The sequence below is a fragment of the Cetorhinus maximus genome, chromosome 3, assembly GCF_964194155.1.
Source record: "Cetorhinus maximus chromosome 3, sCetMax3.hap1.1, whole genome shotgun sequence".
Taxonomy (NCBI): domain Eukaryota; kingdom Metazoa; phylum Chordata; class Chondrichthyes; order Lamniformes; family Cetorhinidae; genus Cetorhinus; species Cetorhinus maximus.
The window spans coordinates 132,085,279-132,157,367 of NC_135881.1; positions in this window are offsets into that span (position 1 = coordinate 132,085,279).

Sequence of the window (72,089 nt, forward strand, 5' to 3'; positions counted from 1 at the left end):
AAATGCTATAAAATAGATAAAATAGGACTGCACCTCAACATTTTCAGGACTTTGAGAGGCTCAGTGCTTGTTGAACCTTTGCATTTGATGGAAGGTCTGTTTATTTTGATTTTTTTTCTTTCACAATTTCTGAACAACTATTTGACAAAAGTTGGCATCAAAATGCTTTAGATTTTGCCATTATTTGCTGCCACTGGTCGATGCGACTCAATTAAGTACCATATCATAAATGGGCTTCAAATCTGCATTTGAAGGTACTTTGTGAGCTGTTTCTTTTTAAATTATTGTTGGAAGTTTGCTAAGCTCGGTGCTGTAGGTAAAGGAGGGCACATCCCTGCATTGTGTGCGTGTCAATCAGCAGTCGCCAAGAGACCTGGTCTCCATCTCTCGGCAGCTACTGAATAAAAAGCACTCAACCTAATGCTACTGCAACACCAAGCGCAGTCTGGCAAAACTTCAAAGATACTTGTATGTGCATTTGCACTAAAACTTACATGTGGGGTCTTTGGCATTTCTTTTGCTGCTAATGATTGAAATATCTAAAGCTAAAACAGGCGAAGAAATGTTTGTCTGCATCTTGTCACTCAGACACTCAACTGGGAAGCAAATAAAATGCAGCAACGCTTAAAATCAACTGTTAAATAGGAGCTTAATCCGAGTGTCACTCCATTCACAAGTGTAAGTGGGTTGTCGTAAGACAAAACAGTTTCAAAACGCAGATGTGGTGTCAGTAATGACGAGTGCAAATTACAATGCGCAGCTTGGCGTGTTTGTAATAAATGCAATCAATGTAGCACCATTTCAATAAGGTACGTTTGTGTATTTATTTTTACACGGCATACCTCATTTTCGCCAATGCACACTAGTTAAGAATGAAGTGCTTACATTAGGGTGAACATGATTAATGCATGAACGTAAATATTGTGCAGCAAAATATCACGGAACTGTCACAATATGTGATAGATACCACACATAAGGCAAAAAAATACAACGTACTGAAGAGATTGACAGTTGGAATGAATGGCATTAATCCGAGCTATGCGGCCTAGCAAACTGAACATGCCTTTTTTAAATTTGGGGCATCACTTTCTAGTCCTCTAACAAACATTGTCGCGCGACACGTTCTACCACATACAGCAACTTGCATTTATAAAGCGCCTTTAAAATAAGAAAACCTCCCAATGCGTTTTCCCATGAGGCTAGAATGGTCATAAACATAAACATACAACACTTGGTTTAGAACGTGAACACAACTCGCCGCAGGGAACAAACTGTTACATGTGGGTACATGCTAGTGCCTCCTGTATAAAATTAACTGCTCAATGAAAAAATGAGCGAACAGGCATCTATAAATCTTGGGCAACTGAAACCACCATTTAATTGCAAGAAGGGCTGTCTAACAGATGTAGTAAGAGAATAAAATGAAAAGAAAAAAAGCAAAATATATGAATCCTTTCATTCTGTTACAGGCGATTGTTTCAAAGAATATTATGCAAAAAAAACCGCGTACAATTTTGTCGTAGGATCTACACGTTACTGCTGCCGAAGTTAGATACTTTAATGTTTTTTTTTCTAGTGATTCTGAGGGGCAGGCAGAAGGTGCTGGTTGTACATAGCAAGTGGGTCAGCAACAGTAAACAGAAATGTCACTGATGTCTGTGCCTCCTTCAAAAAAAATTGATGTTTAATTGACTCTGTACTAAACATCATTAAGCAGAATAATAATAAAACACTTATTTTTACAATGACCAAACTCCAGTAATATACTTTTTTTATTTCGTGGCATGCAGTTTTATTTAATTTTATTTGTGAAGCAAACTTATTTCGTCAATTAACATAAAGAGAACAATGTTAAAAACACAGTAAAACTCTGCAGCCTGAATTTCTAATGTATTTCAAAGGCAGTACGGCATCTTTATTATTTGTCAGTTTTTACCTAAGTTTTATGAATCTATAAGCTTATTTTCCTTTATTGGAGTATTGGTCTGCGTATATGCCAATGCTTATTGCCTGGGAGGGAGAAAGGATTGTAAAACATATTCAAACGCAGGTCTTTCATTTTCAACAGCACCAACATGATCTAAATAATTCTTATACTTTAAAATGTAAAATAATCTGCAAATTACTTTTAGATTATTTTACACAATAAGCGAACGCGGGTGTTGTGTATCATCGACTACCCTTTCTAATTTTCTCTCCGGTTGGATGTTTTAACTGCGGCTTGTTCCTTCGCTGAACCGGCAGGACGAGCTTCAGCTTTCTGTGTAACCGGCTGTGGACGCTGTGCGGCGCTCGCGTTCATTTGGGTGACAGATTGAGGGAGGGGCGGTGCAAGCGGGGGAAACCGCGCCTTCGATGGCGTGACGACACAAAGGCTGAAACCAATCCGGCTGGAGGGGTGACGTAGAAATTGGCGATTGGCTGTCTGTCGTGCATAATGATTAATAAAGAGGCGGGTCCCGGAGACCCACGTGATGTCAGGGATCCCGGCCTCACTTCCGCCAGTGACGTTTGTAAAACTGTAACATCCAGGGGAGGAGGATGGAAAAAAACATGATTAGAAATTACAGCAGCCCTGGTCACTCCTTACTGCGGGGAATCCCTTAGAGTCTCCCAAAGTTAAAGTATTTACATTAATCACTTAACGGTAAATGTTGCTATGGAGAGTTGCCTGAATTTTGCTGCATTAACCTAATTAACTGGTGGCAGACTTTTAAAGCTGGGAGTGAGAAGGCGCTGACCTAATATTTTTTAAAAAGGATAAAGGATGGGGTCTGTGTGATTAAGCGACACTAAATCGTTTTACATCGCGCAATGTGATTTCTTGAATGCAAAATTTGAGTGAAACATCTGATTTACCTGACAAACAGGTCTCTATAATCTCGGCATTAACATTTGATTTGCAAATATAGTTATTTCACGTAAATCAACTACAAAATTGGATTAGCTAGAGGGCGGGGTATGTGTCCTGCTTTTATGGCCAGAATAGAACATTGCCTGTTGGCGTTAATATAGAAAAAAATATACATAGATCAACCAAAAGTGTGCATTTTCACGAGCCCAGCCCGAAGGTTGGGTTGTGTTTGCCATATTTGTTAAATGCTTGAGTCCCACATGATTTATAATAATGCAGATTCTCAATCATTGAACAAATCCTCACCACCTCACACCGTGCACATCCTTTAGATCGCCGTAAGCCACCGAGTTGAGACACTGCTGAAACAACCCCAGCAACCGTATAGAGTTGGTTCGCGCGTAGTCGCTAAAGTGTCGCTCATGCTATTTTTTAAAACCAATTATTAAATCGCAAATTCATTGTGCTGTAAGCAAGGTAAAGAATTCTTCGACTGACAGTTTAAGTCTCGTTCAACCAAAATTAGGCACAAAACCATGTGTGCCCTTCAGAAATGAGGATGTTCTGCCAATCCAGGGCTGGATTCCCGCCAGCGATCCTCAAGTGAAAGAAACTATTCGATACACACACTGTCTGTCAAGTGGGAGCATGCGAGTCGCAGGAACTGTTTAAATACCAGCACCACACTGAATCTGAGGGGGGATTGGAGGCATTCGGCTGCTACATCACCTTGTGATTATATTTGAAATCTTGAGCTCCCAGGAACTTTTTCTAAAGCGATCATCACTGCCTGATGAGATCATCGGAAATTCATCAATCATTGCCCTGTCTTCTTTAAGCGTGCGAAGGCTGCTGGGCCATGTTCTAACTGTACAGCACTTGCAGATCATTCTCACTGATGTTCCTAACTTTACTCTGATTTTCACTTCGTATTAGTTTTGTCTCTCTGCACCGCTTGTCAGTGGACGGTTTATTTGTATCTGAATTATTTTCTGGTATATTTTCTTTTTATTTAGACACAGGAGAATAGCATGTTATGATAGCCTTTATTTTATTTTTAAGTGCACGGCTTAGATTAGGATGCACCGATGCAAAAGTGTACAAAGTGAGCCGCAGTTTATCTCCCGAGCCCTATTTCTGTCCTTAGTAGGACTGTCGCAAATGGCGAACAGCAAAGAGAGTCCTTAGTATCATTTGTTGGCACCGCATCAATCTGGAATGAATCTAGAATCCCCCCCCCCCCCCCCCCCCAAAAAAGGCAATCTAGAGCTTCTTTAAGACGCCTACAGCCCGATTGGCAAAACCAATCATCTTTCTAAGCAGACACTTTCCAATATCCGCACCTTCCCTTGGTGGGGCAGCGGCATGTGTTATTTTTTTAAACCCTCAGAGTACCACAGAACCTACCAAATGCCTTCATTTATCTGCCTCCTGTTGTCTTCACGCATTAAGCGATCAGAAGCTTTTCCATAATGTTCCCATTGGGGACAGAATACTTTAATAATCTAAGGGGACTTCGCGATGTTATCAGATTTAACACCATTCACTTTGTAATTAATTCACCCTATTTAGGAAATTGTTCAACAATTAACTGTTCCTAAAAACATCGCCCGGTAAGCGTAGACCAACGGCCATTAGTGACCATTCAAAGCATAGAGGATGAAGTCCCTTTAGAGAAACGAGTGTAGAAGTGAATCGCGTGAAATGCCTCAGATGGGGGATCGGCCAGGAGGTACTACTTAAGAACTAAAAAATTTGTTTGCCACCAATAATAGCGCTTTATAATAATATTGAAATATAAAAATCTGCCTAGTATATTCTTAAAGTGAACAGTCAGTTCAGGGAGTGAATAATGTAGCGGCTCATTCGTAAAGCGCCACATCTTCTTCGTGGGCGCTTTGACATTTTCCGTTCATATTGGGATGAATGTGAACAGTGTAAAAGGAATTCGGAGCACACATCTCTCGCCAGAGCAGGTGCCTTCATGTGCACAGAGTTAAGGGAATAATCTACGGCAAAGGCGTGATCAGTCTTTGGGCCTTGTACAGTGTGGGGTTAGGGATGTCTCCATTACACTGTAGCTGGCCGGAGGCCTGTGTCACCTGCGGCGAGCACAGTCTCACCTAATCCACACAAATCACCGAATATGAGACCGGCCGGAGCTAGAAAACTCGTTATTTTTTTTAAAGTGCAGCCTTAATATTAACGGAGCCCTCATGCTAGCTAACATTTTTTAAAAAGAGGCACAATTCACATGTACTTTAATTTCGCCAGGATCGCCTTTTACTTGCACAAAAACGCACTGAGGCTGCGGATTTACAGCATCTCACCAGTTTCACTCCATCTCTCAGTGATGGGGATCTCGCGTTAATTAATCAGTTTATCAGAGCTACCACTCAGTTAGGTTCGTGGTGTTTAACATTCCAACAGTTGCTACATTCGGACTTGTGGATTACTTTATTAATAGGTGGATATAGAAACAGGAAGGCACCTGCACTGGCGAGAGATGCGCGCTGGCGAATTCCTTTTACACTATTCATCCCGTTACCAACGGAAAATGTTAAAGTGCCCATGAGGAAGATATGGCGCTTTACAAATGAACCGTTGCATTACTCACTCCCTGAAGCAAAAACCAAAATCCGATACTTTTGCAGCTTGCTAACTTTCATTTTGGATGATGTTGCAGAGAAAGATTGATTCTGGTTTGTTGCAAATGATCCTTCACACTTTCGCTAATATAAGAGCTAACAATAACTAATAGAAATGGACAGACTCCTCCCTTCACATTACACGTGAAGTTTGAAAGCCCCTCATGAAAGTTAAGGCCGCTGCACTTCCCGGCGTTATTCTCAAAAGTTGATAATGTAGCCGTCACTGAGCCACCGAATGATATATACATTTCGGACAAGGTTATGTCGACAGGAAGAGGCACGAGCATACTTTTTTATTAAGTTTTATTATCCGGAACAATGTTAATGCTGAAAAATCAATGAGACACCCCATCGCCGAATCTGCCGTGTAAAAGGCATAGCGTTTACCTTGGGCGGCGGAATGACTCAAGTCGCTTTAATCAAAGAAACTCGACTTTACAACTCTCCAACAAGTCTAAAGCACACGACGCCCCCTCGACATAAATCAGCCAAGTTCCTTACGATGTTTACACAATTAATCTCTGAAGAAGGCGGTGATATTTTACCCCCTTTCGTTTCTTCTGAGGGCCGTGGATAATCACTTCCTAACAGTATCATTTATTTCACACACAAAAAAAAACACGACACCAAAACTTGCAAGATGAGATATCCGAAACTGCGAATAAGGTTATCGGGTATTTGAAATACAGCCTGGAGGGCGAGTCGATGCCACAAGCTGCCGCTCCAACTCCGATTCCAACCTTTCAATTGGATTCGCTGTAATGTGGTGTGGAGCAGTTCGATCGATCTGGTGTAATGCCACACACTTTCAAATCAGTCGGGTATTTTTTTCGCTTTCATGTTCGAATTTCAGACCCATTAATAAGTGTTATACAAAACTCCTGGCTACACCCAAATGCCTTTAATGATCCGAACAGTTTATGGACATTGTAAACCGTGCATGACACCACCACACGCGAAAAGGCCGGCAGTTATATCAAATTTGTCTGCTTTCCGTTCATGTTTTTTGAAGGTGACACGTAAAACCCATAAAGACCATTAAACCTCAGCGTGTGGGTGGAGATTTTGATTCACCCTGTGTCCGTGACCTGGGGCTGCCACCCGAAATGAGATTTACTTTCTGGCGTTGTATATTTTTAAAATCGATATTAATATAATGTATTTACATACCGTGCAATGAATTAAATAAATTATTGTTCGACAATCACATTGCCATAAGAATGACCCTAACCTGTTTTGTGGCCTTTGTAGACCGTAGTTCTCCAATCAACCTTCAGTGTACGTCAAAATATATAGAATCAATTTGAATTTGTTCCACAAAACGTTAGTATTTGGGGACTGTCAGCATATTGAAAATGTTTAAATTGCCTGTCTGAGACAGTGATGCCTCTATACTTAGCCTGGTAACCGAACTTCTGCCACTTTAATATCCAATATCGCTTCTTTGCCCTAACTTTAATATTATTTTCAGTATCTGTACAGTATGTGGTTCGTGCAAACTAAGTATTGCATTAAGATTCTAAAAGTGCAGATTTGCCAGGATGTCTATCGAATAGTTAAGTGGCTGAGAGTGTGGAAAGAAAAATAAACATTTTTGGCTGCAGGTTAAAATGAACAAAAGCGGTAGCTTTGCTTTAGACTCAGGGCTACCGTGACCAGAACTGTATGCTTGTTTCAGAGTCATTGTTAACAGAAACATTCATCTTTTCGTTGTGTGAGTGGCCTCACAAAGGTGAATACACCTTTCATTAGTTTTATTTATTCAGCATTTGTTTCCACTGCAATATATGTTTGGGTATAAGACTGTGAAAGATATACTGTGCACCAACATCATGAAATCTATGCCAAGTGCACATCGACCGATTCATATTCAGTCAAGTACACAATTTAATTTGGAGATCAGCGCAGGATTATAAATAAGAAAGTTCGCACAATAAGTTTGATATGCAATTAAATACTATAACTAATAAACTTTCCCTCAAAAATGTGCATCAACGCCGACTTACTTATTAAATTTAAGCGTGGGTTTAAAATGTAATTAGATCCTATTTCTGCCAATAAATCAATTATTCTTTTATAAATAAATTACGAGACAATCTGTATTTGGAATATGAGCTATCAATAAATGTTGTAGTTAAAAATAAATATTAGTGGGATTGTTTCTGTTTATCTTTAGAGTATGCGATTCGATCTTGTTTATGTCATATTCGTTTTCGATATGTAAGTGGCGAATATGTACTTCACAATAATTATTAACTTGGCCCTTAAAGCCGCCATCGATTCACATGTGGAATGTGCGAAGTATCGTTTCAGAGTAATTTTTCTCAGAAATACTTTTTTTTTGCTAGAATCGAAGTATTCTCAAAGCTAATCTGGCTGCTAAATTTACCTGCAGTTCACAATCAGTTGATCCACATTATAATGTACTTATGAAATAAATTGCGCCACAAATGTTACACAGGATATTGGATAAATTACACATATTCCCATTATTCCCGATATAGGGCATGCGAACTGTTTCAATATCAGTATTAATTTTTGTACATCATTTTCAAACATGCAACGAATAAGATTGCTGATTTGCCGGACTGTAATTTTTTACGACGATATTTCGTACCTAATGACTAATGAGTTAAATGTTGCTTGAACAAAGTGGAGATTCAATAGAAATTTATTTGTCCCAAACTTCACAACTTTGTGCTACAAAGTCTGTAATACACGTTTTGCTGTATTTTTATAAGCGAAGATTCAGTTAAATAAGATAAATACAAAGTGGAAATCGTTTAGGATATGTATATTAATAAGTATGCCCTTGCTGTCCCGCCTCAGTGTCCTCCACAAAATTGAGAATTACTCCCATTTACTGAAACGCGGCCGGTAAATTATCTGTCATGCTTAGAGGGTTCTAACATTTTAAGCGTGTAAAACTGAGAACAAGTAAAATGGTTAAATAGGCGTTCATGTGCAATAGTAGCAAATCGAAATAAAAAATCTATTATTTCCTGTAACATTACTGGAATGACTTTTTTTTCTGTAGCAATTTGGTTTATATTAGAGCCAGAGCTGTTTACTTGAAAATTATTATGAACAGTTTATCTTATTAACGGAAATTAAATCGAAACCTTGTGTCACTGTTAGCTTCAGAAGTCGGAAATATAAAATTGCTAAGGGGGAAATAATTGTTAGAAGTCCAAAGATGTATTGAAGGTCCTGACCTCACTTTATTAAAATGATGGTCTGTGGCGCTCTCTCAGGGGGGGTATCCAGTGTATAAGTTTCTACTTGATCAAAAAGCCGGTGGCTGCTCCAGCTCATGAATATGTAAGTTCCAGGGACGCCCACATGATCGCTGCGAACACTGACACACCGCCCATCTGACGCCTATTGGATGTGAATTACTATGCGGCGCCTTACTATTGGTAGTTGGACGGGACTGGGTGGAGCAGAAGGCGGCGCTTGTCCATTGAACGCGCTCCTATTATAATCAGGTCCTCAACCCTGATTGTGACGTTCCGCAACCTTAGCCAATCTGGGACCGCGGCCTGCGCCCGTCGCGCGGGGCGTTCCGGTGACGCGTGCGAATACGTCAACATCGCCTTCCCCTCGGCGGGAGAACATCAAAGCCGCGAACCCTGACCAATCAGAATGCGGTATGCAAATCAGCAGTGACACGACCAGTGGGAAGCTGCTCCGCCTGCTCCCGGCCCTTCCGTCTCCACCTCCTCCTGCAGCTGATCCTAGAGATTATACGTCCGATTGATTCATGTTTATTTCAACCAATGTAGCCGCGGAATGTAATACACATGCCGCGCAACCACCACCACAGAAATGTTCGTTGGTGATTGCTTGAGATTTTTTTTATCACATTATTAAGATTTCATAAATAAAATTAATCGAATCGCTTTTGTAATTGCTTTACTCAAATCATTCTGCAATAAATCAGAGATAATATTTTGTACTGTAAGTTATTCCAAACAGCTCGTCCTGTAACGGTCGCACTATGTTCTGATTACAATTCCTTATTCAGGATTTAAAACGTTATGACGTCTGATGCAAATCCATTATGATGTACGAGCGGTTTTGATTTAGATATTCCGATTGGCATTTTAATAAGGAAATCGCAAGCAAATAAACGGAATAAGACGTAGCATAAGTAATTCTGTTTCTCTCGCCGCAGATGCTGCCAGAACTGCTGAGCTTTTTCAGCATTTTCTACTTTTATTTCAGATTTTCAGCACCCGCAGTATTTTGCTTTTAGCATAAGTAATCGATTGACTTTTACACTTTTTATTTAGAGAACTTTAACCTGCGTGAGCACCGTGAGCATTGAAGAAATGTCTTTACGGTTTCCGCATTTTCGCTGTTTAAATGTGTGAAATATTGCAAATATGAAGTCTCTGCATCAGCGCGAATAACAGAGCTAACCGTAACGATTTACTTTACCCCTACGTGTGTTTTCAAACTTATGCTAGGAACGTGCCCATCCTGTCCGAGATGCTTTTGAGTAACATCACCTCTCCCCATCAGCTTGCTCTGACCTAGGAACGCAGTTAAGACGTTTTGCCAGGAGAACGATTTAAGGAAACAAACAGGAAATTTTTGCTTAAATGGAATTGATAAAATGGTGCAACAAATCGTCAGAATTCGTTTGGGCTGTTGTCAAGCAGCCTGTTTATACCCCTCCCGATTTTCCTTTTCAACCAGTAGCCCGTGCAAGAAAAAATCAACAAGTTGCAACTTAGTTATTTTTTAAATTGACATTTTAGATATGAAAACAGAAAATGCTCGAAAAACTCAGCAGTCCGTATGACTGAAGAAGTCTGGAGCTCTGAAGAAGTCATATTGGACTCAAAACATTAACTCTGTTTCTCTCTCTACAGACGCTGCCAGACCTGCTGAGTTTTTCCAGCATTTTCTGGTTTTTTTTAATTTCAGATCTCCAGCAGCCGCAATATTTTGCTTTTATCTCTCCTGTCATTCGCTCGGCTCCCTGTAAATTGACTCCAGTCCAAAACTACCTGGGATGATGTCAAAGGCAGAGTGGGAATAGAAATCCAGGTGGTGGGTGCTCAGATCACACCCCATCCCCAGCCCCACAAGGGATGTCAGGAAGGAGAGGGAGGCAGTGGAATAAGTTTGCGGTCAGATAGGGTGGTGGGCCGGAGCAGGGGCAGTTTAATCTTTCCTTGTGGAGCCCAGGCCGAACATTCCTTTTTCTCTTGACTCACAAGGAAACTATCATAAGTTAAGAAATAAACTTAGCTGGGCCTCTCATGGCCAGAAGGCTGGCTGCTCTTTCATTTGGAGACTGTCAGCTACAGTTAAAATTGTATGCAAGTCCCATTGGTTTAATTGACATGCAGGGTCAGCATTTAAATCCGAGCTTTTTTCCTTTATGGGCTGAGTGAAAACAGTCTCCTTGTGACTGATTTCAGCTCTGTGAAGATGCTGGGGTAAGACACATGCTGCAAACTCCTGCCCACAATATTCCTGCTAAATGGGCTGGCCTTTAAAATACCCTCTTCAGGTCAAACTATCACAGAGATTCTCCTCTTCAGCAGCCATCTCCCCATGATTTCCACAGACCTCGTGACAAAATGATGGCAGATAATTTGGAGAACATCTCTCCGGCCCCTTGGGGAAATTCACCTCTATGGCGTTTAAGGCATTTGATGAATCTACACATGCATTTAAAACATTAAAATATTTAACGCATTAACTACACAGGGAGCACTCCACTGATAGTAATAGGATTCTAAAATCATTCAGGCAACTTGAGTTAATAGTGGTGTAAGTCAGTGCTTAACAGTGCATTGGATTTGTTGCCTTCGCCTATTGCTTCAACAAAGGACTAATCCGAAAGTATTGCTTTCATACCAGTTGACAGCGATGCCTGGAAGCTACTGCTATTTATTCTAAAAACAATTATTTTCAAATCCATCTTCTTCCCATGATATTTCACACTCGAGAAATAATATATCGAATTAGGGATCTTTGGGAGTTGCTGCAATTTAATTAGGGCTGTCGAAATTTAATTGAAGGGTTCACAGGTAATAAACCACTAAGATGATTTGTGGCTCTCATCTGAACTCCGAGGTTAAATTACAGCTATTGCTTACTCTCCACTATTATTTTTGTGATACACACATGCACATGCACACACACACACACAGAGAGAGTCAGTTCCTGGTCTCTTTCCTGCAACTCTACCCCCACCCCTGAAAATATCTCCCATTTTATCCTTATTCTACTACCTCCTCAAGTCACTGTGTTTGGTGTGTGGACCTAGACGGCGAGTGTCATTGAGTGACTGCTGAGCGGATTATTTTATCTACATATGGATTTTCTACTAATAGTCACCGAATAACAATCAGGAGCAGAAGCCTTGGCTGTTCACTCTCGCGAGCTTGGGAAACACTGAATACAATTATATAACCCCAATAACACTGCATCCAAATGCAAGTAACAAAACAGGTTCAAAATCAGAGCTTTCTCACTCACTCCTTCTTACATGAATACTCTATTTTCCAATATCTATCTAATCTATTTTATTCACTTACCAAGCATTGGCAGTAAAATATAAAGATATCCATGGTGAAATGTCTTTGTAATTATAATGGAAAAAATGGAAAATAGAACAATTTCGTAGCTTTTAAAGTTTTAATGTTCTATAAGTTGGTACAAAGAGGAAATAATAGGTGATATACGTTTAACAGAAGATGGTGTGGTTAAGCACATAGCACGTAAGATAAAACTGTACATTAGCAAGAGTTAGCTAATATTTCTCAGTAGGAAATGGGTATGACAGCAGATAAGTTAGTGTTTCCAATTTCTACAGCAGTATTCGCTTACCAGATATTCACCAGGTATTTCGCATTCAGTAAAATGAACATAACTCTTTAAAGTTGAGGCTAGATTTATGCAGCTTGAAGATTAGGAAAGCTGTTTTAAACCTACCCACCCGGAGGAAACTGGACAAGTACGATTAAAAATCGCCTGACTGAAACCGGCTGACGGGACAGTTAAAATCGTCCAGGTTACTGACCCTCCCTGGAGGGGTCAGGAGCTGAGGCTCTCTGAAGTCAGCCAAAGCCGGTAAGGTCCCTTTCTGCATTGGGAGCCGACTGCAATTTCAGCTCCGCACTTAGAGCACGAAAACGTATTGAGCTTCCCCCCAGGCGAAGACAACAGAGAAGCAGGTCAGGGCCATAAGATGTCCAAAAAGATACTTTGATCTTTACTTTCCGCCTGGGAGTCGCGGGAACACTTATCCTTCTTCCTACTCCACAAACTCCGGCCTTACCTGATGGCCGCCTCCACCCTCCTCTGCCAATCTCGAAATCCTTCAAGAAAGTCTCAGCGTTCAATTTGGTCATCTCGACAAGTGACCTCTGGGCTTTACGCTTTTCCACCGCTTCTCGGTCAGAAAGTAGGCCGGCGAGTTTTAAACGAGGTTCATAAATGAAATAACACGGATCTCACGCCGGGAGCAGCGGATATCTCTTGATTCGCACAGCCCACTACGCAAACTGGGCTGCAGCTAAAACTAGGCAATTGTGACTTGCTTACTGCAGAATGTCTAGGCTCCAAAATTCTCAAGAGAACATAATAAGAGAATAGCTATGAAACTGATAAAACCAATATTCTACATCTGTAAAGCCATAAATACTGCATTATAACCGTGTAAAATATCAATCACTACAAACAGTGCTGCAGTGAGGTAACAATGTTCAGCCAAATAATGAGTCCAGACCTTCAGCTGTCCTCCACTTTTGAACAGATGAAAACAAGTGTTTTATACTCACAGTTTTAGCAAAAGAACATCCAAGAATCAATGTAATAGTACATCGATAGTGTTACAAAAGATCATTTTGCCTACACATTGTACAAACCTGGTGACATATAATTGGTGCCACATCTGATATGTAAAGCATTCTGGCAATGGGGATATGCTGGTTGTGTAGTACTCCACACGTAAACCAGATAAATACGTTTAAATCCATGTAACCTGTATGAAATAAAACTGATCGATAGACACTCTATGATATCAGAAACCATTAACGGTCTTTATTTTCTAAAACAGAATTGTACATATTTTATCAAAATTTCCCCCTCCTCTCCTGATAGTGTTGACTGTGACAGGATATGCATGTTAGCAGCTCTCACCCAATCATCTATTTGTCCTTTGAGGCAAGATAATGTCAACCAGCTGGCCTTTAACTGTAGCCAGTACTATCTTTTTAAACTTAATGTTTAAACCTAAAAATGATCCCAGGTAGTTTTGAAGCACCATCACATTTAAATGTGAGTCAAGAAAACTCTCCAGGAATATGAAAGAATTCACCAGCATTTTGATGTTGATGAATGGAGCTCTCCTTATTCTTTCTTGGGATGTGGGTGTCATTGGCAGGGCCAGCATTTGTTGCCCATCCTTATTTGCCCTTGGAAAGGTTGTGATGAGCCACCTACTCAAACTGTTGCAGCCTGTGTTGTGAAGGTCCACCCACAGTGCTGTTGGGGGTTCCAAGATATTGATCCAGCGATGATGAAGGAATGATGATATATGTCCAAGTTGGGATGATGTATAACTTGATGGGGAACATGCAGGCGGTGGTGTTTCCATGCACCTGCTGACCTTGTACTTCTAGGTGGTAACATTCATGGGTTTGCAAAGCGCTGTTGAAGGACGGTTGGTGAGTTGCTGTGGTACATCTTGTAGAGAATACACACTGCTGCCACTGTGCACCAGTGGTGGAGGCAGTGAATGTTTAAAATGGTGAATGGGGTGCTGATCAAGCAAACTGCTTCATTCGGGATGGTGTTGAGCTTCTTGAGTGTTGTGGGAGCTGCACTCATCCAGGCAAGCACAGAATGTTCCATCACACTCCTAACCTGTGCCTTGTGGACAGGCTTTAGGGAGTCAGGAGGCAAGTTATTTGCCATAGAATGCCCAGCCTCAGACCTGTTCTTGTCGCCACAATATTTACGTGACTGATCCAGTTCGTTTTCCGGTCAATGATGACTAGGAAGTTTACATTAGCATACATTGCTTCTTCTGAATAGAATAATGTGGTGCCATCAATGTAACTCAACAATGCCAGCTCAGGTCAATTGGCAGCACTACCACAGCTTCCCCATTTGGTGAAGTGGACATGGCAATACATGACATGGCTCCGAGGTATGTTTGAAAATTCAGGGCATTGTCAGCAGGAGGCAGCAGTACCCACTGTCTAACAGAAGATGGCAGTCAGGCTCAATTCTGTTATATCGTACCTTCAGGGCATTGGAATGTAAAAGAAGACAGCACACATTATAGAATCTGGCAAGGTAATTGGTGCCATTACCCCAGGTTGATGGCCCAGGTGTTCACACAAGCAAGGTGTTATCTGTCAACCTGTTCCACTGTTTATCCATACCAAGCCCTCCTCACACAAAATTACAAGTTCTGTCATGTCATGCATACTATGCAGTTAAGATGCAATGTATAACTGAAAGCTTTAGACTGCTTACACTTTCTCAGGGCTTCAAGCATCAAAACATTGCAGCATAACCTAACAGCAGCAGATACTGACATACAGAATAGCATGCAGGTGTCCCTTCATCTCAGAGCATTTCAAGGCTACTTTTCTGTTTGTATCACAAAATGGCACAGAAACTCCCAATTATTTAAAGACTCACAGATCATAGGCCCTTGCTGATTTCTCTTTTCAAGGGGAAATCAATGGAAAAGAAAGATTCTGTCACTCGTTTGACACATCAGTTCACAGCTGACTGAGAAACTTTGCAAATTAATGTCCCCAGTGTCTACTTGGAAAAATCCAATGGCATTGAAATTCAGTGCTGTGGTCACCTTCATTATCATAGATAGAGATGGACCCGTGGTGCAAGATGTCTGCAGGCCAGGCATGAGGAGATGATATAACATGGTAACTGCCCCAATGGCAGGTTTCCTCTGATCTACCCAGGTAAGTGTGGCCAGGTCTGTAAGACACAGCACCTGGGGTAAGAGCAGTTCAATCCAGAACACCACAGGTATAAGCTAATGTACCTTTTTATGCCTCAAGAGTTCCACTTCCTCACTGGGTCCAGAAATGCTGTTGTAATTGCCAAATTAAGTCCTATGTTAAACTGTTCAATTGTAGCAAGTCAACAAGTGGTTGACAGCAAGATAGGTGTCTGAAAAAAGAAAGGAAGAAACATTCAAAAATTCAACCTTCAATAGCAACAGGAAGCATTGTAACAATACAAGTACAGAGGGAAGTGTCCAATGAGCACTAAAAGTTCAACACTCCTATAAGAAGCTACTGCCAAATTGAGAAAAAGAGGTAGCATTTCCAGTGCCATGAAACTATTTCTGGGAGCAATTTTTCTGCACTTATGTGGATTAGAAAGACAAGTTCCACATCGCACATGTGCTTTCTGAAAACATTTGTTAAAATTTGCCATTAAATCTGGAGTGCAGCTCTGCATCAGAAGGGAAGCATTGTAAAGTTATATTGTGCTGTCTGCTGTTGCCAATTAGCCAGACAATGCCCTCCAGCTTCATAGATGGGGGAAATGGGGAGGGTAGGACACAAAGTCAAAGCAAAAGAGAGAATCTTGACTAACTTGAACCACTATTTCATGCTTATTTTTTCAGTTGCTTTTTGAAAACTATTGTTTTTCACAGTGAGTTCTAGTGAAAAACAATATTTTGTTCTGTTTTTCTGCCAGTTTTTTCCCCAACCTCTCTTGAAGTGTGACTCCTTGCTGAGGTTACAATTCCATGGATGCTCAGCAAATCTAATAGTGATGGTCAATGGACTGCTCAACTGCAGGAGGCATCACCATTAAATAATTCCTTCCCTCAACCAAAATCCATTAACCTGCATTACAGCTCATCCAAAATTCTGCTGCCTACTCATTCATCGCCCATGTACTCACTTATCTACATTGGCTCCCATTCCCCCAATGCCTGCAAGTTAAAATTCTCATCCTTGAATTTAAATCTCTTCATTCCTCTGTAACTTCCTTCAGTCATACAATTTTACACTCCCATCCTGAGCTCTCGCTCCAATTCGGACATCTTGTGAATTCCCCACTCCCTTTGTCCCACCAATGGTAGTCGTGTCTTCAGTGGTCCAGTCACCAAGTTCTGGAATTTCTTTCCTATGCTCTTGCTCCAGGATGAATGACCATTTGAACAAAACCATAACTTAATTTGATCACAAAAGCAAAATACCGCAGGTGCTGGAAATCTGAAATAAAACCAGAAAAAGCTCAGCAGATCTGGTAGCATGTGTGGAGAGAGAAACAAAGTTAATGGGCTGAATTTTCACAGCCCCAAGAAGTTGGTTTTTGGGTGAGGTGGGAGAGACGGAGAAGCGGAAAATTCTATGGACTCATTTCAGCCCATCTCTGCAACATGCTCCCATCTTTATGCACTGTTCCCAAAGGCAGGTGCTCCACGAGTTATCTAAAATGGCTACTGCCCAAAACCTTTATTTACATAAAAATGACATCAGAGGTCACATGAGTATGGGAAACCACAGTGTACAAAGGTATTAATCCAAACGCCCCCCTTTCCATAAAAAGAAAAATTAATTGTATGCCCTATCATTTGGAAGTTACTCGACGTACATAGTCCATAAAGAACATTATCACACATGAACGAAAACTGTTTGCTCTTTCTAGTCTGTTCCAGTTTCATCTGTCCTTACACACACACAATCTTTAAAACACTCAGATCTTCTAATGGTACACGTGAGTTGTTGTCAGCTGTTCGTTTGGTGTCTGTTGGTTCCTGGGCTGATGTTGCCTCTCTGGAGAATGTCATTGCCGTGGCAAGTGATGCTGCTATGGTAATTGTTGCTGCTGATCCATTGCATTTGTTGGAGAACAGTTAACTTCTAGGATCAACGGTCGATCAGTTCCTTGTTCAGTTGATCAAATCTGCCTCTTCAGCTGTTTGCTGTGAAGAAGCAGCTTCTCCAGTTGCAAGTAGATATCCATGGCTGCAACAACGTATCTGGGTGTTCACTTTCACTGTGTACAATCGAGGCAACAACTTCTCTACACAGGTTCCAAGTTGTCATGTGGGCTGACTTTTGTTGAGTGTGTTGAATGTTTTCACCCTGACCAACTCTCCAACCTTCAGCTCTGGCAACAATTTGGCAGCTTTTTCAAAGTGAAATTTGACTTTCTATTCACTTCGATCTTGTCACTCACTCCTGTTACCATTTCTGGCTTCAGTGGTTTTTTTAGCTGTTGGAAGTGTAGTCTGGGTGCCATGTGCTATCAGTTGCTGGATTGGGCAGCTTTCCATGTCTTCAGTAGTTTTGTCTCTCCACTCTAGGTTTGCCTTGTGCTGGATCTAGTCAATTCTTTGATGGTTACTTAGCCATTTTCACACTGCCTCAGCCATTACATTTGACTGGGGATAGTTTGGAGATGATGTGTGGTGCTGAATTTTGCAATCATTGACACATTTTTCACTCCTGAGCTGAGGGCCGTTTTCACTTATCACAATGTTGGGAATGCCATGACAACTTAAGTTCTTTCAGGTATTCTACAATCTCACCGGGGCTCATTGACATCAGTTGGTCTAACTCCCAGTTGTCTGAATAGTCATTGACTGTGATGAGATAATCAGTTCCAGTGAGAGTGAAGACATCTACTCCAAGCTTCATCCATGGTCTGTCTGGGATGTCATGAGTCAGAGTGACTCTTTAGCTTGCTTAGCTTCATGCTCATTACAAGCACTACATTGGCTGATGTAGTCATTAATCTCACTGCTCATGTTTGGCCAGTAGAGCATTTCCCTTGCCTTCCTTAGACTGGACTCAATTCCTTCAAGGATGCATGTTGCAGAGATGGGCACTTCAGCATCTCTTTCTCATCTCTGTGATAATGACTCTAGTCCTTTTGTACAAAATGCCATCTTGAGCAATCACTTATCTCTGTATGAACAATACTCTCTTATAGAAACAGGCGTGTCCTTGATGGTTTCAGGCCACCCTTTCACCATTACTTCCTGCAGCATTTGGAGACTTTCATCTCGTTGTGTAGTTTGCTGGATCTGAGCAAGATACTTGTCTGTCAGGTTCAAACTCTCTGGGCTGATGACTTCCAGAACATGTTGTGCTGTTGTTTCTCTTTGAATATGGAAGATTTCACGCTCTGTACGAGCGTCATCAATATTCTTCAAAGGGAGTGCAGCTTGTAACAGCATATCATTGATGTACATCTGCTTCCCCCTGCTTGTACTTCACTCCCAAATGACATCTCCGCAAACAAAGTAATATCTTTTGCTGACACTTTGGAGTAGATAGAAATGGTTTGAGAAAGATGCTTTGAAGTGGCTTGTGGTCAGACTCTACCGTCACTTTATCTCTCCCAAACTGGTACTGATTAAAATGCTCACAAGCAAAGACAATAGCCAGGCACTCTTTCTCAAACTGGGCGTAGCGTTGTTCGGTTTACGTTAATGCTGTGGATGCAAACACAACTGGTTGTTCTTGCCACATGAGGGTTTCTCTAAGTCTTGTTGCACTGGCGTCAGACTGCAGGGTGGCTTCATCATTGACATCATAGTAACTCAGCGCTGGCAATGTCGTCACTAGTTGTTTGATGTGAGTGAAAACTGCTTCTCGTTCTGTGTCCGAATACCACAGAACATCCTCTGCAGTGAGCTTGTGTAGAGCTTCACACTCTGATGACAATTTGGGCAAGAAGTTTACAAATCCAACAAATCATTGAACCGTCTTCACCTCTGTTGGTTGCCGTGTCTCTGTCACAGCTGTCACCTTATCAGGATCAGGGCGAATTCCTTTTGCCATCAGTACAAGACCTATGTAGTTGACTTCAGTCATCTTTGGTTGCAATATGTTTTTGTTCAGCTTCAGGTTCAACTGGCAAACTTCTCTAGCAGTCTCGCTAGATTTGGATCATGGCCTGCGATGGCTTCTTCCATTGTGTCTCCACATCCACCGACTAGCAAATTATCCATGATCACTTCCATTCCTGGAAGGTCATTGACTATTCCATGCTGTCAGTGTTGTTACTGTCCTGGAGCAGTAGAAATCCCAAATGGCATACGCAACTATCTGTACCTCCCAAATGGCATTCAGAATATAGTCAGAAAACTGCTACTCTCATCCAATTTCACTTGCCAGTGGTGATCTGTCACATCTAGGGCAGTAAAGACCTTTGCCTTGGCAAGTTGCAGCAATTTCTTTTTAATGTTGGCATGGGGTAGCGAGTTTTATTGAGGTCCTTTGGATCTATGTACATTCTCAGCTATCCAGATTTGTCACTATGACCAGGCTGATAATCCAGTCTGTAGGAGTTGTCATTTTCTTGATCACTCCCATCTTTTCAGGTTCCTCTACCTTATCTTTCAGACTGGACTTGAGTGCAGCTGAACTCTCCTCAGAAAACACTGAGTTGGTCACATGCTCTCATCTACTTCAAGATGATACTCACCAAGAACACATCCAGATCCTGTGAAAACATCTTTGTAATTTGTCAGGATCTATTCAGCAGTCAATGGCTTGATGCCATTTGAAAATCTGAAAATCTCTTCTGATACGTAGAGGATAACCAGCCCAATCTTTTGACTTGTTTCAGCTAGGATGAGGGAATTTTGCTGAGACTCTTCTACCTGAGAGAGCAATGCAATGGGAAGGAAGAACGTCTACAGTTGGGAACTGAAGATCTTCTTTCTTCCCATTGCATTAGGCTCCCAGCTTAGTTTGTCCTCTTGAGTTGCGCATTGTTCCATCATATAGCCTCAATGTTACCATCGATGGCTTCATTCTCAGGTCAACATCTTGAGCAACTTCTCACAGGTCTGCAAAGCTCACCATGTTGCTCCTAGCACTGGGGTCAATCTGACACTTAATAGTAACTTGTTGCTGTTCTTCTGCCGTCATCATTCCACGAGTCACAAACCATTCTTTTCCTTGAGACTTGAAAGTGCCAACCTGTTCTAGGGTGTAGAGTGATCCATCAGGATCATCATCTGACATCTCTCCAGCAATCATCTTTATAGACTTGCTTTTCTTCTTTCCAACAAAACACTTGCATTCAGTGATTCAGCTTCTTGCAGTTAGAGTGTTACTGTATAACACCATGCTAGACATGCTTCCTTCTCTTTTGTGTGGTGTCCTCCACAGTATTTACATTCAGTAACATTTACATTCTGGTTTTGATCTTTCTGCTGGCCCTTCTGTAAATAGTTCTTTCTTTTCTCCATTATTTTGTGCTTGGAAGGCTTGGATTGCTTCTTAGAATAGTGCAAAGCTTTTTCAGCCCTCCCATCAATACAAAAACAGAATTACCTGGTTATCCCATCAATAGTCTCCAGCTGGTGATTAGCAACCTCAGAGCTTCTGCACATGTGAATAGTTTTTTGAGGGTAAGTTTCTCTTCTCTCAGCAGACGTGTTCTCACAGCAGGATCTCTTGTTTCTAAGACAATCCTATTTCTGATGGGATCACCCTTCAGTTGCCCAAGCTCACAGGATCCAGCTACATGTCTTAGTGCAGTCATGTACTGGCCAATATTCTTCTCTCTTCCTGATCTCTAGCGTTAAACACATAGTGTTCAAAAATCACATTAGCACAGGGTTCACAGTGGGTCTTCAAAACCTCCACAATTTTACAAGTCAGGCTTCTCTGCTCCTCAGTGAAGTCCATGGCATTATACAGTAACACTCTTTCCCCAGGACCGATTACAGAGTTGCTACTCTTATATGTTCAGGTTTCTTATTCAGACTGAAGTTTTAATTATTCTCTGCTGTTTTTCTCAGCTGTTGGCTCTCTTACAGCCATCAAAATCCACTCAATTCCAGCCCCACACTTCTGACACCATGTTCCACCTGATGTCTAAAATGGTGACTGCCCAAAACCATTACTTACATTAAAATGACATCAGAGCTCACGTGAGTATGGCAAGCCACAGTGTACAAAGGTAGTTATCTAAAAGTGGGCCCCCAGCAGCAACGGCAACACAGCCTGCAGTGACAGATAACCAATCAGGGCTTTTAATAGGGCATTTGATCCCTATTGTTGAAATACTGTGAAATTTTACCCAGAGCGCACAGGCTCACAACTATGTAAGAAAGCCTGGAAATGGAGCAAAGGCAACTTCACAACAAGAGGTCCGGACCGCAAACAAAATGCGAGGCCTTTTAATTGGCTGCCAGTATTAAATTGCAGCGCTCAGGTTTCCCCAAGCAGAAGGCTTGCCATTGCAGCCTCTTCATGGAGACTGGTTTCTCCACTAAAGCAGGTCTTGCTGCAATGGCAACCACTGCCCTCCTCCTGATGGTGCCTCCATGGTGCTGCTGCTACTCCTGCTGTTGACCCCTCAGCAATGACCACACTGCGGAGACAGCTGGTAGCCCCATCCATGGGCTACACTGAACTACCTCCCGACTCTGGAATCCAGTTGGCATCCTTAATCGACAGAGCTCCTGGAGGTAGCTTCTTAATTGTGGAAATCGTGTGTGACATCCCACCAGGGCCACTTCCGGTTTCCCAATCCGGAATTGAGGTCAACCCCATTGGCAAAATCCAGCTCAATGTTTCAGGCCTGTGATCTGGGCAGGTCAGTTCTGATGAAAGGTCTCAGCCTCGAAAGGTTAACTCTCTTTCTCTCTCCACAGATGCTGCCAGACCTGCTGAGTTTTTCCAGCATTTTCTGTTTTTACTTCATACCTCAATTTAGTTTACTGCCTTCGGGAGACGAGGGGAAAAGGAGAAACATTTAAGGCGGGGGGTGGGGTGGGTAAGAACTATGTCAAATTCGCCAAAATGAGCTGCATTTGACTCTATAATTGTCAGTTTTAAAAAAAGGTGTGCTTGAAATCCAACTATACCAGTTTTTAGTTTGCCTCGAGCTGATCTCCAGCTAGAGTGCAATATCCTCTCTAATTACCATGAGAAAATACAACCCAGTTAAGCTCCAACAGCAGCATGCCGACAAGCTCGGGTAACAGACTGCCCCGGGACACACCATCTGTTTGGAGAGCAATAATTTCACTGTGTGTGCTGCAGACTGCGCCTTGTATGGAGCACGTGGTGCACTTATTGTCATTGAACAACTAGAATGTAATCACAGTAAAAAATTTATGTCATATTGAATAATCTTTACATAAGTCTTTCAACCGCATGAAATACTTACACATTAATAGAATATTTTGGTTCGATCTTTGAAAAAAACACACAAAAAGACGCGAAAAAGCCATAAACTTTCACCATCAATTTCCTATTTTATTTTTAATGCAAAGAATTGCACTTGTGAAGTAAAACAACAATGAGCACTCAAGCAACAGTAATTGCGCAAAAGAAAATTGAAAACTAAATCATGAAAGGGGTTTTGATGGTTGTGCGGACACAAAGCTATGTACACAGAATGAGCACTAGAGGGCACTCCAACACCACGTATGGTGTAGCTCCAAAAAATATAAATGTTGTAACCCTTACACTGCTGGTACTTTCAGTGACAGTCTAGAGATGTCATTTGCAGAAATTTAGTATTACATTTATTGCTGTCTGAGAAGTATCCTGAACAGCTAATTCAGTAAAAGTATCTGAAATTCACTTTTGATGCCGTTCTTATTACACGCTTGACTATAAAAGTCCTCAAAATCTGAGGCCTCAGATGGAAAATCTTCTGCAAGATTGAAACTTAAAGACATCTTTCAATTAATTGACCCACATTTTGAGATTAATGAAAACCATTGCTCTCACCTTGCATTAGAAGATTTCCAGCATCTGCAGTATTTTGCTTTTATATCAGAAGTTATCAATTTGTCCACAAGTCATAGAAGTGCTATTTGTGTACGGACCAGAGAATGTGAGTTAAAGATTCCACCACAGAATTTGAATTCCGTGTTTATTTTAAATCTGGAAGTAAAAAGCTGTCAGATTGCTATTTATAACCCTACCTGATTCACTAATGCCCTTCAGGGAAGCAAATCTGCTGTCCAGACATACCCAGTCTGGCCTATATGTGACTTCAGTCCGACACAAATGTTGCTGCTTTCTGCCACAAGGCACTCAGCTGCACCCAAATAATAGCAGTTCAAGACGAAAGCCCATCATCAGCTTCTATGAAGTGGGCAATAAATGCTGGCTTTGTCAACAATGCCAATAACATTTTTAAAGTCCCTCCACTGTAGGTTAAGGCATGCTAATGTATATAAAAGCAAAAAACTGCGGATGCTGGAAATCCAAAACAAGAACAAAAATACCTGGAAAAACTCAGCAGGTCTGGCAGCATCTGCGGAGAGGAGATGCTAATGTATATTATTGGTCTCACTGAGCCTGCCAGTGATGTAAATGGAGACAAGAGCCTATATTGCCAATCGCACAGGAAAACCATCTACTTACAGAATCAAATTTGAAGAAATTTCCTTAAATAACAAGACTGTTCATTTTTCCACATAAAATCTGGTAGAAAAGTTGGAATGTAGGATAGAGGGGAACTATTTTGACAACTTGAGCTTCTCTAAACTGGATGTTTTAACTTTATTTTCTCTGTGTATTCACATAACCAAAGTGCAAAGGCTTGTATTGTGTTACAACTTTCACAATCACAGAGTGTTCCAAAACGCTTCACAGTCAATGAAGTACAGTCCCTGTTGTAATATCGGAAATAGAGAAGATAACTTGCACACAGCAAGCTTCCACAAACAGCATAGTGATAATGACCCCTGATGAGTAATATTTATTGATAGAGGGATAAATATTACACCAGGGATAACTCATTGCCCTTCTTCAAAATAATATCAGGAATTGTTTATGACCACCTGCGGGAGAGCAGACATGGCCTCCTCTCAGCTAAAAGACAGCACACCACTCCCTCAGTACCATCCTAGATTCATGCATTGAAGTCTCTGGATTGGGATTTAGAGCCCACAATCTTCTGAGTCAGAGGTAAGGGTGCTGCCAACTGAACCACAGTTGACATCAAATTATGTGGTGAGTACTGAGAGATAAATGCTACAAAGCCACAAAAATACTATTGTAGAAATGAGGAACACATGCAGTTTAAAAATATATTTGGGATGTAGAGGAGAAAATTAAGGATATTCTTTGCTCTGGTGAAAAATATTACAATCGTATGAGACAAAAATATATAATGCACATTTTTATTAAAAAAACAAGCATAAAATGAGAGATGATTCCTACACATGAAACAATTATACAAAAGACTGTAAAGTAAATTTATAATGGTACAGTAAGTAAAAGGGGTGTCAGATTCAGCAGCTATACTTTGTAATTGCTTCTGAATTCTTGAAGCAACAGGTTTCACTGTGGGTTTGAGGTGTCACTTGTTGGAAAGACCTAATGCAGTTTCAACTCTGTCAGTGATATGCTGTAACTCAAGGCACATGACACCTGCCTTATATTCCACAGGTTTTTATTTTCGCTGGAATCTATGATGTTCAGCAAATAATGGAAGCCTAGGAAAAGGTTTTATTTAAACTCACTTAATTTTTATTAAAGTAGAAATATTGCCAAGTCAAATTGTAGCCGTTACTCATATTCCAGAGCAATTATTCATTATACAGGCATTATTCATTACTGTTTGAGTGCTGGGCAGCAACACATAGATCTCCCTGTGATCTTTGTGGGTGCAGCCTGTGTGAGACTTCCTCTGAAGACAAAGTGGGGCTGGAAGCAAATTCTCCATTAATGGGATTATGTATTATTTGTAAAATGAAATAGATGCCAATTTAATTTTCAATTGTCTTTGATAAATATATTGGCTCAGATTTTGCAGTAGGAATAACGATAAGACTATTGGCTCTCGCAGTTATTAAAGAGTAAATTGGACAGCACATGCACAGCTGAGTGCAGAAATCTGGAAGTTGCTGTCCAAGTTGTCCTGCTACACAGGCATGTCTCCAAGAGATTCAGCATTCAAACACATGAAGGACACGGAATGAACAATATCTACGCACCATGGTCCCCATTGAACATGCCAATAAGTTAGGATTTGTGCATTCCAGCGTAAGCAAATTTTAAAGGATGTGATAAGTCTTAATTATTAATAATCAAACAATCACTTTGGCACTGAAAATTTACTTTTACAATTATGGAATCTCATTCCTTTAAATTTCAATTATGTTGCTGATTTAAAAATACATAGACTTTTTAGCTTTACATTTCTTTTTAACTCTTTCTCCTATTCTCCTTTCCCTCTTCTTACTTCACTTTCTGTACTTTATTTGACATTGAATTCATTATTCTAACTTACACTTCTTGGCTAAGACCCTGCGCTGTGAATTAATGATACTTCAATCTGATTGGTTAAGAAGACATACAGTTGCTTGCCATGTTCAGATCCCCTGTAGAGGGTGCTGCTCCTAAATGGCTCTCTAATTACTATAAATCCAAGTGCAAAATCCATGGGCAAGTTTAAGCGTATTGAACAGATGTCACCGTTAGTTTATCACTAAGAGAAAAATCCAGCCCATTATGAAAAAAATTCTGCAGGACAATGGTTGAATTGAGTGCATGCACTCAAATAGCCAAAATTGAGAACTAAATAACTAGGTGAAATGTAGCATAGCCAAAAAAAAACAGAAAATTATTTTATTGTTGTGCCTATTTTGTTTTATTATATTAAAAATACCTGGTGTCAACTTCCCCAGGTGACTCAGTAGGTAAATGCACAGCATGGTATTTGTATTGGCCAGGTGGCCTAGGAAGGGCCCACGTTTAAACTGTAAACTGTATTGAACAACTTTTATGTTTAATAAGTGCAAGACGTGTTTTCTCATGCCATCTAGCTAATGAAATATCATAACTTCAGCTTCAGTTATGTAGTATACTGAAACATTAATTCATTGGTGAATTTACATTACCTGCTACAACTCTTTTATCTTCAATTTCTTTCACTAATCTTTTCACCTTCACAATATCGAGAAGTGTGTCTCAACTCAGTGATACTTCTCTGGGCTCCATCTTCTCATGGTCTACTGTGTTATCAGAGTCCTTCTATTTTATTGACTTTGTAACTCACTCGTTCGGTATCCATTATAAAATATTCAGTCTCAAGCCACTTGGTAATCACTTTAATGAAATGCTTCAATCAGTTTTATTTTTGTATGTGTTACTATTCACAAATTAAATATATATATAATATTTAAAAATACATTAAACACACATATGTAAAAATATATATGCTAGAGTCTGAAGAAAGACTCCTACCCCCTCCCACATAATTGCCTGTGGACTAAAGGAGGAAATTGAGCTGTGTGTCTGGCTAGAACAAGTGCAGGGAAAAGGTTTCATGGCGATTGTGCAGGGCTGGGTTAAACACAGTGGGACACAAGCTGTCATTATGGCCCGAGTTAGGAGGGTACCGGTTCCTCAGTAGAACTCTAGCAGGAGTGAGAGAGGTGTCAGAATGGCATGAGCCAACACTAGTCAGGTGAGAGGAACACTGGACCAGGAAGGAGAGAATTAACATAGAGGACAACTATAATGGTGCCAAAAAGAGTTGAAAATTAGTTGATCTGATCAGCCTGCAATGGCATGTGGTTAACAAGGATTGATATTTGATTTGAATGGTCTGTGGTGTTACATGTATAAATGAGCAATATTATTGCCATATGTTACTAAAAAGATTCTTTGGTAGATAGATAGACACTAACGTCAACTGGCATTGGCATCGTTTGTTAAGAAGGGTTTATTAAAGACTACCAGATTTTTATCACTATCTAGAGTGGTCCCCAGTTTCAATCTTCATTAGAAAAAGCAGTCTAACCAATTAAGTATATAGTTTTTTAAGAACCGTTTTCAACCCCATTAATTTATATGGAAACTCATTCTGTTTAAGGGTATGATAATGATAATTTATGTCAGTATAAAGTTTTGCAGTCCATAAACACAATGCACACTTAAGCAGCAGGTTGCTTGATTGCCTCACTCTCAGCTTTGTAAATGTTCGTGTGTTAAACACTCAAATAAATAAGTCAATTAATGACCCACCATTTAGCACCTGTAAATGTCTAGCCAGAGGAAATGCCTCCCACAAAACTATTTAAATAGTCAAAATGACTTTAAATTTGTTTAGCATAAAATATTTTTTATTACATAAATTGGTTTGTGTATTTTCATGCAATTATCTTAATAGTACATCTGGGATATGCATATGTAGATAGTGGAAAATCACTTAAACACACAATATTCATTACATTGACTTTAACATTTTAAACTTAGTGCAGAAACAGGATAGAAAATGGACTTAGTGAGCAATTTACTGGGGATCTGTAAACTGGAAGAGGGTTATGAAAATTATTATTAATGATAAGGATAACTTCATGGTGCTTATTGCAAAGTTGACATTGGGGATCTAAGGAGAGAGATCTCTGCCATTCCATTTCTTAGAATGAAGGTGGGAAGATTGAATATGGATTTGTAGATGACGCTATTGGTCTATGAGTATGAAATGGAAAATATCTAAGGGAAAGGATCCAGAAGAGACTTGCATTTCAAAGCACATCAGCATATTCTCAGAGCATCCCAAATGAATTACTTTTGAAGTATAACCACTGTTATCATGAAGGGAATATATGGCAAATAAACTTACAAATAGCCACATCCGACAAACAGCAAATAAGGTGAATGTCTGTTTAAACTATTTCTGCTGGTATTGGTCAAGATAAGAATGTTGGCTGAGACATCAGAAGAAATTCCCTGCTCTTCCTTGAAAAATTGCCATAGATCTTTTTTCCATCCACCTGAACATAAGGACAAAACACCGCACCCAAAGGACAACCCCTCCTACAATGTGGTATCTCATCAATACTGCACAGGTTGTCAACATCGATTATGTTCTGGAGTGGAGCTTAATTTTTTTATTCATTCACAGAACATGGGTGTCACTGGTTAGACTGAAGAATGATATAAGTTAATATTTCAAGATTCATGGATGACAAATATGAAAAACTAACTTAATTCTGGGAGGGAGGAGTATATTGGAGAAGGCATTAGAACACTGTGCTCCAAACATCCCATTATTTGTTTTATATCATAGGCAAACAATTATGTTCAAAGATTAAAATGTATTCAAAATATACATCAATATTTCTGCATTTTATCCTGTAAAGGTTGCTTTTTCATATTCACTCATGGAATGTGGGCATCGCTGGCTAGGCCAGCATTTATTGCCCATCCCTCATTGCTCTTGAGAAGGTGGTGGTGAGCTGTCTTCTTGAACTGCTGCAGTCCCCGTGGTGTAGGTACACCCACAGTGCTGTTAGGGAGGGAGTTCCAGGATTTTTCCCCAACAACAATGTTGAATGTTAAAATGTAGAATCTATACTTCATTGAAAATCTTTACCTGAATTAATGACTGCTGGTCAAACAATTCAAACTCTTGGATTTTACTCAGCCTGAAATAACGTTTATCCATGTAAATGTACCAGCTGGGGAAATTTGGTGAACATGATCTTTTCACCAGTATTGCATTAGTTCACTCCCTTTAAAAATTGTCAGCAACAAATATATTGGAACTTGGCAATTTAGGGAGTTGGTTCTATAATCATGTCCGAGAGATTGCAAGTCACTCCTTCTAATGATGCTGAACTGGTATTAAATGAGGTAGGGTTTTTATTTCAAAATTACAGCGTGAAGCCATCCCAAAGCAATAGTTGAACTTTCAGAAAATTGACATAAGGTGTTCATTTCAGAAGGTCTTGTTGCCGTCCCAGCTGTGATTACCACTTGTACTCTGCTGAACTGGACATGTTTCACTGCTACTAAACACAGCCAGTAGATGGCACTCTGTCCGCTAGGAGAGCATTCTATCTCAGATGGGGGAGGGGAAGTGCAGTATTTGATTTCCGCAGATGGTATCTCTGCGTTAGGAATGCATTAAAGGAATACTCCATTGCCTGGATGTCACTTTCCTGGGTAAAACTGAAAGCCGAGTGAATGTGGACTTCATTAGAATGTTGTGAAGAGTGTTTCCCTAAGGGAATTGTCCTTCTGCATCATGGAGTTAATACTACAAGATCTAGGAGAAATTAATTTGGGGAGGTGGGTAAATTAGAGAAAAAAATGTAGTGGGATTCAAGGTAAAATTGGGGAAGATGAATAATAGCTTAATTCAAATATTTATGCATTGTTATTGAAGATTAACTCTACTCCCTGCAATACACGTATGTCTTAACTACTCAACCCCCCACAAAATAATTTCGGTTTTATAATCATATAAATTATGGTGTCCAATTCTTGCAATAAGCCATAAAATACATATTTTTGAGGCAAATGTTAAACACTTATGGAAGAAATTGGGTTATCATTGGGTTAAAACTCACACTGTAAATGTATCCACATACAACACTCAGTACAAGTACAAAGATTATACAAGATATGTTTACCCCCAGTTTAAAATAAAAATGTGCTTACCTCTGGCTGATAGGACTGGTTAAACCTGAAAGCGACCTCCAATGAGATGATCCCACATTCAAATTAACTCTAGATGATTCTCTCATACTTGACAAAATAGGTCTTAGAAGAGGCTAGAATGTTCTTATATGGCATGCCTTACTTCAAACAGTCCCAGGTACATAGCAAAATCTGTGAGTATTTTAATTACTAAAAGCAGGTCAGTGCCTCTGCCAAAGCACAAGTTTCAATATTTACTAGGTACAAAGACAGATGGCAACAAATTAATTGTAGCCACCTGATGGATTAGTTGATAAATAAACCAGTGGTATGCTAATGAATCATACAGACCAAGGAAATAACAAGATAATCACACAGATCAGGAAGGCCATTCAGCCCATCTTAATTCATCCATCCAGAAAGATAGTAACATTCCATTGTAACATCCAATTGTTTCTTAAAATACTCCAGATACTTTTTTTTGCCTCCATTATTCTGTCTGGAGGTTTCTTTCACATTTTTCTCACTCCTTCTAGGAATAAGCATTTGTTCATATCAATCCTAAAATTACTTTTTACTAGTTTGAATTTATATTCCCCCTTCATTCAGCTCCTGCATTTTAAAGTAATATTCCCAGTTTGTTTTTCTATGTCTTTAATAAATATTCTAACACTCTCCCAGGCCGGCCAGCATCCTCTATAAAGTGAATTCACCCAACCTCTGCTCTTCATATCCTAACTCGCACCAAGTTGTGTTCACCCATCACTTCGGTTCTTCATTGACTCCTGGCCTGGCAATGCATTTAAAAATTCTCATCCTTGTTGACCATGGCCTCGCCATTCTCTAGCTCTGTAAATTCCCTCAGCTGTATCAATCCCTGAGATCTTCATGTTCCTCCAATCCTGGCCTCTTGCACATGCCGATTTCATCACAAAATCCTTCAGCTACCTAGGCCCTATGGCCTTGAAATTCCTGTCTAAACCTCTACGCCTCTCTACCTCTTGCTCCCCCTTTAAGATGCTCTTTCATAGCCACATCTTAAATATCTGTCCTAATAGCCAAAATTACTATAATAGGGCATCTAACAATATCTGCTCTTCGTTAAATTTTGGCCTTGCACTTTTCAGGTCAAAAGCATTTTGCCTGCAAAGTTGCTGAAGTGCAAGCTGATAGCATCACAGTGGGGCAGCGGGGTAGGCAGGGAACAAGGCACCTGGGTAACCAACACAGTATCTCCTTAACCAATCAGATTGCAGGATTGAGAAATAAATAACGCAAGGACTAAGCAGGAAGTATAAATTAGACTGAGCGAACTCAATCAAATCAGGTACAAAAAAAGAAATAAAGAGAGTGAACGATTCAATTAAGGAAGGGAAAAAAGTGAATGGAAACTTTTCAAAAAATAAATTTGACATTTTTAAAATCTCCAACAACAATTAATACCTGAAGAAACGAGACTCCACACTTAATGCAGTCTGCGAGATGCCATTTTCACAAAACTAACGGGAGAGCAGTGCATCTCAGACAGCAACTTTTGGATAGGGGCATTTAATCACAACTCTACCCTCACTTGAAGGTGTTATACCATGGATGCATAAATAACCCTGAGTATAATTAGCCTCACTGTTAATCTGACAGCAAAATCTGGCCCAATATCTCCTTATGTGGCTTGGTGCCATATGTCATTTGATAATGCTCCTATGACATGCCTTTGGATGTTTTAATGGCACAAGTTGTTATTATATAATCTATATCCACTCACAGATGTCTCCTCTCTAGGCTGAAAAGTTAAAGTTTCCCCACACTTTCATCATAACTCAGGCCCCTAACATGAGAGGTCAACCTCATTGCTCTTCTAAGCATTGCCTCTAATTGTCCCTCTTGCTTCTTAATGACCAGAACTGGATGGGTGGATTATCTAGTTAAGTATAAAAGTTAAGTATAAAGTTTGACTGCTACCTCCTGTGGTTTGGCAACGTTGTCAACATCCTGTTGACTTGTGAACATACTCGACCTCTCCATCCAGCAACACTGACTCACTCTATCTCAAAGCTGTCCTTGAACCCAGTTTCATTTTATTCTTCATCTCATTTGACGCCTTAACAAAAAACTTTCTCTCTTTCTTTCAGGTGCTAAGGAACGCAAGCTCCAACAACTCATTGATACCAATGCCCATCCAGGACCCTCCACCCCTTCCCATTCCTCTGACCCCATCCCGTCTTATAATCCCAGCCCTTGCCGTGTATTCACTATACCCCCTGACCTTCCCCTCTCTGATGCTGAACGTTCAGTGCTCAGCAAAGGACTCAGTTTCATACCCTTACGCCCTCATCTCAATGAATTTCGGGCTCGGCACGATGCTGAACTCTTCTCCTGTCATGTTCGTCTCCGTGCTCACTTCTTTGGGCAGGAGTCCTCCCCCCATTCAACGGATCCTTTCACCCATCTCCAATATTCTCCCTCCACCTGGACCCCTCCCTCTGGCCTCTTACCGGCTCTTGATCTTTTCATTGAGAACTGTCGGCGTGACATCAGTTGTCTCAATTTCTCTACTCCTCTCACCCACTCTAACCTGCATCCTTCTGAACTTGCTGCACTCGGTTCTCTCAGGTCCAACCATGACGTTGTCATCAAATCTGCTGACAAGGGTGGTGCTGTTGTTGTCTGGCGCACTGACCTCTATCTTGCAGAGGCTGAGCACCAACTTGCAGACACTTCCTCCTACCTCCCCCTGGACCATGACCCCACCATTGAACATCAAGCCATTGTTTCCAGGACTGTCACTGACCTCATCTCCTTTGGAGATCTTCCCTCCACAGCTTCCAACCTGATAGCCTCCCAACCTCGGACAGCCCGCTTCTACCTCCTACCCAAAATCCACAAACAGGACTGTCTCGATAGACCAATCGTGTCAGCCTGTTCCTGCCCCACGGAACTAATTTCTTCCTATCTTGACTCCGTTCTCTCTCCCCTTGTCCAGTCTGTTCCTACCTACATCCGCGATTCCACTGATGCCCTACATCATATCAACAGTTTCCAGTTCCCTGGCCCCAACCGCCTCCTCTTCACCTTGGATGACCCATCCCCCACCAGGATGGTCTGAGGGCTCTCCACTTCTTCCTTGAACAGAGGCCCGAACAATCCCCATCCACCACCTCCCTCCTCCTTCTGGCTGAACTTGTTCTCTCACTGAACAATTTCTCCTTAAACTTGTCTCACTTCCTCCAAATAAAAGGTGTTATGCCTGTCTCTTTATGGGGTACGTGGAACATTCCTTGTTCCAGTCCTACTCAGGCCCCTCTCACAACTCTTTTTTCGGTACATCGATGACTTTCGGTGCTGCTTCATGCTCTCGCCTGGACCTGGAAAAATTTATCAATTTTTCTTCCGATTTCCACCCCTTCATCACTTTCATGTGGTCCATCTCTGACGCTTCCCTTCCCTTCCTTGACCTCTCTGTCTCAATTTCTGGTGATAGACTGTCCACCAATATTCATTACAAGCCCACCGACTCCCACAGCTACCTCGACTACAGCTCCTCACACTCCGCTTCCTGTAAGGACTCCATCCCATTCTCTCAGTTCCTTTGCCTCCCTTGCATCTGTTCCGATGATGCCACTTTCCAAAAAAGTGCTTCTCACATGTCTTCCTTCTTCCTTAACCAAGGTTTACCACCTACGGTGATTGTTAGAGCCCTCAACCATGTCCGAACCATCTCCCGCGCCTCTGCCCTCACACCTTCCTCTCCCTCCCAGAACCATATAGGGTCCCCCTTTTCCTCATTTTTTACCCCACCAGCCTCCGCATTCAAAGGATCATCCTCCGCCATTTCCGCCAACTCCAGCATGATGCCACCACCAAACACATCTTCCCCTCAACCCCCTGTCAGCATTCCGCAGGGATCATTCCCTCCAGGACACCCTGGTCCATTCCTCCATCACTCCCTACACCTCAACCCCCTCCCATGGCACCTTCCCATGCAACCGCAGAAGGTGCAACACCTGCCCCATTACTTCCCCCCTCCTCACCGTCCAAGGGCCCAAACACTCCTTTCAAGTGAAGCAGCACTTCAGACTGGGTGAGCGCTTTGCGGAACACCTTAGGTCTGTCAGCAAGCATGACCCAGACCTTCCTGTCGCTTGCCATTTCAACACACCACCCTGCTCTCGTGCCTACATGTCTGTCCTTGGCCTGCTGCAATGTTCCAGTGAAGCTCAACGCAAACTGAAGGAACAGCACCTCATCTTCCGACTAGGCACTTTACAGCCTTCCGGACTGAATATTGAGTTCAACAACTTCAGACCATGAACTTTCTCCTCCATCCCCACTCCTCTTTTGCATCCCCCTTTTTTCTATATACGTTTTTAGTTGTCAACTTTTATTTATTTTTTCCACTTATTTTCATTATTGCTATTTAAAAAATTTATTTCCATTTTTATTCATTGTTTTATCCCAAGCTTTTAGCCTATTTTCGATCTTTTTTCCCACCACCGTCCCCTCCCCCCACCCCACCCCGCTAGGGCCATCTGTCACTTTCCAGAGTGCTTACTCTGGTCACATTACCATTATCACATTCTGCTTTCCACTTTTAATGTCCCCATTAGCACGTCCTTTAGCCAGTACCACCACTATTAACACCCCTTTGACCTTTCGTTTATGACATCTTTGGCAATCTCTCCTTTTCCACCACCTATCACTGGCCTTCTATCCAGCTTCAGCTGCTCCACCTCCTTTAAACAGTGTATATTTCACCACAGTTCTACTTCCCTTTAGCTCTGAAGAATACGGACTCGAAACGTTAACTCTGTCTTTCTCTCCACAGATGCTGTCAGACCTGCTGAGTTTTTCCAGCATTTTTTGTTTTTGATCCTGTTGACTTTGTTGATTTCTGTCCTGTTTTGGTTCGACATGTTGAGTGTTGAGTCTACTACAATTCCAAGGTCTCTGTCAGCTTTCTCCCACACTACTTCAACACTTTCCATGGAGTACATGGTGTCTATTTTTCCTTCCTATGTTAGCTCTTTACAGTTATTCACATTCAATTTCAGTTCCCATTGTTCTGCTCACTTGTATATTTTATCCATTCTGTAATTTCTGAGCTGCCTCTCCCAAAGCCAGCGTGCCTTCTAGTTTGGTATAATCTGCAAAATTCTGAATCCAGGTCATTTATGAAAATCAGAAACAGTGGTGGTTCCAGCACGGAGCCCTGAGGCACCCAATTCAGTACTCACCCACCGACAAGACTCTGACATAATTCCTTGAATGAATACTCTATCCTTCAGCCAGTTACTTTTCTTTTATTCATTCATGGGATGTGGGCGTCACTGGCTAGGCCAGCATTTATTGCCCATCCCTAATTGCCCTTGAGAAGATGTGGTGAGCTGCCTTCTCACAGCCCATGTGGTGTAGGTACACCCACAGTGCTGTTAGGGAGGGAGTTCCAGGATTTTGACCCAGTGACAGTGAAGGAACGGCGATATATTTCCAAGTCAGGATGGTGAGTGGCTTGGAGGGGAACTTCCAGAGGGTGGTGTTCCCATCTATCTGCTGCCCTTGTCCTTCTAGATGGTAGTGGTCGTGGGTTTGGAAGGTGCTGTCTAAGAAGGCTTGGTGAGTTCTTGCAGTGCATCTTATAGATGGTACACACTGCTGCTATTGTGCATCAGTGGTGGAGAGAATGAATGTTTGTGGATGTGGTTCCAGTCAAGCGGGCTGCTTTGTTCTGGATAGTGTCAAACTTATTGAGTGTTGTTGGAGCTGCACTCATCCAGGCAAGTGGAGTTTTCAGAGTTTACTCTCAATTTCCACAGCTTTGAGTTTATTAATAGCCTTTGTTTGATCCATGATCTGCGTTGATTTAGCTGATATCAGAAGGAGTAGAGATAACATAGGTGCTACCTTTGTCTCACCATCCCCAGGTTGGAGAGAAAAAAATTAACTTGAACATTCAGTTAAAGCAAAAAACTACGGATACTGGAAATCCAAAACAAAAATAAAAATACCTGGAAAAACTCAGCAGGTCTGGCAGCACCTGCGGAGAGGAACACAGTTAACGTTTCGAGTCCGTATGAATCTTCAACAGAACTAAGTAAAAATAGAAAAGAGGTGAAATATAAGATGGTTTAGGGGCAGGGGGTGGGACAGGTAGAACTGGATAGAGGGCCAGTGATAGGTGGAGATAGCCAAAAGATGTCATAGACAAAAGGACAAAGGTGTTGAAGGTGGTGATATTATCTAAGGAATGTGCTAATTAAGGGTAGAAAGCAGGACAAGCAAGGGACAGATAGCCCTAGTGGGGGTGGGGTGGGGTGAAGGGAAGGGATCAAAATAGTCTAAAAGGTAGAGATAAAACAATGGATGGAAATACATTTAAAAATAATGGAAATAGGTGGGAAAAGAAAAATTTATATAAATTATTGGGAAAAAGGAGGACCGGAAAGGGGGTGGGGATGGAGGAGAGAGTTCATGATCTAAAATTGTTGAACTCAATATTCAGTCTGGAAGGCTGTAAAGTGCCTAGTCGGAAGATTGTTCCAGTGAAGCTCAACGCAAACTGGAGGAACAGCACCTCATCTTCCAACTAGGCACTTTACAGCCTTCCGGACTGAATATTGAGTTCAACAATTTTAGATCATGAACTCTCTCCTCCATTCCCACCCCCTTTCCGATCCCCCTTTTTTTCCCCAATAATTTATATAAATTTTTCTTTTCCCACCTATTTCCATTATTTTTAAATGTATTTCCATCCATTGTTTTATCTCTACCTTTTAGCCTATTTCAATCCCTTCCCTTCACCCCACCCCACCCCCACTAGGGCTATCTGTACCTTGCCTGTCCTGCTTTCTACCCTTAATTAGCACATACCTTAGATAATATCACCACCTTCAACACCTCTTTGTCCTTTTGTCTATGACATCTTTTGGTTATCTCCACCTATCACTGGCCCTCTATCCAGCTCTACCCACCCCCCCTTAAACCAGCTTATATTTCACCTCCTTTCTATTTTTCCTTAGTTCTGTTGAAGAGTCATACGGACTCGAAACGTTAACTGTGCTCCTCTCCACAGGTGCTGTCAGATGGGCTGAGTTTTTCCAGGTATTTTTATTTTTAACTTGAACATTCTCCTGCCACCCTAGGTAGAAGGTGGAGGCTGAGTTTTATCACTCCTTTGGAGATGGGCTGCAAGATGCCATAGGGCTCATAAAATGGCAGTGGAAGATGCTGGATAGGATGCCCGGTGACTTCCTGTCAATCCAGTCCATTCCCTTAAACCAGAGCCAGGAGGCCTATTAATTCAATTAATTGGCCAACTAATGGCCTCTTTTTGGCCCGCCAACATTTTACAAGTGTCGAGGCTGTGTCACCGCAGGGGCACACTGCCAGATATATCGCGGCGACCACCCAGCAGCTTCTTGGCATGGCCCACGGAGGGCCCTCCCAGCAGCAATTGCCATCCCCATGGCTCTGACACTGCTGTTGGTGCACTCATCCCCAGCCCAGATCACTTGGTCCTGCTGACTGCAAAAAAATATTCTTACCCACCCTTCAACATTGAGGCACCCTCTCCCTGAAGCCTCTGGTGGCGCTGCTGAGTCTGTCACATTGTCAGCCCTCCGATTGTGACACCAGCGCTGAGAGGCAGGCCGCTGTCCTCATTTGGATGGTAGTCCGGGCAACAGCCTCTTGAGTTCATCCGCAAAATCCCACCATCCATCCCCATGGGTTCAGGACCCACTTTGATCCCAGTGTCAGGACTTTCTTGATTCCTATAAAATTCCGGTCTGCATGTTAGGACATCAGGAGCAGATAAGATCTTGTTTTATTTGGCCGTGATGCCCCTCCAGTCAAATAGCCTGACTGCTCTCACTTTCCAGACTCGCATATGAAGAATGGCCATTTGGTAGAGCAATGAAGGTAGAAAGAGCTCCAGGTGCATTGTTCCTCTAGTCCAACACCCAAATGCAATGCCCAGAAAAAGGGAGAAGAGATTTTTTTAAAAACCTGCATACAAATAATAGCAGAGCTGATTCATGGAGTAATTAATACTTACGTCACAGATTGACTCACTCCTCACCTTCACAGAAAAGTGGTTTGTTTTGTCATGCAAATCAGCATCAAAAGCGGAGCAATTAATTTCAAAAAATAAAAAGCTGAAAACCAGAAGAAAATGGGTCAAATGTGTTGAAATACTGAAAGTAGTTAAGGTGTTTTATGTCTGAACAGCTTCTTGCTTGAGAACAGTTACAGCAACACCACAAAGAGCATGTTATTTCCACTGTAGAATGAGGATGGAAATTATTTCACTAAGCTATCAAACGTCGTATAAATGTATGATAATAGATGGTTCAAAGTGTGGAGAAAGGCTGTGTGGCATTGTGGGTTCAGAGAAGATTACAAATCACAAGTGTGAAATTTCTGTACTTTATCAAAGTCATCTGAACCCCAAGTTAAATTAGTGCCTTGAAATACTTTCTTGATTGAGTTATCCTATAAATTCATTCCATTCCATTCCAGGAAAACCAGTTTCAGTAAAGTTGAACAGAGCTAAAAGTTCCTAAGTGTACCTTTGACACATCATAAATGTAGGTGTGAGACAAACTGCAGTATTAGGAATTTTTATTTCATTAAGTGATAAAGAAAGCGGCTATGCTGGTATCATGGGTTGGTACTGAACTACTAATCCAGAGAACGAGAGTTCAAATTCCACTATGGCAGATTGAGAACTTGAATCTTGGAGTAAAAATTTTAATAAAAAATGACCCAGACGTTAATGGTTTTGTGATGACCTTTGACCCAGAAGCAGTACAGTAAGGTAAATTTGTCATTTCTTTAAAAGGTCTGTGGAATCTGGAATTGTTTTTAAGAATGTTTGAAAAGGACTTTTAAGAGATTGCATCAATTGTAAAGGGATCAATTGTAATTTACTTGGAGAATAAGAAATACTGGTCCATATGATCTAGTGGCCTTTGACCTGGAAGCAGTACCAAAAGGAAGGGAGTTAAGAAAGAAGCCATGTGCCTCGCAGACACAAAGGAGATCTACGAGCAAAGGAGCTGGAGGGCGAAGGTGATAAGCACATGGATGCAGACACAAAGAGAAAGCAGACAGAGACAGAAAGAAGAACAGAGAGGGCAGAATTTTCCATACCCACTGGCGTCGGGTGTGATCGGTGGCGTAAGCGGACAATTAGGCGCAATTGGTTTTATGACAGCGTGAAACCGGTTTGCGATTGTCCGCTCAGCCCACCAATGGCGGGCCACGTTTCCCGCCATTGGACATCTGGAGCCTCATTGTAATACATCAGAATATAACTATCAGGCCAGCCCGCAGGAATTGTCCCCCTCATTGGATCGTCCGTCCACATCAGCGGGAAAGCACGCTGACGTGTTTCACAACAGCACATAAAAGGCGTGCACTTGGCGTCCTGCACTTTGAGGGGAACTCAGAGGTTAGTGCACAGTACTGTTGTGCAGCGCTCGCCAGGGTCACCTGTTCGGCTTCAAGCTTTAGGGACGCTGCAGGAGGGTTGGGGTTAAAGGCAACCCTGCCGTTGAGGCGGCTTGTGAGGTGGGGGGGGATCTGCCGTTGAATATAGTGTGCAAGTATTCAGGGTAGGGGGGTTAGGGTGGGTGAGGGAACTGGCCACGCATTAGGGAACCCTGTATAAAGTGACCATTCCTCTGCAACTGAGACAGTTCAGGCGCAGCCACATTGATATGATTGGGGTTGGGCCTCTAACTTATCTGCCCACTCAAGCAATGCAGAGGCATCAAAGTGCCACCAAGTGCTCCAGAGCCTCTCGGGCACAGACTGCAAAGTCATGAGTGCTTTAGTGGACTGCAGAACAGTTGTACAACTGGGCATATTGTACAATCTCCTTGCTAAAGCTGGCCATGGAGCAGTCACTGGTGGAGGTGCTCACAGCCCCTCGCAATGTCATCATCCCGGTTTGGATCAGTGTCCCCCATGGTTCAAGCTAACAGTGCAGCCTTGCAGTGTGGGTTAGGAGAATGCCTGCACCTGAGCTGAGAGCACAGCATGCAGTCCAGTGGGCAAAGCTGCCGCCAATCGGTCAGATGGGCTGGGGTGGAGGTGGGTTGGGTTTCGGGCAGCCATGCAGCGCACTAATCTCCGGCCATCCAAGTGGTGGCCAGCACTCTCCGGGAATTGTTAAGGGGCCTGCACACTTAACCAGGACAGGTTCTTAGTACACCCATACTAACCACATGTGTCTCTCTTTCATCCTACAGAAGGAGTACATCAGGATCATGGAGCCTGGTGAACTAGCCGTATACCTGATGGCCTACAGGGCATGAAGACATCGGAGGAGAAAGCGACTGAGATCCTGGCTGCGCAGAGGCAGGAGCAGCGAACTCAGGAAGAAGGGGCAGCTGGGGCTCCCACACATGCCGCCCAAGAATCACAGCGAGCCATCGCAGTCCAGTGCCTAGAGACACCCAGGGTCTATAGATGCGCCTTTCATTCTTGCAGAGGCCCAAGAACCAATGTCGCCAGAGACTGTACATGTCTAGGGAACTGGTCCGTCACATCTGCCAGCTACTACAGGATTAGGTGCAATGGGGACATGGAGGGCAACCACTGCCAGTGGCTGTGAAAGTGACTGTAGCACTCAATTTCTGCATAAGAGGCTCCAATCAAGGCTCCACAGGTGACCTCTGTGGGATCTTACAAGCCTCCACCCACAAATGCATCCATGAGGTCATGGATGCCATCTTCGGGAGAGCACACAACTTTGTGCATTTTGCCGGGGACCAGGACAGCCAGGATGCAAGAGCGATTGGATTCACCCAGGTCTTGGGTTTCCACAGTTGCAGGGTGCAATTAACTGCACTCAGGTCTCCATCACAACATAGGATGGACTACATCGACCACAAGGGGTTCCATTCACTGAATGTGCAGCTGGTATGCAACCACCAGAAACGCAACCTGCAGGTGTACACATGGTTTCCAGGGTGTGTGCACAATGCCTACACCCTCAGTCAGTCACAGATCCCTGAAGTCTTGCAGGGTCCACAGAAGTTGCAGGGTTGGCTCCCCGGGTACAAGGGCTACCTGCAGAGGCCATGGCTAATGACACCCATGTGGTGGCCTCAGACTGCAGCAGAGACAAAGTATTATGAGGTTCATGTTGCAACTCACATCTTGGTGGAGCAAACCATCCGGATGGTGAACATGAGGTTCCAGTGCCTGGACTGGTCTGGTGGAGCCCTGCAGTTTGCAGAGGGTGTCACACATCGTCATTTCTTGCTGTGCCCTTTACAAACCTGGTGCTGCAACGGGGAGACGAACTGGCTGCGGAGGAGATGGAGGAGCTGGAGGTTGCCTCCAATGAGGAAGACGCGTATGGGAATGAGGGTGAGGAGGTCCGTGGAGGTGATGATAATGGGTATGAGACTCTCGCACTGGCTACACGAGGCAGGCACGCTCAGGAGGCCCGCATAGCTGCCAGATTTGCGGAGGATGATGACTACATGCGGTGAGGTGACCCCATAGATCCTCACATTGCATCTGTGAATGTTTGACTCCAGTCTGGCTTCTGGCACCATGAATACCCTCTGTGAGAATACTCCTGTCATGGAGATGCAGTGGAGGCCCTACTGGTCACTTGATTGCAGGAGGATGATGACGACATGCAGTGAGGACACTCCATAGATCTTCACGTAGTCTCGGAAAATATCTGACTCCTGTCTGGCCGAGGGCAGCTTGCTTGCCTCTGTGATCAGGGTCATATCATGGAGACACAGTCGTGAAACTTTAAAATCATCTGTTCCTTTGTCTGCCTTCAGCACCTGAGCCCTTCAGGAGCACAGCATCGCTGGTCACAGATGCTGGTGTGATGGGGACCAGCCCCACCTTAAAGGCGCTGAGAGCACACAGAGAGAATGAGAGAACTCTGTGGCACCTGCCCACTATATTTTTGCAGCAATGACCAGCACCGCTGAGGCATCAGTACTTTTCCAGCATGTATGAGGCTGGACCATCACTTTGGTCTGAAGGCTGCACAGAGCACAGGGAGGAGGTCCTGGACTGAGACACCTGCCTTTATCTTGTGCAGAAAGGTTTCACATCTGAGTGACAAGAACACTGCTAATCAGAACAAGGAGCCATAGGCAGGGAGACAATCTTAGGTGCTTATTGACAATAGTGAACAGTATGTACAAGCAATTAACACCCGTGCCCAGGCTGTGCAACTAATTCTCCTTAACTTTCCTTACCCTGCCGCTACATCTTGGTGATCCCTGGACATCCACAGCGGAGGTGGAGGCAGCCTGCTGACTGTGACGCCCTGTCTGTGATGACCTTGGCGGGCGTCCTCTGGAGGGCAGAGACTTGGAGGGCCCTGGCCTGCTTTCGGGGTCCTGCTGTGTGGCAGTGGCATCCGCCTCGGCCTGAGGAGTTAGAGCTGCTGAGGTCACAGGAAGAGGGGAGACGGATGGGCCAGACACTCTGGGAGTCACCTGGATGGATGACTCCCGGGCGTGCACCTGTTGAATCTCCTCCCTGTGGGCCTGGAGGCCCCAGGCTGACTCCTTGAGGAGAAGGGGTAGCTGGAATGAGATTGAGTTGCCCCGCACCCCTCTCACATACAAACTGTTGGAGGGCAACTATAACATCAGCGATGGAGTTCAGCCCATGCACTAGTGCAGGAGCGAAGTCCTGGACCAAGGGCTCCTTGGGGGCTGCCATCCTGCCAGTGTTGACCTCGGTGCGTTGGCATGCCGGCACTATCACCTCAGAGTGAAGGTGTATGGACTCCTCCATCATACCTTGCAATCTGAGGAGTGCAGCAGACATCCCTTCCTGATGTTCCCGAGCTTGCCTTTGCAGCTCCAGCAGCTGTGACATGGCCGAGCCCAGAGGCTCGTCATCTGACTCGGACTCAACAAATTTTTGGCCTCCAGCAGTCCTCTGAGTGCCGGGGACCTGGGAAGTCCCTGCCTCCACCTGCTGTGGATCAGACAGTGCGATGTGCTCAAAGATTGTGATGCTGGGGCTATTCTAAAGTTAAGTCCCATCAAGGCCTGTGTCTCTGCGCTGGTGGAGGGTGTGGGTGAGTGCTGTAACAGGACTTCAGGGAGGGTGCCTTCAGATTCCTCTTCAGTGGTTTCTTTGGGGCTTGATTGAAGGCCCTGGGTCATGGACTCTGTCGGCTGTTTCCCAGATGTGCCTGCAGAAGCAAGGGGAGATAATTAGTGCCTGGCAGTGGCCTGTGAAACAGGACACAACACTCACAACATGGCTGTCTGATGGATGTCGCACTGCTGGATCCTCACTTGGTAGAGCAGCACCAACCTCACCGTCAGCACAGGAACGGTCCAGATCCTCGCTGGCCAGCTGGGTGGCTCTGTTTTCAAAGTCTGTGAGGATCTTGATTTCAGGCATTTCTCCACTGGTCAGCGACCTCTCCCGCTTGTTGTGTGCCAGCTTGTCCTGGATGAATAGAGGTGGAGAAAGTTTAAGCAGGACGCCTGCCAGGCCAGATGATAAGTATGCCTGGCATGTGTGGGTGGTGAGTGCTCCCATGGACAGGATGAGGACAATGAAGGTGAGTGTGGGAAAGTGAATGGTGATGTCCCTTGAAGTAACAGTGAGTGAGGGCCCTGTGGATGTGTGATAGGTTTGTGAGTGTGTGAGTTGAAAGTGATGAGAAGAGTAACTTACCCCAGCATAACAAAAGAGATCATTCATCCTCTTGCAGCACTGGGTGACTGTCCTCTTTTGAAGGGCATTGGGACTGACCACCACTGCCACCAACTCCCAAGCTGGGTTAGTGCTGTTGCTGCCCATCCTGCGGCCAGAGCGAGGGTAGAGGACATCCCAGCGGGGCCTCCATGGCATCCAAAAGGCGCTCAAAGGACATGTCACTGAACCTGGGGGCTGCAGTCTTCTTCAGTTTTAGGGCCATGTCTTCCATGCAGCAGTGGTGGTCTGGAAGCACTGAGATGTGCACTTGCGGCTGGACTTTAAACATGGCGCCCAGCGTGATGCAGCAGTGGAGTGATGGCAGGCGGGAAAATGAGAGACCGCTCGCCATGGAAACGGCATGATTTCCTGGGAGTGCATAAATAATCTGGTGAGTTTGGGACAATACTGTGTGAAAGCCCACCATTGCGGCCGACGAGTAAAACGTTGTTTTACCCTCCCGCTACCGCACTTAGCGCAAGTCTGGGAGAATTCTGCCCAGAGATTTCTTGTGAGGAGAGGGAGCAAGTCACTCTCAGGATGAAGTTAATTTTTTGGTTTAGCAGAAAGGGAGATGGGAGTTCTTGGAGGTACTGTGTGAGCTGGCTCAAACCTGGAAAGCTGTGTGAACAATTCGGAGAAGTTAAAGAGCTGGGTGTTTTCCCAGAAGTGACCAAAGCATGAACCAACGTGTTATTGGTTGGTTCATTGAAAAGGAACTCTGGACAGCTACACCATAAGGACTGTCAAGACCGAGGGAACGAGGCCTTGTAGAAGTTGTTGTTGCGACTTTAAAGTGAAATTTACCTTTTCATGTGTAATTTGATTTCTGATTCATGTTAAATTAAAAGCTACAAGAAGTGGAATTTTCTTGGTAATTTCCTCATTCAGTAAATTTTGTTATTTTGGTTTACAGTTTTCCCCATGGCCATCATAACAGTTTGTTGTAAAAACCTACCTGGTAACTTTAGGGAAGGAGACCTTATCCAGTCTGATATATATACATGATCCCAGTCCCACAGTAACATTTTTGTTATTCTTTCATGGGATGTGGGTGTCACTAGCAAACCAGAATTTGTTGCCCATTTCTCATTGCCCTTGAAAAATGGTAGTGTGCCATTGTGTCACACTGCATCATGCTGCTGAAAGACTCCAGTTCACGTGAGCTGCTGGTATGGATGTCCCATCAGCAGAGTTGTCATAAAGGCAAAACATTTTCCCACAGAAAGGAGTTCCTTGTTGAAGTGGAAGACCATCTTTCGGTAAGAGCAGTGCCAGAGTCACCGACATGGAAATGGCCAATATGGTAAATATAGGCAGCTAAATTCAGCTCCATGGGCCACACTGGCTTTGGCAACACGAGAGCTGTGAGAAGGAAAAATGGGGAGGTCTGCTCCTGACAATTTCCAGTGTGGCCATGCCAATCGCCATGTTTGAAAGGGGAATACTCTATAGCAGATATGTCTTTCCTGAAATAAGGAGACCAAACCTTCACCCAGTATTCCAGATGTGGTCGCTTAAATGCTCTGTACAATTGTAGTAAGACTTCTTTACTCTTATAGTCCAATCCCTTTGTAACAACATAGTGAATAACCTAACACTTCCCCACATTACAATCCATTCACCACCTTGTTGCCCACTCACTTAACCTGTCCAGATTTCTTTGCAGCCTCTTTTTGTCCACCTCACAGCTTACATTCCCACCTAACTTTGTATCATCAGCGGATTTAGATACATTATTCTCACTCTCTTCATCTAAGTCATCATTATAGCTTGTAACTAACTGAGGTCCCAGCACTGCTCCTTGTGGCACTCCTCTAGTTATAGCCTGCCAGGGTGAAAATGCCCAGTTTACCCTTACTCTTTGCTTCCTGTCTGTTAAGAAATCCTCCACCCATTCTAATGTATTACCCCAACTCCATGAGCCCTTATTTTGCATAATAAACTTTTGTGTGGCACCTTACTGAATAGCTTTTGGAAATCCAAATATACCACACCTATTATAGAAATATAGAACCATAGAAAAGTTACAATGCAGAAAGAGGCCATTCAGCCCATCGTGTCTGCGCTAGTCAAAAAGAGAAAAAAACTAGCCTCTTATTTTGATCCCAATTTCCAGCACCTGGTCCACAGCCTTGTAGGTTACAGCACTTCAGCTGCAGATACAGGTACCTTTTAAATGGGTTGAGCGTTTCAGCCTCAACCACCAAATTAGGCAGTGAATTCGAGACACCTGCCACCCTCTGGGTGAAAAATATTTTCCTTATGTCCTCTCTAATCCTTCTACTAATCGCCTTAAATCTATGTCCCCTGGTAAATGACCCCTCAGCTCGGGGAAACAAGTCTTTCTTGTCAACTCCATCTAGGCCCCTCATAATTTCATACACCTCAATTAGGTCACCCCTTGGCCTCCTCTGTTCGAAGGAAAACAACCTTAGCCTATCCCACCTTTCCTCATAGCTGCAATTTTGAAGCTCTGGCAACGTTCTTGTAAACCTCCTCTGTACTCTCTCCAGAGCAATTATGTCCTTCCTGTCATGTGGCAACCAGAACTGTACACAAAATGTGGCCTAACCAGCATTTTATACAGTTCCACCATTACACCCCTGCTTTTGTATTCTATACTTCGTCCAATAAAGGAAAGCATTCCATATGATTTCTTGTCCACATGTCCTGCCACCTTCAAAAACCTGTGGACATGCACTCCAAGGTCTCTCACTTCCTCAACCCCTCTCAATAACTTCCCGTTGCTTTGTTTAGCCTCCCCAAATGCATAACCACACACTTTTCTGGATTGAATTCCATTTGCCACTTCTCCGCCCACTCAACCAAACCATTGATATCGTTCTGGAGTCAACAGCTTCATTATCAACTACACGGCCAATTTTTGTGACATCTGCAAATTTCCCAATCATGCCTCTCACATTTAAGTCTAAATCATTAATATATACAACAAACAGCAAGGGCCCCAACACTGGGCCCTGTGGAACGCCACTGGAAACTGCTTTCCATTCGCAAAAACATCCATTGACCATTACCCTTCGTTTCCTGTCACTGAGCCAATTTTGGATCCAACTCACCACCTTCCCCTGGAACCCATGAGATGTCACTTTCCTGACCAGTCTGCCTTGTCATATGCCTTACAGAAGTCCATGTAGGCAACATCCACTACACTTCCCTCATCCATCCTCCTTATTACTTCCTCAAAAAACTCTATTAAATTAGTAAGACGCGATCTTCCCCTAACAAAATCATGCTGACTGTCCCTGATCAACCCGTGCCTTTCTAAGTGACAGTTTATCCTGTCTCTCAGAATTGATTCCAATAATTTGCCCACCACCGAAGTCAGACTGACCGGCCTATAATTTTCTGGCCTATCCTTCGCACCCTTTTTAAATAATGGTATAACGTTCGCAGACCTCCAATCCTCTGGGACCTCACCTGTATCTAGTGAGGATTGGAAAATGATCCTCAGAGCTAATTCCTCCCTGGCTTCCTCCAACAGCCTGGGATGCAATCCATCTGGTTCTGGTGATTTATCCACCTCCAAGAATTCCAGTCCCTCCAGTACTTCCTCTCTCACTATGCTTATTGTATCTAATATTTCACAATCCTCCTCTTTAACTAGAATGTCTGCATCATCTCTCTCCTTAATGAAGACAGAGACAAAGTACTCATTGAGAAGCATACCCACATCTTCAGCATCAAACCACAAGTTACCATGTACATCTTTGATAGGCCCTACCTTTTCCTTAGCTATTCTCTTGCTCTTAATGTTCTGTAAAATATCTTAGGATTTTCTTTGATTTTACCTGTCAATATTTTCTTGTATCCTCTTTTTGCTTTCCTAATTTCCACTTTTACTTCACTCTATACTCCTCAAGGCTTTCTACAGTACTAAGTCTTTTGTGACTGTCATAAGCTTTCTTTTTCTGCTTTATCTTGGCCTGTATGCTTCTGGGTAACCAGGGGGATCTAGATTTGACAGTACCACCCTTTTTCTTTGTGGGGACATGTCTACACTGTGCCCGTGGAATCTCGCCTTTGAATGCCTCCCACTGATTTGACACAGTTTTTCCTTCTAATAGCTGTATCCAGTCCAGCTCACCTCTCAGCTTTGTAAAATTTGCCTCCCCCCAATTTAGAACTTTTACTCCTGTTCTATCTTTGTCCTTTTCCATAATGATGCTAAATCTAATTACATTATGGTCATTGTCTCCAAAATGGGCCCCCACAGCTACTTCATCCACTTGCCCGGCTTCATTTCCTAAGACTAAATTTGGAATTGCACCTCCTTTCATTGGACTTGTGTCGTGTTGGCTAAAAAAGTTCTCTTGAATGCAGTTCAAGAATTTTGCACCTCTGTGCCCTTCACGCTGTTCATATCCCAATTGACATTAGGGTAGTTGAAGTCCCCAACTATTACTGCCCCATTGGGCGGAATTTTCCCAAAATTGCACTAAGTGCCATAGTGGGCAGTAAAATGGAGTCCTACCCATTGATGAAAATGGCGGGTTTTCTCGTTGTATCTTCCTGAGCTCGTCTCATTGTATATTCACTTACACGAAACATGCCGTTCCCATGGCAGGCGGGCTCTCATTCGTCCACATGCCATCACGTTGCTGTTGCATCACGCTGGCCGCCATCTTGAAAAGGCAGCCGCCAGCAAAGCACTCATCACCACCAGCTCACCACCGCTGCCTGGGAGACATGGCCAGCAAAGACAAAAAGATTGCAGCCCTCCCGCTTCAACGACGGGTCGCTCAAGCAACAGCTGGATGCCGTGGAGGTCCAGCAGCATGTGCTCTACCCCTGCTCTGGCCATAGGATGGGTAGCAATGTCACCAACTCAGCTTGGGAGGGAGTGGCAGCGGCAGTCAGTGCCAAAGTCCTGCAGAGGTGGGCAGCCACCCAATGCCGTAAAAGGATGAATGATCTCCTCTGTTCCGCAAGGGTAAGTCACTCTTTTCATCACTCCCAACTCCCAAACTCACAAACCCATCACACATCCACAGAGCCCTCACTCACTGCCAGTGCAAGGGACATCACCATTCGTTCTTTCACACACACATCATTGTCCTGACCCTGCCCATGGGACCACGCCCCACCCACACAGGCCAGGCATACTTTTCACCTGGCCCAACAGGCACCCTGATACACTCTTCCCATCTCTATCCATGAAGGACAAACTGGCTCACAACAGGAGGAAAAGGTCGCAGGTAGGTGGAAAACAGGGCCATCCAGCCGGCCGGCGAGGATCTGGACCGGTCCTGTGCTGACGGTGAGGTTGGTGCTGCTCTACCAAGTGAGGATCCAGCAGTGCAACATCCATCAGACAACCATGTTATGAGCGATGTGTCCTGCTTCACAGGCCACTGCCATGCACTAATTATCTCCCCTTGCTTTCGTAGGCACATCTGCCAAACAGCCGACAGAGTCCATGACCCAAGGCCTCCAAGCAAGCTCTGAAGAAACCTCTGAAGAGGAATATGAAGGCACCATCCCTGAAGTCCTGTCACAGCGCTCACCCACACCCTCCACCAACGCAGAGACACACACCTCGGTGGACCTAGCTTTAGAGTAGCCTCGGAATCACAATCAGGTGAGCACATCACACTGTCTGATCCACAGGCAGCACCAGGGACTTCCCAGGTCCCCGGCACTCGGAGGACTGCTGGAGGCCAGAATGTTGCTGAGTCTGAGTCAGATAACGAGCCTCTGGACTCGGTCATGTCACAGTTGCTGGAGCTGCAAAGGCAAGCTCAGGAACATCAGGAAGGGACGGTCCGCTGCACTACTCAGATTGCAAGGCACGATGGAGGAGTCTGTCCATTTTCAGGCTGAGGTGATAGCACCAGCATTGCAACGCACCAAGGTGGCACTGGCAGGATGGCGGCCACCATGGAGACCTTGATCCAGGATATCACTCCTGCACTGCTACGCAGGCTTAACTCCATCACTGACGCCATAGTTGGCCTCCAACAGTGTGTACGTGAAAGGGGTGTTGGGCAGCTCAATCTAACTCCAGCTACCCCTTCCGCTCATGGAATCAGCCAGGGGCCCTCGGACACCCATAGGGAGGAGAATCAGCAGGTGCACACCCCGGGACCATCCCCCCAGGTGACTCTGGGAGTGACCGGCCCATCTGACTCCCCTCTTCCTGTAACCTCGGCAGATCCTGCTTCACAGGCTGAGGAGAGTGCCACTGCCACACAGCAGGACCCCGAAAGCAGGCCAGAACCCTCCAAGCCTTGGCCCTCTAGAGGACGCTCGTCAAAGTCATCACAGGCAGGGCGTCACAGTCAGCAGGCTGCCTCCACCTCCGCTGTGGATGTCCAGGGATCACCAAAACGTAGCAACAGGGTTAGGAAAGTTAGGTAAAAGTAGTTGCAAAGCCTGGGCATGGGTGTTGATCACTTGTACATACTGTTCACTATTGCCAATAAACTCCTAAGAATGTTACCCTGCCTGTGGGTCCTTGTTCTGATGAACAGTGTTCTTGTCACTCAGATGTGAAACATTTCACCACAAGAAAAAAGGCAGGTGTCTCAGTGCAGGGCCTTCAGGCCACAGTGATGATCCAGCCTCACACTCCCTGGAAACATTACTGATACCTGCACCTCAGCAGTGCTGGTTATTGCTGCCAGAATGTAATGGGCAGGTGCCACATAGTTCTCTCATTCTCTCCGTGTGCTCTCAGCACCTTTAAGGTGGGGCTGGCCCCCATTACACCAGCATCTGTGACCAGTAATGCTGTACACCAGCTCCTGAAGGGCTGAGGTGCTGAAGGCAGACACAGCATCAGATGCTTCTAAAGTTTCATGGCTGTGTCTCTAAGATGGCCCTGATCATGGAGCGCAAGTGAGCTGCCCTGGGCCAGGCAAGAGTCAGGCATTCTCAGAGGCTATGTGAAGATCTATGGAGTGTCCTCACTGCATGTTGTTATCATCCTCCTGTGATCGAGCGACTATTAGGGCCTCCACTGCGTCTCCATGACAGGAGCATTCTCACAGAGGGTATCAGCACTGCAATAAGCCAGACTGCATTGTGAGGATCTATGGGGACATGTCACTGCATGTTGTCATCATCCTCCACAACTCTGGCAGCTATGAGGGCCTCCCGAGTGCGCCTGCCTCATCTAGCCAGTGTGAGAGCCTCATCCCCATCGTCGTCACCCCGAGGAGCCCCTCACCCTCATCCCTATCGGCATCCTCCTCATCAGAGGAGGTGTGCAGCTCCTCTCCCCATTGCAGCACCAGGTTGTAAAGGGCGCAGCAGATGACGACGATGTGTGACACCCTCTGTGGACTGTATTGTGGGGCTTTTCCAGACCGGCCCAGGCACCGGAACCGCATCTTCAGCATCTCGATGCTCTGCTCCACCAAGTTGTGAGCTGCTGCATGAGCGTCATTATACCTCGGCTCTGCTGCAGTCTGAGGTCGCCACACGGGTGTCATCAGCCACATCTTCTGCGGGTAGTCCTTGTCCCCAAGGAGCCAACCCTGCAGCCTCTGTGGACCCTGGAAGACTGCAGGTATCTCGAGCGACTCAGGATGCAGGCATCGTGCACACTCCCTGGAAACCATGTGCACACCTGCATGACGCATTTTTGCTGGTCAGTTCAGTGAATGGAAGCCCTTGCGGTTGATGAAGTCCACTGAGTGTAGCGATGGAGACCTGAGCGCCACATGAGTGCAGTCAATCGCTCCCTGCACCTGTGGGAATCCTGAGATCAGGGCGAATCCAATGGCCCTTGCATCCTGGCTGTCCTGGTCCCGGGCGAAATGCACAAAGTTGTGTGCCATGGAGAAGATGGCATCCATGACCTCATGGATGCATTTGTATGTGGCAGATTGTGAAATCTCACACAGGTCACCTGTGGAGCCCTGAAAGGAGCCACTGGCGTAGAAATTGAGCACCACGGTCACTTTCAAAACCACTGGCAGTGGATTCCCTCCATGTCCCCTTGGCACCAAGTCCTGCAGTAAGTGACAGATGTGAGCCACCAGGTCCCTGGACATGCGCAGTCATCGGTGACACTGGTTCTCAGTCATCTGCAGGAATGGCTGGCGGTGTCTATAGATCCTGGGTGTCGCTAGGCGCTGACCAGCCACGGCTCACTGTCACTCCTGGGCAGTGTGTGCGGGAGCCCCAGCAGCCCCTTCTTCATGAGGTTGCTGCTCCTGCCTTTGCACGGCCAAGTGCCTCAGTCACTCTCTCCTCTGTCTTCTACGGTCTCTGTAGGCCATCAGGCACAAAGTTATGTCACCAGGATCTATGATCCTGACCTGGTCCTTCTGCAGCATGAAAGATAGAGAGAGACGTGGTTATCATGGCTGTACTTAGCACCTTTCCTGGCCCTGTGTAACCGCCCCTTAATGCTTCCCGGAGAGTGCTGGTCACCCCTTGGATGGCCAGAGATGATTGCGCTGCATGGCTGCCCTGTCAACCTGTGACATGGGGGACACTGGTCCAAACCAGGATGCTGAGATTGCAAGGGGCTGTGAGCACCTCCAGCAGTGACTGCTACATGGCCAGCGTTGGCAAGGAGATTGCACAACGTGTGCAGTCCAACTGCTCCACAGTCCAATGAAGTGGTTGTGGACTCGAATTCTGTGCCGGGGGTGGGGTTGGGGGAGTGATGGGGGGGTAAGGTATGGAGCACTTGGTGGTTCTTTGGTGCCTCTGCGTTGCATACATGGGCGGGCAGGCTAGGAGCCCGACCCCCATCATATCACTGTGGCTGTGCCTGATCTGTCTCAGTTGCAGAAGCATGGTCAGTTTATACAGGTGTCCCTAATGCGTGGTCACTCCCCTCGCTTACCCTGACCCCACCTCGATTGCCTGTGTGCGGGATGCAGCGCCAGGGCAGCACTTGACCCCCCACCCCTCCACCCCTCAGCAGTCGCCTCCGAGGTTGGCCAGCACTTGCCCCCAAACATTCCCCACCCCTCAGCAGTTGCCTGCGGGACCAGGCATCAGTTTCTCCCAGCGCCCCTGAGGCCTGTAGACAGTGGGTGAGCTGTGGTGAACGCTGCTGCTCACTCACCTCAGCTCCCCCTAAGTGAAGGCCGCCAAGTACACGTCACCTGTGTGCTGTTGTGAAACACGTCGTCGTGCTTTACTGCCAATGTGGACGGACGATATGGCGGAGTTCCAAGAGTTTGGCAGGGCGGCCTTTTAATTATATGCTAATGTATTACAATTAGCTACCCGTGACCGATGGAAACGCGGCCCGCCATTGGCGGGCTGAGCGGAAGATCGCGGCCTGCCTTCACGCCATCATGAAGTGTGTCCCGCCATATTTTCCGCACATGTCACCTATCACACCCGCCACCAGCGGGCGCGGAAAATTCCGCCCACTGTTTTTGCACTCAGTGATTTGTCTACTAATTTGTCTTCTAATTCCCACTATTTGGGAGTCTATATTACACTCCTGGCAGTGTGGCTGTCCCTTTTTTATTTCTGAGCTCAACCCATATGGCCTCATTGGGTGCTTCATTTAGTATATCATCCTTTCTCACAGCTGTAATTGATTCTTTAACCAATAATGCTACACCCCCACTTCTTTTATCCCCCTCCCTATCCTGCCTGAAAACTCTATATCCAGGGTGTTAAGCTGCCATTTTTGCCCCTCCCTTAAGCCTAGTTTACATTATAGCGATGATATCATGCTGCCATGTGTCTATCTGTGCCCTCAGCTCATCGGCTTTATTTACTATGCTCCTTGCATTTACATATAGGCCTTTTAACACTGCCAAATTCCTGTGCTGTACACTTTTTAACCTGTGCTGCTTCTGTCTTTCAGAGTCACTCATTAATTCTCCATCTCCCGTTCCCTGCTCTGAATTTGCCCTCAGGTTCTCATCCCCCTGGCAATCTAGTTTAAACTACCCCCCACCCCTGACAGCACTAGCAAATCTCCCTGCGAGGATATTCATCCCAGTCCTGTTCAGGTGTAGACCGGCTTGTACAGGTCCCAGCTAGCTCCCCCCTTTATCTACCCTATTAGTTCCATCCTCAAAAATGTCTAATAAATTTGCCAAACACTATTTCCCTTTTACAAAACCATGTTGACTCTGCTGGTCATACTATAATTTTCTAAGCTCATTGTTAAGACTTTCTTAATAATAGATTCCAGCATTTTCCGGACTGATGTCAAACAAACTGTCCTGTAGTTCCTTGTTTTCTCTCTTTTCCACATTTCTTGAATAGCAGCGTTAGATTTTCTAACTTCCAACCCACTGGGATGATTCTAGAATCTAGGGAATTTTGAAAAACCATAACCAATACATCCACTATCTCTGTAGCTACCTCTTATAGAGCCCTAGGATGTAAGCCATCAGGTCCTGGGTATTTGTCAACTTTTGGTCCCTTAAGTTTTTCTAATACTTCTTCTCCGCTAATACTAATTACTTTAAATTCCTCACGCTTGTTAGTTCCTTGATTTCCCTCTATTTCTGGGATGTAATTTGTATCTTCTGCTGTGAAGACAAAATATTTGCTCAATGCCGCTGTCATTTCCTCATTCTCCAACATAATTTCTCTTGTCTCTGTCTCTAAGGGATCAATGTTTCCTTGAGCTACTCTCCTCCTTTTTATATACTTAAAAATTCTTACAATCTGTTTTTATATTCCTGGCTTGTTTACTCTTATTCTATTTTTTACCTTTTTATCCACTTTTTGATCACCCTTTTCTTTTGCCCATTCTTCAAATTCTTCATGCTCACAAAATCTTTCCCAACACTTGCTGCAGCCAGACTGCACCTCTCCTTTAAGGTGTGTAGGCTTTTTTAAGAAGTGCAGGCTAGCTTTAATTGGTGCTATCCTTAAATGAACCTGGGTCCACAATGTATGTGCAGCCACTCAAAGGCACATTTAGCAGTAGATTGCACGTCACAATCATGAAGATGAACAGCCAGCGCAAAGTTGGCATGCTGACTGCATCACTTTCATCAGGTGTGGGATACTCATGCAACACAATCCAGGTGCCAATTTTTTAAGTTCTTTCATAGAAAGCAGATGTCACTGGCAAGGCCAGCATTTGTTGCCCATCCCTAATTGCACTAGAGAAGTTGGTGGTGAGCCATCTTCTTGAACCGCTGCAGCCCAGTGCTGTTAGGAAGTGGATTCCAGGACTTTTATCCTTGACAGTGAAGGAATAGCAATATATTTCCACAGGATGTGTGTGTGACTTGGAGGGAGCTTCCAGGTGGTGGTGTTCCCATGCATCAGCTGCCCTTGCCCTTCTAGGTGGTGGAGGTCGCAGGTTTGGAAGGTACTGTTGAAAGGAAGCTTGGCGAGTTGCTGCAGTGTATCTTGTGCATGGTACACAATCTTTCTACTGTGCTTTGGTGGTGGGGATAGTGAATATTTAAGGTGGTGGAATGGGTGCCAATCAAATGGGCTGCTTTGTCCTGGATGGTGTCAAGCTTCTTCAGTGTTGTGGGAGCTGCACTCATCCAGGCAAGTGGGGAGTATTCCGTCACACTCCTGGCTTGTGCCCTGTAGATGGTGGACAGGCTTTGGAGAGTCAGGAGGCGAGTTACTTATCGCCACTGATTTCTAGCCACTGACCTGCTCTTGTAGCCACAGTATTTATATGGCTAGACCAGTTCAGTTTCTGGTCAATGGTAACCCCCAGGATGTTGATAGTGGGGGATTCAGTGATGGTAATGCCATTGATAATCAAGGGACGATGGTTGATACCAGTGTTGTGGCTGTACTTGGACAGTTTGGCTAGGGGCGCAGCAAGTTCTGGAGCACAAGTCTTCAGTGCTATTGCCAGAATATTGTCAGGGCCCTCAGCCTTTGCAGTATCCACTGCCTTCAGCCATTTCTTGATATCACATGGAGTGAATCGAATTGCTGAAGACAGGCATCTGTGATGCTGGAGACCTCCGAAGGAGGCTGAGATGGATCATCCACTCTGCACTTCTGGCTGAAGATTGTTGTGAATACTTCAGCCTTATCTTTTGCACTGATATGCTGGGCTCCTCCATCATTGAGGATGGAGATATTTGTGGAGCCTCCTCCTCCAGTGAGTTGTTTAATTCTCCACCACCATTCACGACTGGATGTGGCAGGACTGCAGAGCTTAGATCTGATCTATTGGTTGTGGAATAGCTTAGCTCTGTCTATCACTTGCTGCTTATGCTGCTTTATAGCTTCACCAGGTTGACACCTCATTTTTAGGTATGCCTGGTGCTGCTCCTGGCATGCCCTCCTGCACTCTTCATTGAACTAGGGTTGATCCCCTGGCTTGATGGTAATGGTAAAGTGGGGGATATGCTGGGCCATGAGGTTACAGATTGTGCTCAAGTACAATTCTGCTGCTGCTGATGGCCCACAGCACCTCATGGATGCCCAGTCTTGAGTTGCTAGATCTGTTCAAAATCTATCCCATTAAGCACGGTGGTAGTGCCACACAACATGATGGAGGATATCCTCAATGTGAAGGCGGGACTTCGTTTCCACAATGACTGTGCAGTGGCCACTCCAACTGATACTGTCATGGACAGATGCATCTGCGGCAGGCAGGTTGGTGGGGATGAGGTCAAGTATGTTTTTCCCTCTTGTTGGTTCCCTCACCATCTGCCGCAGACCCAGTCTAGCAGCTATGTGATTTACAAAACAATATGTAGATCCTAGAAACTGCACTTTCAGTGCTGCATGACTGTGAACCATTGTGGACTGTGGTTATTGAGAGTCCCCTGCAGCAGAACCCTCTTTGACTACATTCAGCCATATTTTTTCCATAATGAATGCATTGACTGGAATTCTGGGCTCTAATTTACAGCCAGTGGCCATTTTATATAAGCAACTGAGTTTTCTCCAGCATCCACAGTATGTTCATTCAGGTGCGCTTCACTTTTGGAGCCTTCAACTAATTTAAATATTTTGGGGTCTTAACGAGTAATCTCTCAGGTTTCCCAATCACAGGATAGAGCATTTAAGTCAAATAAAGAAAAGCTGTAAAGCTCAAACGTCCAGTATTCTGGGTCACTAGAACCCTTGTGTGCAACTACATTGTAACTATTGCCTAGAAAACTGCAAAATTCAGAGCAGCCATGAAACTGGAAGCTTCCAAGCTTAGACAGAGTTGGTTCTTTAATTATGTAATCATTTTGATAGAGACAGGAAACAAGGCAAATAAACAGCTAATAAAGACCTGCAGGAGTCAAATATTACACTCACATTTACATAATTTACCAATTCTATATGTAAATAGATGTGAGTATTCTCTGTCATGCTGCTTTCAAGCTTTGCCTGCGGCTTATTGCCTGAATGTAATATTATGTTGTTTTCTGTGTTTCTCACTTCATACTTGGAATTAAGTTGCTCAAACAAATAACCTTATTTGATAATGAAATGTAGTCAGTTAAACAGGCTATTCTACTATTTTTCCCATTGCTTCTGTTGATCTTGCCACTTGAAAACAGTTTATTTTCCAGTTGCTGAGAGTTTTGTTTGTGCAGAACTGATTCACAGGCCGGAATTTTCCGCCCCCGTTGGCATCAGGCGGGCGTGAGCAGACAATATGGTGAGAAGGGCAAAAATCGGTTTTACGCTGCCATGAAACCAGTTTGCGATCGCCCACTCTGCCCATCAATGGCGGGCTGTCTTTCCCGCCATCCAACATTGGGAACCTAGTTTCAATGTGTTTGCATCTCATCATCCTGCCTGCTCGCCAGGGTCACCTCCCCCACGCAGGATCATCTGTGCAATGTTTCATAACAGCATTTAAAAAGCGTGCACCTGGCGAGCTGAACTTCAAGGGGAACTCAGAGGTGAGTGCACACTAAATCCGTGCAGCGCTCGTGACGATCGCCCATTCAATTTCAAGGAACGCACATTCAGACGAGGGCACAGGCAATTCGCTTTTTGCCGACTGGCTGACAATGCGGTGCCAAAGCAAGGGCTGCACTGCAGTTGGGGGCGAAGAGAGGGGGATAAACAGCAGGGTCTGATGGTAGTGCACAAGCACGTGGGAAGGAAGTGGCTACGCATGAGGGAAATCTCGTATTGAGTGAGCATTCTTCCACAGCTGAGACAGCTCAGGTGCTGCTACATTAACGTGCTTGGAGTCAGGCCTCTAGCTCATCTGTCCATTCAAGCAATGCAGAGGCATGAAAGTGCCACCAAGTGCTCCTGAATTTTCCACCCCTCGGGCACAGGCTGCAAACTAATGAGTGTTTTTGGGGCTGCAGAACAGTTGGATGACTGGGCACGTTGTACAATCTCCTTGCTAAAGCTGGCCGTGGAGCAGTCACTGGTGGGGGTGCTCACAGCCCCTTGCAATGTCATCATCCCAGTTTGGACCAGTCTCTCCCTTTGCTTCAAGTTAACAGTGCAGCCGTACAGCACGGGTTAGGAGAATGCCTGTGCCTGAGTTGAGAGCACAGCATGCAGTCCAGCAAGTGAACCTGCTGCAATTGGTCCAGGGGAGTGGGGTGGAGGTGGGTGGGGTTTCAGACAGCCATGCAGCGCATGAAACTCTGACCATCCAAGTGGTGGCCAGCACTCTCCGGGATGAGTTAAGGGGTCTTCAGACTTAACCAAGAGAGGTTCTTAGTACATCCACGCTAACCAACGTGTCTCTCTCTTTCATCCTTCAGGATTAATACATCAGGAGCATGGAGCCTGGTGACCTAGCTGTGTGCATCATGGCTTACAGGGAGTGAAGATGAAGGAGAAGAGAGTGCCAGAGGCACCTGGCTGGGCAGAGGGAGGAGCAGCACCCTCAAGAAGAAGGGGTGGCTGGGGCTCCCACCCACGCCGCTGAAGAGCCATCGGGGTTCAGTGCCTCGCTAGACCCAGTGTCTACAGAGTCTTGTCATTCCTGCAGATGACTGAGAATGAGTGTCACCAAAGACTGCACATGTCCAGAGAACTGGTCAGTCACATATGCCACGTGCTGCAGGGTTTGGCGCCAAGGGGACCTGGAGGGCATCCACTGCCAGTGGCCATGAAAGTGACAGCGGTGCCCAATTTTTACACAAGTGGCTCCTTCCAGGGTTCCACAGGTGACCTGTGCAGGATCTTGCAAGCCTCCACACACAAGTGTATTCAGGAGATCACGGACGCCATGTTCACAAAGGCACAGAACTTTGTCCTATTTGCCCAGGGTCAGGAAAGCCAAGGAGCAGGAGCACTGGGATTTGCCCAGATCTCTGGTTTTCCACAGGTGCAGGGTGCCATCAACTGCGCTCATGTGGTGCTTAGATCTCCATGGCAGCAAGCAGACAACTACATCAACTTCAAGGGCTTCCAACACATTGAACGTGCAGCTGGTGTGTAACCACCACAAACACATCCTGCAGGTCTGCGCACAGTTCCCAAGGAATGTTCACGATTCCTACATCCTTAGCAGGTCTCAGATCCCTGACATCTTCTAGGGTCCAGAGAGGCTGCAGGGATGGGTCCTCGGGGACAAAGGCTACCCACAGAGGACGTGGCTGATGACACCCGTGCGGTGGCCTCAGACTGCAGCAGAGAGAAGTTATAACAAGGCTCATGCTGCAACTCGCAACTTGGTGGATCAAACTATTGGGATATTGAAAATGAGGTTCTGGTGCCTGGGCCAGTTTGGTAGAGCCCTGCAATACAGTCCACAGAGGGTGTCACACATCGTTGTCATCTGCTGCGCCCTTTACAACCTGGTGCTGCAACGGTGGGGGGGAAGCTGCTTGTGGAGGAAATGGAGGAGCTGCATGTCTCCTCCGATGAGGAGGACACCAATGGGAATGAGGGTGAGGAGGTCCTCGAAGGCGAGGGTGATGGCGATCAGGCCATCACGTTGTCCAGATGAGGCAGGTGCGCTCAGGAGGCCCTCAGAGCTGCTAGATCTGTGGAGGGCGATGACGACATGCAGTGAGGTGACACCATCAATCCTCACATTGCATCTGTGAACATTTGATACCTGTCTGGCTGATGGCAGTGCGCATACCCTCTGTGATAAGGCTCCTGGCATGGAGCCACAGCAGATGCCCATAGTTCCTATATTCCAGGAGGATGATGCTGGCATGCAGTGGGGACACTCCATGGATCCTCACATTGTTTATGTGAATGTCTGACTCCTGTCTGGCTAATGGCAGCTCACTTGCTCTGTGAGCAGGGTTATATCATGGCGATGCGGTGGGAAAACCTTAACTTCTTCTGATCTTATGGCATCCTTTAGGGCCACACTGTCACAGGACACAGATGCTGAAGAGATGAGGGGGGGGCCAGCTACGCCTCAAAGGTGCTGAGAATACACAGAGAGAACGATGGAACTCTGTGCCACCGGCCTAGGACGTACTGGCAGCAATGATTAGCCCCATCAAGGTGCAGGCTTGACTGATGTGCCCAGTGACTGCACAATGCACAGATGTGAGGCCTTGGATTGAGACACCTGTATTTATCTTGTGCAGGAACCAAGCTTTCACTTCAGACTGACACAAACACTGCTCATCATAACAAGGAGCTATAGACAGGGTGACATTGTTGGGAGTTTATTTCCTATTGTTAATATTACGTACAAGTGATTGGGAAAAAAGATGGAGAAGAGGAAGTTATTCATTTGGCGCCCTGCTCTCACTGTATCACTGAGCATGTCACTGTCCGTACGTTTGCTTTCAAACCCGATAAAGAATTGTTAGGCAGTGCATAAGTTGAGAAGATGAGAGATTATGGCTGCGCCAACCCATGACATTATTAATGGACCCATCCATGAAAGCGGGGAAAAGTATATATCGGTCAATAAAACCAAAGATATATTCAGGATTATTAACCTTTTGAATATTATTACCCTTATGAGGAATCCATTATCTTTCAGAATCTAAAGTTTGCCATTTGTAACTTAGATTGGTGATTCATTTTAAAGGTCAGCACACATTTTGTAGAACAGATAATGAGACAAAATGATACTGACAATACAAATTTCCCTTTGCGCCATACTGACTGTAAATCAAGCAGTGAAACAGACTTACTCAGCCATGAAATATCTGCTGCGTGAACACACAGAGTGAAAGCAACTTGGGAGAAATTTATCTCACAGGGGAACTGCTAAGAGGGATAGGCAAACACGTACAAACCACATTCCCATCGAAGAAAACAGTGCATGCAATGGTCCTAATTGTTCTTAAATTACATGGCAAAATAGTGCAGCTGGCAACGAGTGTAAAAACAGATGTCTCATGAGGTACAAAATGCAAATGCTCAGAATATGAAATTAAGCAGTAAGTGCTAGAAAGGCACAGCATGTGGATCAGCTTCTGAGAGAGGAAGACAGTTTAGTATATTGGGTAAGTCCACATATTTTGACTAATGAATTTGACCATGATGGTTCTTGGGAATGAAAAAATATTGTGCTGGATGTCAAAAGGCAAACTAGTCCTAAATGTGACATAAAAATTACAAGTAGCCATATGGTCCATTGAGCTTGCTTTGCCATTCAATAGCCTTACAATAACTTTAAAAATATTAACAAATTTCTATTCCCTAATGAGACTTAAGCTTGGAAATTACTATCAGTGATATTATTAAATTAATGCTTAAAATGCTCCAACCAAATTCCTATCTTCTCTATTTCAAGTGGCACTGATCCATTCATAATAGATTAGAACACTTCCTGTGTTTCACTTGATTCCTGTGACGCTTTCCCTGTGAGACTTAGTTACTAACACCCTACCTGTTATAAAACAATACACCCTCTGTGGGAGATCTGCTAGTTTATTTTAAAATTGATAGCATTACTTACAGTAATTTCCAGACTTTGGCACTTTTATGAAAACAATAGAGATAAATTATTTCTTTATTAGAATAAAACTTCTTGAAAATTTTAAGCAGCTTTAACATAACCTTTTTGGTTTCCTTCTTTGTTCATCTTGTGTGTGTGATGTATGACTTTTAGCCACTGCTAACTCCACCATTACCTGCATAGCAGATCAAACATCTGGTTCTATGTAGCCACGGGCTAGTTTAGGGGAGTGGGAGAGATAAAAAATACTGATTACACTTCTCATCGAGTGAAGTAGGAACAGCCCGAATACCCCACACTTGGAATATTTTTCTCATTTTTATTAATTTAAAAAAACATCCATTTATCTCCAAGTGTACTACATAAGAAATACTATAAATAATCATGTTAAATTAAGTGCTATTAATATACCAGAGTGACTTGAGGCCTCAAAATTTACAGCGACAGAAGGACAAATGGATTATGTAAACTAAGATCACGGTATTTGCTTTGTGAAAAAAACACCTGCTACACTGACATTTATTTTATAAAACACATTGTGTAGCTTTTAGAATTCAATTTTAAATTGAAGTCATTAAATTAGTACTTGATTCATTTTATGCACAATTCTAGCTTTCAGCAGCATAGAATAACGGACATTGAGTGAAGCACTCAAAATTATCCTGCAGAATCAACTCAGAAGCTGAAAAGTGATCAAGGAAGAGAAAAGCAGGCAGGTTTTAAGAAAAAGGTTTTTAAGAAAAAGGTTTAGTAAACTTCAGTGCAGCTTAGAATTTCCTAATGACCTTTGAAAGAGGGAATTGGATTGCTATCTAAAAGAAAGAATGTGCAAGGTTACAGGATAAGGCAGGGGAGTGGGACTAGGTAGAATGCTCTTTCAGAGAGTTAGTGCAGACTCGATGGGCTGAATGGCCTCCTTCTGCACTGTAAGGATTCTGTGATTCTGAGTTCTGGCATAAAAAGGCTGGAAAACGTGGGGGTGGGAAATTTTGTGAGACCCAGAAACCACTGGAGGGTGGGGGGCGTGTTTTAAGCTCTCCACCTACCACCACAATCTCCTGGCCAATGGTCCCTATGAGCACTAGGACCACCCAACTGCAGAAATGGCCAATTTTCACTTAACTGATTTGGGTACAGCCCATCTCTCCTGTACAATTTCTTTTCATTCATAAAGTCTTCCCAATTATTTATGAAAGTGACATTGGGCTGTAAATGCCTTGATGAGCAAAGATTTTACTTAAACACAAATAAAAGTCGGTGAGAGGAGGCAGATCTTTGTTGGGCTGAAACTTCTGAATAACAGGACTCCATTCCTATGTGAAGGTGTGCTGAATAAACCCCGCCACTTTCCAGCAGTAGTTGCAACAGCACCTGCTTCCTATTCTGCATGGGCCAGGTTTGAGCACCAGAAGCGACATCATCAAGCTCTCTGACATCCTCTGGAGATCTACCAATAGCGCTTCCAGGATGGCAAAGTTATGAAGCATACAACATATCACCACAATATGCAAGATGGTGTTGTGTGCATACTGCAAGGTACCCCCAGATATATCCACATTGGAACCTTCCTTTGACCATCACAATGGCTTGCTCAACTTTTATCATGTCTTCGTGTAATGTTCATTGTAGTGCTCCTCTGCAGAACTTGGTGGTCCTGCACAACACATCTTGAGCCATAGGAATAGCAAGAATGCATGGGAACACTGCTACCTGCAAGTTCCACTCAAAGTCACACACCATCCTGACTTGGAACTGTATCACCCGCCGTTCCTTCACTGTCATTGGGTCAAAATCCTGGAACATCCTTCCTAACACGACAGTGGGTGTCCCTACATCACATGGACTGCAGCTGTTCAAGAAGGCAACTCATGACCACCTTCTCAAGAGCAATTAGGAATGGGCATCAAAGACTGGCCTAGCCAGTGATGTCCACATCCCATAAAGGAATAAATTTTTTTAAATTCTCCTGGTCACTGAACAGCCATTCTGCCACTGTTGAAATAGAGCTGAAATCATGAAGAATAAAGAACCACAACAGTTTCCAGCATTTTATGAACTTACATTGTCCCTTTCAGTGCAAGTGAGCTGCATATTTAAGGAACTGGGCAATCTGGCACTTCTGAAAACATTGATGGGCCTCTCAGTCAGCTGCTTGACAGATGTCCTGACAAAGGCTTGCCTTATAGAGGAGTGCACAGCCAATTGGGTGATCTGACTAAGCCCCCTTGTGGCTCCCATAAGCGTGTGACAGAAAAGTTGAGCACCGGGGTTACTTTCTCTAACACAGTAAGGGCCATGCATGAAGTGGTCCTTGCTGATCTAGCTACTTGTCCAAAGCCTGAAGCGCAGCATCCTAACAAAGATCTTCTAGGATAGGGCTTAGAAGGTGTACCTGGGTCTCCACATCCTGCTGGATGGTGAGAAACTACAATTAGCTTCTATGCCTTTGGGCTTTGATCGGGGGAGGGGAAAATGAGAAATTCCCACTCACTAGTAAGTGATGTGAGGATAGAGCACATATGGTGAGAAGAGAGGAGAGGACTCAGTTGGGATGTCCTCCTAGCATCAAGCAGTCAGTCAACGCCTACTGTCCAGCTTCACATTAAAAATCGGTTACTTGGACAAGAAACAGTGAAGCTGCCAATCTGCTTGGAACATTATCCCAATATAGTAGGGAGTTCCAACAGAACAAGGGTGGAAGAGGGAATTATTTAAACTTAGCCACTGAACCCATTATTTTCAATTGTAAAAATTGTTGAAGTAATGTTGAACAGCTTCCGTATGTTTGCAGTGTGTAACATCTGTTAGCCAGCTCACCCTTCCCCTTGAGATGACCACCCAAACATTTAAAATCCTATTTATTTTCAAAACAGATATAGTCATCTCTGAGAAAAAAAGATATCCTTTCTCAGCATCTAACAGACATCTTCCAGCTGTGCCAGATACCATGTCCATAATTCTGAGCTCCCCAGCGTCATATTGGGTCGGGGGGAGGGGGTTGCCCCAAAGATGCGCTGGGGAATCCACTTCGGAAATTCCCAGGTAAGGTTTGCATGGCAATTGCTAGAAGTGCAAACATCCCCTGGGCAATTGTCCTGCACCGGGGACCATCGAAAAATGCGATTTAAATCGCAATCTTTGGGTTTTCCGACTGGGTTACACCAATAGTTAGCAGAAAAAGTTAGCAGGATTAAAACTTCTTCTAACTTCTGGGTAACTATTATACAGAACCAGACCAAACCCCCATAGGACTCCCCCCACACCTCCGACCTCCCAATGAATTCCTCCCACCCCCTGACTAACCGCCCCCATGGGACTTCCCCCCACCAACTACCACACTCACTGGACTCTCCCAACGTCCAACCCCCCCAGGGTCTCCTCACATCCCTGACTACCCCCCCCCCGTGGGACTCACCCACCTCCCCAACCCTCCACGGGTCAACCCCACCCACTACCCCACCCATGGGCCTCCCCCAACCTCCAACTCCCCCACCCCAGGGGTCACCTTCGAACCCCAATTATCCCCTCCACCACAGGATTCCCACCCCCACAAGGATTATTTCCCCCTCCCACAACTCCAACAAGGATTCTTCCCCCACCCCCACCAGACCCAACCCTCACCCACAAGACCCCAGAGCTGAGCCGAGGCCCAACACACTGCCGCAACCCCCACCCCACTAAGGCCTGACCCCACCCCCCAATCCCTACCCTCCCCAGGCCCGATTCCCCACCGAGACCCAATACCCTCCAACCTCCAACCACTCCCTCTGACCCCCTCCTGAACTCCAATGACGCCTACCTCTGATCCCCCATCCCAACCTCCGATCCCCCATCCCGACCTCCAAGCTCCCCTACTCCCGAAATCCTATCCACTTACCTGAGACACTTACCTTCCCTCTGGCCTGAACAGGACCTTTAAATTTCAATGGGCCTTTAAACTTGCCTGGTTTATGGCAGCGAATGCCGTTAAAAAGAGGGTGTGGCCTCCTTACTTTCAACTCATCTGCACTCCAATGCTAGGCCCGAGGATGCGCTGCACTGCCTGGATCTCACCCGGCCTGAGTCGGCAGGTCGGGCAAGGTAAGACATCAATTAAGATAGGAAATTGGGCACGGAGTGGCAATCCGCGCTGATAGCCACTCCAAGGAAGTTCAGGCCGCATGACTTCTTCTTGGCTCTTTCTCTTCCTTTTAGTGCCTTGATTTTAAAGGAATTCCCATTGGGCGACAATAGTAGATCAGATTAAAACAGTGACAATACAATCTTAGCTGTGTTCCTGAGAAGCAGTTCAGTTTTAAAATTAATTTAAGCTGTTACAAAAACATGTCTATGGCTTGGTCAAAGCAATAGTTTCCAATCTTTCTACAAACAGTTCAGGATTTTCATAATGAACTGTATAAAGTTTCACTTTCTGTGGGAGACTGATAAAATTACAACCAACTTCACTCCCTCTCAGAAATGCTTGATGATCAAGCCATTGTACAAACATAAGCAACCACAGTGGAAACATTTAAGGCATCTCAATCTAGTTTTAAATAGGAATGGCTCCATAAACTTCAAGATAAAAGCAAAATACTGCGGATGCTGGAAATCTGAAACAAAAACAGAAAATGCTGGAAAAGTTCAGCAGGTCTGGCATCATCTGTGGAGAGAGAAACAGGGTTAACATTTCGAGTCTATATGGCCCTTCTTCACTCTGGAGAAGAGTCATATGGACTCGAAATGTTAACTCTGTTTCTCTCTCCACAGATGCTGCCAGACCTGCTGAGTTTTAGCAGCATTTTCTGTTTTTGTTCCATGAACTTCAGCTCAATCAAATGCCTGTATCCCAGCACCAAGCCCTACTCACCCATCATCCAGGTCCTCGCTAATCAATACTGACTCTTGGTTTTCCTATGTCTCCAATTTATAATCCTCTTCCTCCTGTTTGAAGCCATTCACAGTCCTGCATGCCCGCACATTTGTAACCTCCTCCAGTCCTATACCAACAAACTCCCATTGACAACCATGCCTTCAGCATCGAGGCCTCACACACTGACATTCTCTCCGCTTCCCTCTCAGACACTCCTTAAAATTCCCGTACGACCAAACAATTAATAACCCCTCCTCATATCTCCTTCTTTAGATTGGAGGACATTTTTGACAGATTGTGCCTATATGAAGCTATTTGATATGCTTTACTATATTAAAAGGGACTATATAAATGTTGATTGTTGATATTGTTTTGTCAATTCAAATTCATTTTCTTGGTGTTCGTACTGAAGATCTCACACTTTAATCAGAAAAATATATAGTGATTTTATGCAATAGTTTCATACCATGAAAAAATAATACAGTGGGAATGCTAAAATTGCATTGAGCCAAAATTGGATATTTCCTTTGATTGTGACTTAATGAGAAACCACCAGGTGTTCATTGATATAGAGTTTAGTCACAGAATCACAAGGTTAAGCCAGTAGGCAGTGATGGATGAGATTTTCCTCCTAATCGCTGATTAAGGATAAGGTAATCAATAATTAAAAGGGAATGGTAGCATTGTGTTATGCTACTGGACTATTATCACAGAAACCTGCTCCAATGAGCCAAAGACACAAATTCAAATCCCACCACAAACACTCCTAATGAGTCAGAGCCGCCTGATAAAAAGCAGGCTCACATGAATATTATGACACAGGCAAAGTCTCACAGGATAACTGACACCAACTTGCCAAGCCTCCTCCAAACCCATGACCTCTACTATTGTACGATTTTTGGATTCGGGGCCACAGATGCCTAAATAGGCCGTCGACTAGCCAGTAATTTTAAGATGGTTTATTAAGTTTGTGAAGAAGCAACAGTTTATATATGATACATTAACTAATTAGACAGAAAAAGTATACAACCCATGACAGCTGTGGCTTACTGGTCCCAGGCAGCAGACAAGTTGTTGGCACAGAATGTGCTGATCTCATCCCCCTCCTCATCCATCTGAAGAAGGCAGCAGCCCAACGAGCACTGCCACCTCAGCAGCATATGATCCCTCAGCAGGACCACTCCAGCACCCCCAGCTCTTACCATCAGTATAACCCCAATCTATATACGTTTTTTGGGGGGCTGGTAGCTTACCCAGTGTCAATGATCTATCTAACTATTCTGATCAATACAGGACAGGTACTCAAAACGTCAGGGTGGTTACCGGCCCCTTGTGTGTCAACCTGCTCAAGGTCAGCTTTTTAGTTTACATCTTGCTGAAGGTCATGTCCTGGCCCTTTCTAAACACATGAATAAATAAGGGGTTACAGAAGACGCCATTCCATCAGCTTAGGAATGTCAACATGGCAGCCTGAACTAAGAACTGTTTGGAGGTTAAAATGTTTAGAAATCCTGTTTCCTTAGAGAGAATAAATGCAGTGTAGAAAATCCTATCAAGGTTCTATAATATGTAGAAAATACCTGTTTATTCAAGACCCCAATTTCTTACACTACCTAGGACAAGGGCAGCAGATAGATGGGAACATCACCATTTGGAAGTTCCTCTTCAAGTCACTCACCATCCTGACTTGGGAATATATCGCCGTTTCTTCACTGTCGCTGGGTCAAAATCCTGGATCTCCCTCCCTAACAGCACAGTGGGTGTACCTACACCACATGGACTGCAGTGGTTCAAGAAGGCAGCTCACCACCATCTTCTCAAGGGCAACTAGGCGAGGGCAACAAATGCTGGCCCAGTCAGCGAAGCCCACATCCTGTCAGCAAATTTAAAAAACTCACAGAGAACTATCCCAGCAAGGAGTCAATCCCTTAGTGGGGGAGCAAATTGGCAAAGAGAAAAAAAGTGTTTTAGTATTCCCATATTTAGTACATAATAAAAATTATAACTTAACTTGTAATCAAGCCTTGACTTTCAAAATCTAGACGAATTATCTTTGGAGAGAAAAAACTGCAAACTAATTGACAAAATCTTTTTTCGAATTTTTATTCACTGAAGCCAAATTTTCATCAGTTAATCAAGAGGGAAGGGTTCGGAGAAAGCATTTACAAGGAATGTGTTTTATATATACATATACATAATGAATAAAATCTTGCATTTATATAGCGCCTTTCAAAACCTCAGGGTGTCACAAATTACTGCACAGACCATGACATATGAAATGTGGCAGTCAATACAGATACAGCAATGAGATCAATGATCCAATAATTTGTTTGAGTTATGTTGGTTGAAGGATGAATTTTGACAAAGACACTGGGAGGTCTCCCCTGCTCTTTTTTAAATATTGTCATACGGTATTTCACCTTCACAGGGCATGGTAAGCAGAGCTTCAATTTGACGCCTCACTTAAAAGACTGCACCTCCAACAGTGGAGCACTCACTCAGCACTGCATTGCAAAAATCAACCTATAATATGAACTGGAATTTTAACTTTGACCCACTGGCAACTGGGGAGCCTGGCACAGGACAGGGGACCCGGAGGTTTCAGCAGCATGGCTGTCAGTGCCTTTTTCAATCAGCCATTGCATTTACATCCAACTTCCAGGCTTCTCAATAAATTAGCATAAATGGGTGTGATGATGAGCCATGAGTTGGTTTCAGTGAAATAGTTAAAGGGACCCTCATTGTCCAGGTGTTTCACCAAAGCAGGAAACTGTAGCAATGGACTCACAACATTGCAACACAGCACTTCACTTCACTGGTGCTCATTTCGAGCTAATGCTGCAGGCTGTAAAGGCCTTCAGGGAGGTTCTGTTCTCTGTCGACAGAAGAACAAGATGACATGGCTGGAAATCACTGAGGTCAGCAGCAGAAGTGTGATACCATGTCCCTGGCTACAGTGTTAAAAGTTTAATGACCTGTAAGGTGGTGAAGAGTGAAAGGTGGGTGGCCTGGCATATTCAATTATATCCTGATGTGTTTCTAACCTAACCCCAACACTACCCCCACCCCACCTCACTCTGCCTTCCCAAGCCTACTCCTCACATCACTTCTCATACCAACTTAACTTGCAGGGTGCACCCATTCCTCTCTATCTAGACACCTTCTCACACCTCTGCCTGATTATCCACCACTGACACTCACCCTCATCTTAATGCAATGTCATACCAATCCCTCACAGTGACCATCCACAAATGTGATCCACCCATCCACTCAACACACCCCATTACTCCCACTCTTTGGTTCCTTCTTTCCCTCCTTGAGGAAGAGAACACAAAAATCCAGGGAGAGGCAGAGAACCAGAGCAGGCCCTGCAGCAATCTTCATACTGACGGCTGCAGAGCAGACAGTGCTGGAGATGATTCATCTTGGTGTCCCCATGGCAATGGAGGTCTCTCAGCTAACTGGTGATAGAATGAAATATCATAGTCACATGGCTTACAACACTCATTCATGTTGACTTTACATCAACAGCCAGTGAAACATAATCATGATGACTAACACCTTATCTTGACAATTCTAAATCACGTCTTTCAGCACTCATCGGCCCATCAAGCATCCATCATGAGGTGGTGCAGAAAGAGGATGAAGATTCCTCAGCTGAGGTCACTCACTTTGAATATGTATCTTTGCATGACTCATGTGCACCCTCCACCAATTACACCTCAGTGGGACAGGAAAATCACCTAGCTGGGGTTTCACATGGCATCTGACACATCACAAATGAGCAGGAGAAGACGGGAAATACAGGAACAGCAGTGGAAAGACCCCTCAGAGACCACAGGATGCTCCCAGCTCTGCCTCGCTAGACACAACGCCAAACCTGGTGGCTGATGAAGAGGACAATTCTGGAACAGCAGCACAAAACAGGAGAGGTGCACTCAGCCTTGCCAGCTGCACAGAGCGTGTGTGTAGAGAGGTTGGAGGAGTCTGTTTCCAACACAGGTGCCGTGATGTCGCAGGCTTTTGTGATGATATCTGCATCCATAGAGCATCAGATGCAATTAAACGAGTGCATGCTGGCCCTGACCAATACTTTGGTTAGAATGCCACCTTAAGTAGAGTTGATGAAACCTATCCTTCATCATTCAGTGTCTCACTGAAGTGCAAAAAGTGCTCTCCAGTTCATTGCTATAGGGAACTGTGGTGGGTAGGTGTAGTGGGAGGGAATAAGCATGAACGCAAGAGAGCACAAGAGAGAGGGAACACGAGAGAGAGCACGAGAGCAGGCACGAGGTTGAGAGTGAGCGAGTGTGAGAGTGAGGGGGCATGAGAGCTAGAGTGAGCAAATGCGAGAAACAGCGAACGAGAGAGACAGCGAGCGCGAGAGAGAGCGAGCGCGAGAGAGCGAGCGCGAGAGACAGCGAGCACGAGAGACAGCGAGCGCGAGAGACAGTGAGCACGAGAGACAGCGAACACGAGCGACAGCGAGCGAGAGAGACAGCGAGCGCGAGAGACAGCGAGCGCGAGAGACAGCAAGCACAAGAGAGAGCGAGTGCAAGACAAAGAAAGCACGAGTGAGAGCGAGCACGAGAGACAGCGAGTGTGAGAGACAGCGAGTGTGAGAGACAGCGAGCGCATGAGACGGCAAGTGCAGGAGAGAGAATGAGTGCGACAGAGAGCGCGTGTGACAGAGACCAAGTGCAAGCCAGCAACAGTGGCCGCGAGCCAGTGAGAGCGAGCGTGGGAGAGAGCAAGAATGAGCATGAGAGCGAGGGAGCACAAATGCGAGCAAGAGCACCAGAGTGAGACAGAACACCAGAGCGAGAGAGAGTGTGAGAGCGAGAGAGAGAGGAGCAGAGCGAGAACGAGCATCAGAGCGAGAGGGAAGACCAGAACGAGAGACAGCGCCAGAGCGAGAGAGAGAGCTCCAGAATGAGCGCGAGGGGGAGCACCAGAAAGAGCGCCAGAGAGAGCGCCAGGCGGAGCGCCAGGCTGAGCGCCAGGGGGAGCGCCAGGCGGAGCCCAGAGAGAACACCAGGCGGAGCGCCAGAGAGAGCGCCAGGGGGAGCGCCAGTCAGAGCGCCGGGGGAGCAGAAGAGGGAACACAAGAGGGAGCATGAAAGCGAGTGAGCGCATGAAAGACTGAGCGCATGAGAGAGCAAGTGCGGGAGAGAGGGAGCGCTGATTTGAGCGAGCACGGGAGAGATTGAGCATGGGAGAGAGCGAGTGTGAGTGCCTGAGAGTGAGTGAGACCATGTGAGAGAGAGCGTGGGAGAGTGTGAGAGTGGGTGAGAGCGAGCAAGAGTGCGCGAGAGCGAGTGACAGCGCGAGAGTGAGTGAGAGTACGCGAGAGTGAGAGAGAGTGAGAGTGAGAGTGAGCAAGTGTGGGAGAGAGTGAGCATGAGAGAGAGTGAGCATGAGAAAGAGTGAGCATGGGAGAGAGCAAATGTAGGAGAGAGCAAGAACGAGCACAAGAGTGAGCGAGCACGAGAGCGTGAGAGCGCAAGAGCATGTGAGAGCAAGAGAGAGCACCAGAGTGAGAGAGAACACAAGGGTGAGAGGGAGCGCCAGTGTGAGAGGGAGCGCCAGTGTGAGAGGGAGTGCCAGTGTGAGAACGAGAAGGAGCACCAGAGCGAGAGAGAGTGCCAGGGTGAGAGGAAGCACCAGAGACAGCGCGAGAGGGAGCACCAGAGAGAGCACACGAGAGGGAGCGCCAGAGAGAGCGAGGGCAAGCGCAAGAGAGTGCGAGCGTGAGAGAAAGCGAGAGCGATAGCGAGTGACAGTGCAAGAGTGAGTGAGAGCATGCGAGGACGAGAGGGAGAGAGAGCGAGCGTGGGGGAGAGCGAGCCTGGGGGAGAGCGAGCCTGGGGAGAGCGAGCCTGGGGAGAGCGAGCCT